Source organism: Molossus molossus, unplaced genomic scaffold (assembly GCF_014108415.1).
Source record: "Molossus molossus isolate mMolMol1 unplaced genomic scaffold, mMolMol1.p scaffold_m16_p_19, whole genome shotgun sequence".
NCBI classification, from domain to species: Eukaryota; Metazoa; Chordata; class Mammalia; order Chiroptera; family Molossidae; genus Molossus; species Molossus molossus.
In genome coordinates, this window is record NW_023425354.1 from 27,871,029 (window position 1) to 27,941,957 (window position 70,929).

Sequence of the window (70,929 nt, forward strand, 5' to 3'; positions counted from 1 at the left end):
CGTGCTTGGGAAGAGGGGTCTGTTGGCAGGATTTCTCAGCCCCTCTTCCAGCCCCAGCCCCATAGCTTCTCTTTTGGCGGGGGAGGGGCATTAAATAAAAGGCTGTGGTTCCGGAGGACCTGGGCTGGAGGCATTCTAGTTTTTCCTCTTCCCCACCTTCCCTCTCAGCCCATAGCAACTTTCTGCCCTGCACCTGAGCCCCTTCCCAGGTCCCCAGAAATCCAGGCGACAAGACACGCTGCCAGAATGCGCACCTTCTGTCATCCTCTGGCGGATGAGAGGGGAATGTCCAGGTTGCAAGAAACCCTGGGTTCCCTCCCCGCCTCAGACATGCTCAAGGACCAGAAGTAGTTAGCTGGCTCGTGCCTCTGCCTCCAGCTCACTTCCAGGTCATCCTTCGTCCCCTTTCTCAATGGCTAGGATTTCTCTTTGCCTGGTGTCCCTGTACCACCCCTAATCCATGCCCTTCTAGCAAATGCTTCCAGAAACCCAAACAGGACCCAGACCAAAACCTGGGTGCTGCCTTCCTCCACGAGAGTTGACTGAGACGGGGGATACCAAGGGGCACTGAGCATCCATGTGCCAGAAGTTCCAGAACCTTCTTTCCCATGACTGGTGAAGCTATGTTCCGTAGGGGCGGTTGTTCTCCCCTATCCTGGCACTCAGCACTAGGCTGCAGATGGAATCAAGACTGGGTGAACTTTTTTTTTTTTTTTATTGACTTTAGATAGAGAGAAAGGAGAGGGAGAGAGAGATGGAAACATTGATGAGAAAGAACATGGACCGGATGCCTCCTGCATGCCCTACGCTGGGGATTTGGCCCACAACCTGGGCATGTGCCCTAAATAGGAATTGAACTGGTGACCTCTTGGTGCACGGGTCAACGCTCAACCACTGAGCCACACCGGCCAGGCAAGGCTGGTTGAACTTTTAGAGGAGCAAAGGAGGCTGGGAAGTCTACACATGGGGATCTGGATGTTGACACTAAATGGGAAAGAATGTTCACTTTGGGTCTGGAGCTGAACCTCAGGCCTTCAATTAGCAATTGCCCCCACTTTTAGTTTTTAAGGATAAAGGGGTCATGTGGAAATGAAAGGCACCCAGAGTTGATGCATAAATACCTCAGGCCCTTTCTGCAGACAGAGGGCAGCCTGGCTGGGACAGGAATCAAGGGTTCATGACCTGGCTCTGACCTCCCAGCTGTGAGACTTCTGAGGCAGCTGCTAAGCCAGGAGCCCAGCCCTCCCCCTGCTCTCAAACCGATAAGGACATGGAACATGGATGCTCTTTCTCTGGGAGGCCCCAGCCTGGTTCCTGGCATGCAGAAATCATTGGATGAACAAACAGCTGCTGTAAGAAATGAACCCCCAGAGAGGGCTTCAGAACCTCCACCTGCCAGACCTGCAGGGAGGGAAAATCCAAGAGTCCCCGACACCTGCTCAGAGCTGGGGTGGCTGCTCTGTCATGAAGAGACCCTCTACTGCTCCATATCTGTCCTAAATAGACTTGTCACAAGTCATCTACGGCCAATTGCATGCTTATGTCTCCAGAATCACCTTGAACGTGGGTGCCCTATGCATCCCCTACCTGGCCAATGACCACGCTCCCACGGTGGTGTATCCCTGAGGCACTGTTTCAAGACCTCTAGCTACGAAGGAGTCTCCCCACCCCTGCCATGGAGGGCACAGACTGAGCACAGATGGAACAGGTAAGTTTATTTGGACTTTCAACTTGTTCAGAGGGCTCAGGGGCCCCCACCTCCCCTCTGCATTCTCCCTTCTCCATTTCCCCTTCCTGGGGGAACATTTAAGGTACAATGCCATGTGTCTCTGGAGTCCTTGGCCCCTCCCCGCCTGACACACCCCTTCACTCCCCTTCACTGAGGAGGAGGGGAGGCGTGTGAGGAGGTAGGGGGCCTGGAAGAGTTGGATCAGAATGGTACATGCACTGACAATAGCATCCACTGCCATCTGCCTGGGGCTGAGACCCAGGAGAGGCTGGCAGTGGAGGGAGAGGTGGATTCATCGTGGGTGGCAGGCTCTTGCTGTAGGAAGCTCCCCACCTCAGCCCCGGGACCCCCTGGCCTCCTGCTTACCCGTCCTTCTGAAGGTACAACTCTGAGGTAGATTTCACAGAGGGAATGTGGGTCACTGGGGTGTGGAAAGGGGGTTAGCTCTTTTGAATTTGATCTCCACAGCACCCTGGGCCCATCCTCAGGTTCTGGCCTAGGAGGCAGGGCTGATGACCCCCACCCAGCTACAGAGCCTGAATCACACACAGGCTCCAGGGTACCTGTGGTGTCAGGGGCTCATCTGGGGTAAGAGGGGAGGGGAGCAACTGTCATAACAATCTGTGCCTCGGTGCTGGAGCTCCAGGGGGAGGGCACAGGCCTAGAAGGCCGCAGATAGTCCCCTAGCCTAAGGGTCATGGTGCAGGAACCCCTGGCCCACAGGGCAGCCTCTTTAGGCTGGATCTTTCCAGTCCTTCAGGATCCTCCCTCTCCTCTCCCACCCTCCCTGTTCCCCAGGGTGGGCAGAGGGGGAGAACGGGACTGGCCTGGGGAGAGTGGTAAGAATCAAGATGTCTCCTTTCCCCAATGGGGGCCCATGCCACGAGCCCTGAGCTGGCCATGGGATGGAGGAACTGGCATCAGTGTGCAAGGCAGGCTCTGGAACCCCACAGGCGGGCGTTCCTTGGGCAGAGCACAGCCTGAGAAAGACGGATGTCTGGGGAGGGATTGGGGAACTCCAGGAGTCCTCTGATACCCTCCCTCTCCCCCAGGCCCAAGCACTAGACACCTCCTTGGATCTCACTGTGTTTGAGAACAGAAAGGCAGAGGAAGAGTCTGGGTAGGGTACTTCCCTCCCTGTCCCAGCCCAGATCCCCACCTCCCATTGGAAGACAGGGAGTTGGGGAGAGCCTCGACTGACCTCCTGGGAAGAGCCAGGGCTGAGTGGTGCCTGGACCAGGGAAGATGGCACACACGTTGACTCAGTAGCTAGTGGAGGTATCTGGGGGTCGCAAGGGGCAGAAGCCCCCCACGAGATTCATGCAGCATTCAAAGTGAGTGAGTGTTTGGGGGTGACAGGAGAGGGCAGAGAAAACAGCCAGTGGGTGGGGGAGGCACCCTAGATCTTGCTGTTCTCCAGGTGGGAGTCAATGTGTTTGATGAGGGCGTCATCCGGGTACCCGACAGGGAAACCCAGCTGGCAGAGGGGACAGCTGCGGATGTCAGAGCCCACTGTCTCCATCAGCAGCTGTGGGGAGAGAGGGAAGTCACTTATGGTCCCCAACCCTCTCTCATGGTCCCATATCCCAGCCTGCCCTTTCCCTGGGATCCAGAGCAGGGAGGACTACAGCATGTAGAAGGGTTCTGGGCACACTTTGTCCAGCGCCACCCCTCTCTTCCCTGTCCCTGCCCACCTTCCACCAGTTCAGCATCCACTCCCCACCCAGGGCATAGGGTTCAAAGGAAGTGTGTATGCTCAGTCTGCCAGGACCTCTGTGCTAATGAGGAAAGCCACGCCTCAGACATGCCCCCAGAGTAACTTCCGCTGCCAGGTAATTCAAAGCAATAGATAATCCCAAACAATGTATAACCCCAAAATAATTTTCTGTCTGGCTTTGGAATATATTTTGGTCCTTCCAGGTGACAAGGGTTGAATCTGACATTCAGGAAACTCATTATTTCAGTGAAATGATAGAGCCCTAAGATAGGCTCGTCTCCTAAGACAAATAGAAAAGAAAAGGGACTTTGAGGCCTGACGGAGGAAAGTGGATGAGCAGGCCTGTCCCTGTGTCACCCAAGACCCTCAGGGTCAGCATGGCCTCCATCACCAACATAAGAGCAGATGCTCACTAATGAGTGTCCCACTCAGGCCCTGCACAGAGGGTTCTAGGCTATGGCCTCCCTCTCAAGAACCTCTAATGGAATTAGATAATGGAATCATTGTCCTCATTACGCAGATGAGAAAACTCAGGATCTGACAGGATAAGTAACTGGTCCAAATCCTCACAGCTACTAAGTGGAGGAGTCTGGAATCAAAGCCAGGACTGTTGTTCTGCAGACATGCCCTTCACCAGAGCCCTGAACAAGTTACAGTGCTGCCTAAGGGCTTACGCTACCCGGGCCCCAGGGAAGCAGCGGGGAGGAGTCAAAGGGAGCCCAGCCCATCAGGTGAATCCAGGATGGGGCTGTCAGGTCTCTATCACCCAGGCAGGTGCCCCACTCACGTTGATGGAGGGCCATGACTGCGCGTGCTCGGCGTGGGCATAGGCCGTGGCTGCGGGCGACTCGGGGATGGGGAAGCCCGCGCAGAACGAGGCGCAGCGGATGGTGCCCACCTCTGGGCTGGGCGGGCTGGGGGGCACGGACCACTCCTCCTCCTCCGACGGCTGCTTCTCGAAGCGCAGGCGGATGCCGTCGAAAGCGCGCCGCGGGCTGAGCGGCCTGCCGGGGCCGTAGAGCTCGGCGGCGCCATAGGCCCGCGGCTTGGGCAGCGTGGCCGCCTCGGCCTGAAGCCAGGGCGGGGAGGCGCCCGCGTAGCCCGCGCCCTCGGCCAGCTCGGAGTAGCTGCGCCGGCCCTGGAAGCCGGCCTTCGCGTGGTGGCTGGGCGGCTTGGAGTAGGCGCGCTCGGCCAGCGCCCTCTCCCCCGGCGGCGGGAGGGGCGGCGGCCGGGGCTGCGGGGCCGGGCAGGCTGGGCGCCCCGGGGAGCAGTGCTGCGGGCTGGGGGACTGGCACGGTGGCAGCGGCACTGGCGAGCGGCGCTGCGGGACGGGCGACGGGCAGGAGGGCGAGGCCGGCGAGCGGCGCTGCTGGGGCGAGGGGCACGGGGGCCCGGGGGAGCGGCGCTGTGGGACGGGGGACTGACACGGGGGCACCGCTCGGGCAGGCGGGGACGGTGAGGGGCACTGGGGGCCCGGGGAGTGGCGCTGCGACAGCGGCGAGTGCCTCTGGCCTGGAAGAGAAGCAGGACCAGGTCAGGGACAGTGGTGGGGAGAGATGTCAGGCTGGGAGCCAGGGGCCCGTTTGTGACCAAAACCCACCCACTCTCCTCCCAAAGCCAGTGAAAAAGGATCAGGCATGGGGAAAGGAAGGGGGAGGGTGGCCCCAGGACACAGGATGGTAGCCACTGCTCCCGAACCTGGGGTCCAGCCCGGCCTCCCCTGCCCCAGCTCACCGCCACTCCGGGCCTGCTCCTGCAGCAGGGTCCTCAAGATCCGCCCCTGCAGAGAGCTCAGCTCCCGGAGCCGGCCCAGCTCCTCTGTCAGCTCCGTGTAAGCCAGCGCCAAATTCACCCTAAAGGACACCGGGTACCCCCAGTCATGGTTTGACCCCAACCTGCCCTGACCCTGAGGTCAGAGGGCAGGGAGTAGGGAAAATAACAGAAGTGGGTTTACTGTCACAGTTGTGGAGCAACAACTGGCTCTGTGCCAGTGCCTGGGCCCCCCCCCCCCCCCAGGGCCCTCCTACCCCAACCCCAGAAATCCTCTTGGGCTTCAAGGTTCACCATAAATGCCACTCTTCCAAGGAGCCTCCTTCTCATCCCAGTGAATGGTACCTGGGACTAGGGCAGTGGTTCCCAGACTATGGCGAGGGCTGAGGAGCTCAGTGATTACCAGGGGTCCCTGGATCCACTGTCTGCGGCCTGAACATATCTCACACAGGTATGTGTGAATGTTTTCCACATCTGTGCAGAAGCCACAGTGACGAATAAAACACAGATTCATCAAAAAACTGCACTGAATTTATAGTAGCTTTAGACACTGTGAATTTTCTCAAAGAGCACATACTAAAAGTGGGAGCACAACCCGGTGCTGGGGGCGAGGGGTCCATGAAGAGCCTCATCTTTGAAAGGCTGGGGACTACTGCATTCCATGAGTGAAGACATGGCCTCCTGGCTTGGCAGAGGTGCCAGCTGACAAACTTGAACCCAAGCCTGCCCAGTTCCAGGTCTAATGCCCTTGCTTCTCTCTCAAAGCTACTTCTGAGTTCCTTTCCGCCTTAGACCTCCCAGGAGCTCCAGGGAGCCCTTTACACAGAGATCTCTGTAAACAGTTGCTGTGTACCACACACCTCCAGGGGGCACCACTCATGCTGAACACTTATCAAAAGTTGCCTTGTTCTGGAACTTCACGGGGAGTTCCTCGAAGGTGGAGATTATATCATGGTATTTATATTCTTAGCATCTTGTCCAGGGCCTGGTACCCAGCAGATGTTTATGGTAAGTGAATAATGAAGTGAGCCTCTCCATCCATTTTTCCTTCTCCCTTCACTTCCTGCTCAGATCTCCTGGGCACCCAGCTTCACAAAGCTGGAACAGGCTATGAGCTAGGCAAAGACCTCACCTACTTCCTTTCCTCCTTTCTCTTTAGGTCAGTTTTACCCAGAACCTCCAAAGGTTATCACTCAGCAATGCCTCTCCCCTCTCTCCCACCCTGGCCTGCTCACCCCCAAAGAGACGTTCCTGACCTCACAGGAGGCTCCGCCATGGCCTTGGGTCACTGCCTTCTGTTCTGGGCTTGGACAGAGCCTGGGCGGCAGGGGTTGGGTTCTCTTGCATTCCCTCCACCCTACCTCACCAACTCCAGAAGGGACTCTGGAACTTTGTGGAAACTGGAGCTGGAGGGAAGTGGCAGGCAGAGGGGCTCAGCCATTCCAGATGGATCTCTTTACAGGCAAGGCCCTTTTAGCCCCAGGAGCTGTAGGGCCCTGGGCAGGAATGAGGAGTTCTCCAGACCCTCAGGTAACAGACATGTGAGAGAGGATGTGTGTGGATGGGAGGGAGTGAAGGCAGGTGTGAGGCCAGCACGATGAGTGTAAGGAACGACGTGAGAGTGTGAGTGTGTGTGTGTGAGTGTGTGCGTGACCCCAGAGGAAAGGAGGGGAAGTCATGAGGTTAGGGCTTCAGAGAGCAGGAAAAGCCTGGGTGCAGAGAGTAGATAATGACTGAGCTCCCTCGCTGGCTCTCTTACTAGAGCTGGGTGGTGGAGGAGACAACAGCCCCTCCCACAACAAAACTATTTTTAACTCATCTGGGCCAAAGCCAAATAACTGCAAACAGGCTGGGATTCTGGAGGACAAGTCTACTCCATAGGGAGGGAGAGTGCTCACCCACCCATCTGACGGTGGGCAAGATGGACAGGAGCAGAGAGAAAGGAAGGTCCTTTCGGGAACCCTTGCTGAGCTGCCGCAGACCTCAAGCCCGTAACATCTCAGCCCCTGTGTTGGCTAAAAGTGTCCTGTGTCCACCCACCCACGTCTTATGGGCCTGTGGGAAAAAATGCCATCTTCCCTACGAGAGGACCTGTCTGTGTGTCCCACATTAAACTGGGGACTCCCCAACGGAAGGCTACCCTCTTCAGACCTGGGGCAATCTGAGGGCTGGAGCTGTGTCTCCCTCGTCAGACTGGGGGCTTTGGAAAGACCACGCCAGCCCCACAGTGGTAGGGACCGGAGGGGTCTGGGCAGGGTAGTGATATGGAGCGTCCTCCTCTGACCAAGCAGCCACTCGTTCTCTCCCCATTCCTTTCCCCATCCACAGTCACTGCCGTATCTCAGGTGACAGATACAGGTCGTTGCCTTCACACCTCGCCTCGGAGATCTCACCTGCCACACTCAGTTCCCAGGCCCCTATCTCTCCCCTGCTTGCCTTCCTCCCCTTGTCAGGAGCTAGCCCAGTTTCCACTGCCCAGCTCCTGGCACCCTCCTCATAACAAAACAGACAGAGCAGCAGGGAATGGATGGAAGGCATCCCTGGCCCAGAACGTCCAGCCCTGTCACAGCTCTGACCTGGATGCTTGGGGCAGGCAGTACTGTCCTGCTGGAACGCGAGGCGGCCCTCACAGAGACCTCTGACACCTGGCAAGGTGGTGGGACCCAACCTCCTGGTTCCTTATGACCCTTTGGAACCTCTGCCTTAATTGGGTTTCTCTCCCCATCTCAAGATGCACAGACCCAAGCTGCGAATTACACTAACGATCCGAATGACTCACATTAGAAAACACTGCCAATTCAGTGGAAAAAAATCTCAACTTCACAACCCACCCAAGAGTCACACACATACACCCGAATGCACATTCCGTTTCTTGGCTTCCTGGCTCTGCTATTTTTCACTATCAAGACTGCTCAGGAAGGATGGGTCAGATGAACAGCAAGAGATGGCTGCATTTGGGTACTTCTTTATTGCTTAAACTATGGGGGAAAGTTCTGAGTCTCTCAGAACCTGGGAAGGACCCAGGGGGGGAAGAATCACAGATCATCTGTAGAGCGCTCATCACAGGCCAGGCAATGGGCTAAGAACTTCACTTAATCTTCACAACAACCCTAGTGTTGCCACTATTATCTCCATTTTACAGATGAGAAAATGGAGGTTTCCAGAGGTTAAGTCCTGGACCCAAATCATAAAGCCTAGTAGTAATGGAGTTGTTGGAATGGGAGCTCTGGCCTCTGGACCCGGAAGTCCAGGCTACTGACCACTCAGCTATATCCTGTCTTCCAAAAGGACCCTATAAGGGTGAGCAAAGTAGAGATGGGAAGGCAGCAGAAGGAAAAGATGAGGAGGAGGAAGAGGCCGGGGACCTCCAAAGTGGCCGGGGGGCCCGGAGCATCACCACCCCTGCCCTGGAGGAGAGAGGAAGGTACCTGACATATGTGGAAGTGGAAGATCAGAGGCAGTAAGAGGCTGGCCCAAGGTCACAGAGCAGTGGTGACACAGAGAGGGATTCAAACATGCTCCTGGCTCCTTAGCCTGCTGAGTTGGCACCTTCAGAGGAGCCAGAGTGCAAATGGCAGAGCTGGCAGGAAGAAGGGCACCCTCTGCAGCAAATCTTTCCACCCTTCATTGACTTATCCTTTCATTCATTCTTTCCACAAGTAATTCAGGGATCTCAAAAATTCATCTGGAAATAATAATCTTCACTGTTGTTAATAAAGCTGCTGAGGTGAGAAAGGTTAGAGACTTAAGTGTCCTCCTCTATAAAAGGCCTCTTTCTGCCCCAAACCAGCTGGGAGACACATAGCAGAGTGCAGAGTCTTCCCCCAGGAAGTTCACCGGGTGCCCTCGCTGCACTGGAGTGGCAGTAAGGATGTGGCAGGGTTGGATTCGGGCCAGTGTTGGGTCACGGACTAGAACTAGGGATGGGCTTGAGGTCAGGATTAAGGCTGGGGTCCGGGTCAGATTAGGGCTGGGGTTGACAGTTCATTTTTGTTCAGGATTATGGACAAAGTTGGAGTCTAGATGAGAGACAGGGTTAGCGTCAGGGATGGGATCCACCTTAGGGTTAGGAATGGGGATAGAGCTGGCCGTGTTGTCAGAATCAGCAACTGACTCAGACGCAGGAGGAAAACGGAAATCCATCATTCCCAGCTCTTCCATCCTCGCCTGCAGAGGCCCTCAGCTGCCCCCAGCCACCTCACCCTTGTGGGTAAATTTAGGGACCAAACGTTCTACCACCCACAGGCACACCCAGCATCAGCCTTCCCACCCGACCCTTGGGGAGGGGACCACAGGCACCAGGCCATGGAGCGGACTTGAGGTTGCAGGCCGTGGGGGGGGAGGAAGTCGCTTTGCAACAACCTAGTGCTCTACCACTTCCTTTCAGGCGCCTTGAGCCCCTTCACGCTCCTCGCTCCTCGCCCAGCTCTGCCTTTCGGTCCACAGAGCCCGGCTCTTCATGGCAGCCCTGCCAGGCTTCCAGCACAGCAGGTGCTCACTGCGTCTGGGCGGCCTCTCCTATGCGGCCAAACTGAGCAGTTTACAAGACAGGCTGGGAACCAGAGTCCCCGGTTAGGTGAGGGGATCACCCATCCCAATTTGCCCAGGACTATCCTGGCTTATACTAGTTGCCCCAGCATAATTACTAATAGTGTCCCCTTTCACTTTTTACAGTGATCAGGTCTGATCAACAAATCACTTGGCCACCCCTCCAATAAGGATTTCTAACCTGAAGAAGAACCTGAACCAGAAAAATACCCCATTGGCTCAGAACCTGCTTGACAACTGCACTTAACTTCTTCGATTATTTAACTTCTTTGTACCTCAGTTTGCTTGGCTGTAAAAGGGGACAATACCTTCAGCACGTATTTTGTGTGTAGAATTAAATGAAAGTTTGTAGGTAAATTGCCTGCACGGTGTCTGGTGTGGATGAAGGATCAGGGGAGAGCCTAGGAGGCAGGTGGGGAAGGGGAAACCATTTTGGTCCTTTTTGAGAAATGCCAGCTCAGTGACTTTGGCTGAAAACCAGGGGAGGATGTGGAGTTTCCCATGGAGGCACAGAGTGTGGTAAGAGCTACTCTCTGCCTTCCTGGCAGGGAAATGGCCAGAGACCGATTCAAAGCCCACCGATCCCTCAGACCACAATGAGGTGGGAGTGGTGGGCCTCAGCTTCAGAGCCCCTCCCCATGACGGGGAGCCCCCGAGGCTGCAAGTGTTCAGGGGTTAAGTCCTGAGTGCTGCTGGGCGCCCCGGCTGAAGGAGACTTGAAAGAAAGGAAGTAGGGAGGGTGAGAAGCGTGAAGGGGGAGGCCCTGGGCCTGCTGCTTCTGGGGCATGAGGCTAAGCTCTGGGTACATGGGGGTCTCCGACTTCCGTCCTGACCCACCCCACACTGCCCTTGACCTCTGTGCAGAGTTTCCATCCTCTCTCTCTGAGTTCACACTTCTCCCCCACCACTAACCGCAGCCCACGCAGAGGCTTGTGGGCGGGGAGAGGGGTGTGGGGGGTGGGCGGAAAAGGGCCCAGGCTGCAACACTGAGCCCCCCACGTTGGGAGAAAAGAAAGACCTGTAGCTTACCCCCTCGTCACTCATACTGAGCCCCACATTTTCTCACCGTGGACCCCTCACAGATAAGCACCTCCTTCACTGAGCCCTCATTCCCCTGAGTCCTGCCCACTCAGCTGTCCGACCCCTGAAGAAGCCCCCTTTCCACAATTTCCCCTCCACACTCAGCACTGACCACGTCTCAGAAAGAGTCTGTGCTGGGCCCAGAGGGAAGGTGGCTGTGGGTTCTGCACCTCCCGCCTCGACTGGGACCCTCCTTGGGTCCTTACCTCCCAGTGTGCCTTCAGGAGCAGGGTGGTCTCCTCTCCCACCTCCTCCCTCATTCCTGCCTTTGGCCCCCGAGTGACCCCTGCAGCTCTTCCTCTGAGGCGATCTGTTTCCCTGGGCATTGGTCACCAGGTGCAGGGCTAACCAAAAGCAGGGAAATCTTGCCCAGAGGGCAGACCTGGAGGGTGGCAGGCTGGTCTGTTTTGGGTCTCTTTTTTTTTTTTTTATTATCCTCACCCGAGGACATTTTTTGATATTTTGTTCAGATAGAGTGGGAGGGAGAAAGAGAGAGAAACATTGACGTAAAAGGGACACATCGAGTGGTTGCCACCCGCATGACCCAACCAGGGCCAGGGACAAACTGTAACCGAGGTACGTGCCCTTAGTGGGAACCGAACCCGGGTCTCTCTGGACCGCAGGCCGATGCTCTAACCACTGAGTCAAACCGGCCAAGGCTGGGAGTCTATTTTTAGAGGAACATTGACAACCAGAGCTTATGAGCCAGGGGCTGGAATGGGAGGACCTGGGATCCGCCGGGGCTGGGGCTGCCGCCCAGGACTCAGCACAGGTGGGACTCATGCTGGAGAGTTAATAGGGGCAGGAGCAGGATGGGGAGCCATATGTTAACTCAGGACTCCCTCAATACAACTGGCTTCCCTGTAGGTGTCCAAACTGAGAATAAGTGAGAACCTTTTAGGGACACAGAAGATTCCCACATAGGAGTAGGCTAAACACAGAAATTTCTGTGGCCCCAACATGTAAAATCCCCACTAGCCTGGAGGGTCAGGCAGAAGCAGAAAGACCTACAGAAGAGGAGGGGCCGGTGGGGGAAAGTGAGCTGAGGCAGGTGACTGAGGCCTCCTCAGGTGGGAGGCCAGGGGAGGGATCGCTGGGGAAGCGAACTATTACTAAAAGGAGCTGAGTTTATAAGAAAATAAAACTACCGAGGGAGTGAGGACTTCCTCTGATAATTAACTCTTGCCAAGCTGGGGCTGTCCGGAGATACTTGGCCTGAAAGGAAGTATGAGGCTGGGCAGGCAGGGCCTGGCTGGCTCCAGGGGCAGAGGTCCAGAAGGCCCTGAGGCAGAATCTGAACCACTGGGACCAAGGGAAGAAGCCAGTAGTTAAAGGAGGTAGGACCAGCTCATCCCTATGGCCAAAGGGACGAGGTGAGGCAGGTACCTTGGGAGAAGAAGGGAAAGGGGCTATTCTAGCCAGAACAGCAGAATGGAGAATTCAACCTTGAAAAGCACCTTATGGGAGGGGTTCTCTTTCACTCACTCACAGCCTTGGCCCCTCCCCTGCCCACCCCTTCTCTGCCCTCACCCCCCTATCACCTTCCTCTCTTATCTCTCAGCAATGACTGACCTCTGAGCCCGTGAGGGAAACTGAGGCCAGAGAGATGAAGTCAGTAAGGCAAAGACACTCAGCCCCCCAGCACCCCTGGGTTCAAAGCCTGGTCGTTCAGACTCCAGCCCTGCCACAACCCCTGTCTTCTCTTGGGGTTCAACCAACTGGGGAAGTCTTCACTGATGATCTTCTAAGAGGGGTTGGACTCAGTGATCCGAAGAGGGCCCAGGGCCCTGCAGCCCTGGCCATTTTTCTCAGTGGTTAGAGCATCAGCCCGCGGTCCAGAGAGACCTGGGTTTGGTTCCCACTAAGGGCATGTACCTCAGTTGCAGTTTGTCCCAGGCCCCGGTTGGGGTCGTGTGGGTGGCAACCATTCGATGTGTCTCTCTCACGTCGATGTTTCTCTCTCTCTCTTCCTCCTTTTCTCCCTCCCGCTTTGTCTGAAGATAAATGCAAAAATGTCCTTGGGTGAGGATAAAAAAAAAAACAAAAACAAAACGGGCCCTGCAGTGTGACCTTTGGGGCAAGCTAAGATTCTAGAGTGTGAGTGTGTGTGTTCCAGGTCTTGGCTCTGAGCTCCAGCCACAAGCTAGGGTGGACCCTCTCCACAGAGGCCTCCCAGTACCCTGAAGAAGCCTAGCTAAGGGATCCCACCCACCAGTCTCACAAACTGTGTTCTCACCCCCCCAGCTATCACAGCTCCACCCAGGTCCTTACCCCAGGGTGCATAGGGAGGTGAGGAGTATCCCCAACCGGCCAGAAGCTGGGAGGAAGGTGAGGAGGAAGCCTGCTGGAAGAGGGACCCCTGGGGTTTTATAGCTGGGTTTGCTGTATGATGGAGGATGAGTTCCTGCCCCCTTTAGACCTCGTCTTCCCCTCCAATGAACGTAGGGAGTCTGTGCCACACACCTCGCCTCAGGGGAGAGGGCTTAGGCGGAAGGAGGTTTGCACTCTATTTCTCAGAAAGTGGGAGAGGATGCATTGGGTGCAGATGTGAAAGGTATCAGGCTGACTGCTACCAGGCTGCTGCTCGCCCTCTCCCTTGTGCCCAGTGCTGCCCCAGGAGCCCCCACCATTAGGCTTCTCACTGACACAGCTCCCTTCCTACTTCCTGCTTCCCCTCTTTCCTGGCAGGATTCTCAAGGGACACCCCAGCCGAGTATGTTCTAATTCCCCTCAAGGAAGCCCCTCCAACCCTAAGCCTCAGCTTTCTCTCTCCTCAGATAGATGAGGTCCCACAAATCCTGACAGAGGCCATCTCCTTCCTTCTCGTCAGGGAGGGGAGGGTTAACGAAACCAGCTGGGCCTTGTTGCTGGAACAGAAAATATGGCCCTAGAGAGGCCCAAAAACCTCACCAGGGGACACAGAACACACCAGTAAAACTGCTGAGGAAGCCTCTTTGAACCCCTGACACCTTGAGATGACACGGACTTGGGTGCCAGAGGAAAACAAAGGGAACCTTCCAGGACCTGAGCACCCCCAGAACCTTGCCTCCTTCCTGTGAAGGGTGCAGAGCTATAAGCAATCCAAGCCCCCCAGTTCTGACGGCTTGGAAGGGAGGTCCCCCAAACAATACCAAAGAGGAGGTCAACCAAAGGCAGGACCTGAGAAACACCACCCCTGGGGTACAGAGGTTAAGAGGGAGAGGATTACAAATGTGACTTACTGGTCATCCCCAACTCTTTTCACCCACGCCATCTCCCGCTCCAACTGGTTGGAGGCCAGATCCTAAGGGAGGAGATGGAGAGGTCAGATGCCAACCTCACCTGGCCTGGACTCCCCTTCTCTGTACCCAGTGAAGAAATCCTAAACCTTAAATGCTATTTCCAGCAGCCCCAGACCTCCACAGAGCTGTGGAGTACCAGAGCAAAGGCCTGGGGCCTGTACCCGGCTATTATTTACCTGGGCCCGGGTCTCCTGCAGCTGCTTCAGTTCCCCCTGTAGCCGCTCACACTCGGCCTGGAGCTGCTCTTCCCGAAGCTGAGCCCCTCGAGCTTCTCCTTGGGCAGCCTCCAGAGCCTCTTCCAGGCGCCTCCGCTCCAGCTCACTCACGGTCAGCGTGGGGCCTGGCCAGCCAGCTGGTAGGGGAGATGACAATGTCAGGCTGAGCCCAGCTGCTGGGCACCTCCACTGACTCCCAGGTCAATACAGAATGAAAGAGGTGAGGACTGCAGCATGAGGGATCCGAGAGAGACAGCTAGAAGACAGGTATCCTAGAATGAGGGATACTTCTACTGAGGGCAGTGAGAAAAGAGGGGCTAAGATGCGTTTTCTAATCTTTCTGGAGGCCAGGGAAAAATAAGATGGCCTCTTGAAGGGATTCCCTGGCCAGACTCAAGTCTCTGAGCGTCCTCAGAAGCCTCTCCTAATCACAACCTAAAACAGGCAGGGGTCTCTATGTTCGGGCGCCCTCTGCTGGCACCTATGAGAAGTGCATGGGGTTGCGGGAGTTGAGAGGGACATAGATTATCAGTGGCAGAATTTGGGGTAATAGTGGGTAAGGTGGGATGGGGTGATTATGGGGAAATTTAAAGCATTATAATGGGGTGTTGACTACCTGAGAAGATGGAAGTATCCAAAGGTTCTGAAATGGGGGGTTGGCTTGGGGAGTTCGGGATAAGGAAATCAGGGGTCTCTGAAATCTTACCATGACTCAAGCCAGACCCCCCTCTCAGAGCCAAGTAGTGCAGGTCCAGATCAGCACAGGGCTGGGCAGGGGCAGGTGGGGGGCTCAGGCTGGAGAAGGCTGTGTCCCGGAGGCCTTGCTGCTGCTGCAGCTGTTGCTCCAAACCGCAGATCTGCCTCAGGTGAGTCTCCACCAGGGCCCGCTGTGGGGAAACAAAGGGATGAAAGTCTGCACAGGGCCAGGGTGCCCCTGTATGCACCCAAATGCAGTACTTTGCCACATCTGAACAGCCATCACCCCCAAACTGAGCAGAGGCCCAAGGTCACACATCCCAACTCCTCCCTCCAAGTGAAAATGAGTTTGAGGTCTCCTCTCCCAGCAACTACAGTGCAGATGTTTCTGGCTACTGCCCCTTGCAAGGTCAGAGTTAATGCCTCTTCCATGTCACTAACACACAGGGACACTTTCAGAACCCTCAGGCCCCACTCCAGACACCATCTCAAGAATATAGTCACTTTCATTTGCATATGTGACAACCACTCTGGCTTCATCTACCTCATCTATAAGATAGGGATAACCACACCTACCTCTTAGGTTTGTTATGAGGATGAAAATGAATAACTGTATCTAACGAGATAAGAATGGTGCCTAGCACACAGCAAGTTCCATTAAGTGTGGATTTTTAAAATCTTTTTTAAAAATATGTTTTTATTGACTTTTTAGAGAGAGAGGAAGAGTGAGAGAGATAGAAACATCAATGTGAGAGAGAAACATCGATTGGCTGCATAACCCCCACTAGGGATCGAGCCTGCAACCCAGGCATGTGTCCTGACCAGGAACCACACTGGGACCGCTCAGTCCATGGGACAATGCTCAATCCACTGAACCACACCGGCTGGGCAGTGTTTTTGATTATTAAAGCAGAGCATTTTTACACAAATGCCCACAACAGCTCAGTGAAGTTATTTGTCCCACTTTTCAGAGGAATAATGGAGGCTAAGTGACTTGACCCAGGTGACAGCTAGGAGTTGGCAGATACCATGTCTCCTGATTCTGATGCCTGCCCACTTGCTCACACACATGGCTATACCACAACCCAGAATCACACACATGCCAAGACCCATCCCAGCAGCCACAGGCACTTCTGGTCACCTTTTCCCTCACCTACAAAGCCTTCTAGGAGCATTTCTGTAGGCATAGTGTAGACCCAGCAGGAGACTCAAATATATACACAGAGACACAGTGTCCTACAGGGTCACTCACATAGACACCTCCTATCACTCATAGTCAGGATGTACAGTCACTCACAATCTACATGGTACACACAGCCCCACTTACAAGGCCAAATGGGCGCTCACAGACATACACAAACACACAGGATGACACACAACCTGGGTTACACTCTCCAGCACCCAGCTCCCTGGACCTCACCATCTCCCCAAGCTCCGTCTCCAGGTCGCTCTTCTCCACACACAGTTTCTCGTAAGCCTGGATCATCTCCCCGAGCTGTTCTTCCTGCTCCTTATTCTTCTGCAACTGGATGGGGCCCGAAGGGGTGGGGTGCATGCCAGTCAGGCCCATAATTGACTTGGGGGCTGAGCAGCTCCCTATGCCTCCCATCCCCACTCCCAACACCCAGTAAAGGGGCAGAAAGAGCTGTGGCCAGTTCTAGGGAGGACCACACTCATGTCTGATCAAGGGGACAGAAGGCCTGAGGCTGGTAGGTAAGGGAGGTGTCAGAAATTGATTGGAGTAAGCGTAGGGAAAACCAAGAGGTCTCCAAGGGGCTCACCTCATGCTGGAACTGGTTGAGCCGTTGCTGTAGGCTGACCTTCTCCACCTCCAACAGAGAGCCATCCTTGATTTCATACAGAGAGAAGCTGTGCTCCTCTCCAAAGTCATTGATCAGTGGGTACTGTGAACAATGGGGCAGGCCCTCAGGAGAGCTGGTGCCTGGCTCCCTGCCCAGGCTTCAGTCTCATTGTGCCCCCACCCTACAACCTGCCTCAAAGCCCTCCCTCTAGTGGGATCTGTACATTCCAATTCCCATGGGTCTGCAAGAGTTTCCCACTATCCAGATCTTTAGATTCCAGGTCCACCACTCCAAACCATATCCCTCCTGATCTCTTTCTGATTGGCAATGGGCTCTATGGACTTCCCATCCAGAACAGCCACACACCTCATGGGGAACCCTCAAGTTTAAAGAGTCTGTACCCTGACCCATCTCTTTTGTGATCCCTGAAATCTCTGCTGAATGCCCAATTCCTGCCATTAACCCTCCCCACCCCACACACACCTCTAGACCCCCATTATCTCCAGGTTCTGACCTTGATCTCATAGACTTTGAGGCGTCGGCGGAGAGTGGCATTCTCCCTCTCCAGGCCCCCCAGCCGCTCCTTGATGTCTCCATAGGCTGTGATGAGGGCAAAGTGGGAGGCAGAGCACATATCTTCCCCCAGTGAAGGGTCTCCAGGAGCATCCAGCCACACCTCACTGGGGCCCAGGGCTTCCTGAGTCAGGATGCTGATGTCATCCTCAAACATGGACTCCATGGCAAGTGCCTGGGCTGCAGCGCGCCTTGGGCCTCCTGGGAAAGCAGGAGCAATGGTGGAAACGCGACCTGAAACTTGTCCCCTGATACCCCTAGTCTTGGTGCAAGGAACCCTGTGACCAACTGAGATGCAGCCTGGTCTTGCCCCACCCTCTCCCACAGCCCCCTCCCAAACCACCAAATCCTATCTTCTCTGCATCCATTGGGGGAAGGGGTTGGGTCCAGGTGAAGCCGGGGGAGGGGGGGAGTTGGGACAAAGTAAGCTGGTCTAGCAGCAGGGACGGGTTCCTTTCGGAACCCAGTGGACAGGAGAGAGCTGCCTTCCCAGCACTGGCCCAGATGGCGATCTGCCTTGACTCAGTCCTCAGCCCTTTCTCCACCCCAGGCCTCACTTCCCCAAATACCTCTCTGCCAAGCTCCTCATCTCAGGCCTCTGGCACCCCTGACTCCTCCCAAGGAAGGCTCCGTGCTTCTGGGAGGGTCAGCCCCACTACTGTCAGCACATCCTCTGCTAGGCCCCCGCCCAATTCCCAGCTTCCTCCTGCAGGATCCCAGAGTTCAGGAAAAGGAAATGCCTCCCCCACGCACACGGGGCTGAGGCAACCCTCCAGGCCCTCTTCACCCCTGACCTGGGACCCACAGGAAGTCCTCACAGTGTCAGTATACACAGAGGGGAAGGGAGTTCTGGAAGAGGGCTGTCAAAGAATTTCCAACCCTGTCCTGTGGGCCTGCACAAAGGGAAATGGGGAGCCCTGGGAGGGGGCAGGAATGACTCAGGGCTCCTGAAAGAGTAGGCTAGGCGAGGGGGTGCTCGTGTACTTCTCCTGGCCCTGTTTATGAATGTGTCTGCAGTTGGCATGTGTGGGGGAATGTGTGTGTCTGTCAATGAGTGTAGGTGTGTCACAGTCAATGAGTGCCTTAGCGGGGCTGCGGATGAGGGTCAGGATGGAGTTGGGAAGTGATTGTGTGTGTTTGTGTGTGCGCGTGTGTGCACGCGTGCGTGAGCGTGTGTGAAGGGTGGGCACGTTCGGGGCCGTGGGTCACGTGAGGCACTATGGGAATGTCCGAGGTGTGTGCGCGCGCACTGGAGCCCGTGTGTGCGTAGGAGAGGGGGCTCCTGAGGTGTGAGTTGAAACAGTGGGGTCCGCGACCTCCCAAAGCCCTGCAGCAGAACCTGTGGGACGGGCGCAGGCCCAGGACCCCACACCGCACCTCCCACCACCATTAAGTGCCAGGGAAACGCGTGCGACCGGGTCTGAGTAAGGAGTGTGTGCGCCTGTTTGTAGGGCTGGCCCCACCTTTAACCCCTTCCTCCCAGGCCCGTCCCCTCCCGTAACTCCGCGGGCCGCGCTCTCCACACCCACACCCCGGACCCCTGCCCGCCACCTGCAGCCCAACCTCACTAGCGGGGGCTCAGCCCCCTGGGCCGCCCCGACAGCTGTTTCCTCCTCTGCACCCTCCCCTCCGCCCAGCGGCCCGGGTGAGAGCCCAGGAAGGCGGGTGGGGAGGGGGTGCCTCCTCCGGCCCGGGCCCCTTTTACGGCCCCTTTAAGAGCCGCCCTTTAAACCCCTTCAGCTCTGCCGACAGAAATTGTCGCCCCTCCCCTCTTGGGGGCTGAGACCACGCAGCCCCCTCCCCCGCTGCTGGCCGGGCCCCGGGTCCGACATCCCCGGGCCGGGGAAGGGGCTCCGGAGGCGGTGCGGCCTGAAGAGCAACGGAGCAGGGTGAAGGGGAAGGATGCGGGCGGCGGACGCCGGACTCTTCCCCTCCCCGCCATCCTGGGCCAACTGCCGGCCAACCTCCCGCCACCTCCTCCCGCCCCCCACGCGACCCCCGGCGCCGGCCTGGGGCGCCGCTCCCCTCCCCCGCCCAGCCCCGCCGGGGACTCACAGCTGCCGCCGGTTCCTGCTTGTAATCGCACTTACCCCCCTCCGCGGGCTCCCTCCCCTGACGGGCACCGGCGCCCCCACCCCCCTGGCACCGCGCTCCGCTCTCGCCCTGTCGCTGCCGCCGGGTCTCTCCCCACCCCCCACCCCTCCCCCCAGTCCCCCTCCCTCTCCCGCCCCGCTCCTCCTCCTCCGCCGCCGCCGCCGCCGCTGCCTCCTCCTCCTCCACTCCGGCTGCTCCGGGTTTCTCCAGCTGGGAAGCGCCCCGGACCCCGCCGCTGCCACCTCCACGTGGCGAGGGGCAGCCGGCCCCCGCGGTGCGGCCCGGCCTGGCAGCGCGCCCGGCGCCCACCGGCTCCCCGCGGCGCCCCGACCGGTGCTCGGTGCCCCTCCCCGACGCCTCACTAACGCAGTGTGGCGTGTCTTGGGGTGGTGTGTGATGGGGGCGTCTACGGACGGTGGCAGGGGTCAGGTGTTGCTTTGATTTTTGCTTTGGTGGTGTACGTTTTGGGGGAAAGTGAAGCTCTTTATTTGAATTGGGGGGGGAGGTGTCTTTGCTCTTTTGAGAAGGAAAATATTAGACCTACTCTTAATTGCTCTGGGGCATTGCTGTGATCAGATACACACCACAGAGTCCAGTCGGAGAGATGAGAGTTAAACCAGTAACTTCTTCGGAAGGGAAAGTGAATTAAGGAGGTCTGAGGTTGATTTAGGAAGGGGACAGTTTTTCTGTCCCACACACAATCCCCTTCCTCAACACGCAGAAGCATCCACAAGCCAGCGAAATTAAGAAACAATAGATTTTACCCTTTCCACAAAGATTATTTGAACACTTGCCAAACTGCTCAGCAAGATATGCAAGTTTGTTTTCTGTTTCTTTGGTTTTTGCCACTTTGCCACTGTGTGACCTTGGGCAAATTACTTAACCGTTCTGAATAAAGTTGGAGATAATTCCCAACCCCTACAACCGTGGGGGAAGAATGGGGATCAAAGTTAAAACTGCTCTGACATTCAAGGTGTTAATGAGTCATTTGGTCAGCCTGGCTGCAGATAGGGAATGATGAACTCTGGAGGACTCTGGCTAAGCCCTGACAAGCCAACAGGTTAAGGATGGTGGCTTTGGGTAGGCTCAGCATTTAGCTGTGAAGCCTCCTATCTGGAAAGAGGGTTCAGGCTGCTGGGGGCTTGCTTGAGTCTACCTTTCTGGCTTCTGGTGTGTGGAGGGATGAATCTGGAAGGGAGAGAGGATGAAAGAAAAGGTTTCTTGCTTGCTTTGAGCTTTGAGAAACAGTAGCAGCAACTGCCATCTTGCCCCACTGTAGGTAAAAGATTGGACTGAGGGGTGAGCTTCTCCCTGGAGAGCCAGCAGGAGACTTGGACTCTTACCTGTTCAAGGAAAAGGATTCTCGCTGCCTGCCTTCCTCCCGCTCCTTCTCTGTGTTCCAGAACAGGAAGGCAGGTCATCTACTTGCTCTCTGAGGCACAAGCTTTCTCTGAGCCATGTGGGACAACCCATCTGCCCTCTGGATATGAAGGCTACCCAGCTGGGACATCTGTTATCCCACTAATATCAAAAGCTAGGTGGATGTCACCTCCCTTAATGCTGCACAGGTTCTCTTCTGAGGCAGACCAGGCCAAAGACTGGAAAATAGTCTAGAAGGTACGAGGCTGTTTCTGAGGCCTTGAGGACTGTGGATTTGGCCACCAACTGGACTTGTGAAACTGACTAGCAAGCCCTCCCTCACTGGAAGGGGAGCACACACTCTAGTAGATGAGTTGTCAGCCTCTGCTGCTGCTGGGTTGTTCAAGGATCAAGCCTGAGTCACAGCCAAATGGTTTATCCTGGGTTCTAGGCAGTTGGTAACAAAAGCCCCACAAAGATTAGGCCTGTTTTAGGTGCCCCTAAAATACCCCTCCACCATCCCCAATCTGGACCTGATCTCATCACATTCTACATTTTCTGGTTCTGTTGCTCACACAAGACAGGTCTGCAATCCCATCCGTTTTCATATCCCCGGGGCCTTGATGATACCTGCTCACTGTACATTAATTAGTTCAGCAAGGATTTCCTGAGGCACTTGTTAATGTGCTGGATGCTGAGAATACAGTGACAAGCATGTCTCTAAAGAACAAATGGCCCTCTTGCCCTCATGGAGTTTATATTCTAGTAGAGGAATCAGACCAAAAACAACAAAATTAAAAAATGAAACAATTGCAAATTGTGATGAAGGGTAAAAAGATACAAGGGACAGAAATATAGAAGAATGGGGGATAGAATCTGCTTTAGATAAAGTAAGCAGAGCAGGTTTCTCCCATGAGGTGACAGTTTTCTCTCGACCTGTTTCCTCATCTGAGAAAGTTGGAGACTGGTCTGAATTCCTTTTGAGAACCCATGACATTATCAGGGCTCATCATGGTGGAGGCAGAATATGGGAAAAACCAGGAGCATGTTCAAGGAGAAGTGAGGTAGGAGCTAGCTAAGGTGGGAGAAGGAGAGGAGAGAATGTGGCAGACAGCTGGTCAGGCAAGAGTTGTAAACATTTCTTTATGGTGTTCACAGTCTCAGTAAGAGAGGACCCGCCTACACTAACTGGTAGGAGAGACAACCCAAAAGCAGGGCCTGAGTCGCCCCTGCATGTTTCCTCCTTAGGAACCATCAGGGAGAGACTGTCTCCCACTCCAGGACTCTTGCTCTGGAGGAAGACTTTGTCTTTCCGGTCTCGTTCTTGTCTGAAAAGAGTAGGAGGTGGTGTTTGTTAGCAGCCGGCAAAGAGATCGAATCAAAATAAAACCCAGATGACTCAAATAGAACCAGGCGAGCAGGAAAATTGATTAGACACATGTGACAATGCAGGACCCGGGTGCCACCTTAGTCCTCCAGTTCTGGGCCTTAGAAAATTTGGGTGTTCTTCAGAACCATCCTGGGACTCCAACTGCAACTGTTGGTCTTCCATCAGATCAGAAGTTTGTGCAGTGGTAGAAAGACCTTTATTTCTTTACCAGATCCCCCTAATCCTTTGGAGGTAATGCACATCCTCTAATCAGGTTAGCCAGGTTTGGGTGGAAATTGTTTTAATAACTTTGCGCTTTGTTTCTCCACAACCATGTTCATTTCTGCTACTCCCGGATAGAATTTTGAAAAAAATTATATCACAATTATTGTGGTATTAGTTTTAAATACTTATGAGGTATTGTCCATTAGAATGTGGACACCACAGGATGGAGATTTTGCTTCATTCTCTAGTGCCTTGAACAGTGCCTGGCACATACTCAATAGTTCTTGATGAATTAATTTAGTGCATGTGAAAGACCCTGTGCTAAGAACCTCATATGCATTTTCTTTCATTGAGATTCTTGAGGAAACTGAGGAAAAGTTTAATTTGCCCAAGGTCATACTCAAGACAGTATTTTATTTTCTCTCTCTTTTTTTTTGGTATGTGCCCCTAGCAGGAACCGAACCCAGGACTCTCTGGTCCGCAGGCCAACGCTCCAACCGCTGAGCCAAACCGGCCAGGGCTCCAAAGACAATATTTTAAAGGGCAGAGCTCAGAAAATAGCAGGCATTACTTATTGCTATGGAGAGCTTTTCATATAGAGCCATTTCTCAATTCTCTTTCCTTCAGGATGGTGACAGGCTGCCCTCTGTACCCAGAGTGCAGGCAGGGTGCCAAAGCTGAGATGTACTTTCCTTGTAGAAAAGAAGGTACATTTCACACTGAGTAGAGTTTAGCTCAGGAACTTAGGGCTTAGGAGAACCTGGGGGAGGGAACAGCTCAGGCTTCGAAGGCCTCCTGCCCATATTGTGCTGACAGCACTGGGGTAATTCAGATGGGTAGCTTACTCAGCAGCTCCATGGCCACCAGGCACCAACATCCACCCTGCCCCTAGCCCTGGTTCCCAAAAGCTTCTAGCTCAGAGGGAGAACGGAGCAGAAGTATAGGGAGATGGTTCAAACCCCAGTTGGGTGCAAAGTTTACTTCATTTATCCCTGAATGAAGTTTGACAGTTGCCAAAAGATTAACAATGGACCTCAGAGTCAAGACAAAATGGCTTTGCTATTTAATTCCAAAACGCTTCGTCCAGAGCTCTCTTTGCTTCACCACAAACTAAACTCCTTGGAAGCAGAGATCCATCTGCTCCTCCTACCATGTGGCTGTGCAACAGCCCAGTGGGACAGGCAGTCTGTGGAGTCAGCACTGCTTGCTAGCCCACATGATGCTGGGCAAGATTCTTAACCTCTCTGTACTTGTTTCTTTGTCTGTAAAATGGAACTAAAGTGACACCTTTGTCATATAGTGTTGATGCAAATCGCTTTTAAATTTTTTTTGTGTGGTACGTGCCCCTACAGGAACCGAACCCGGGACTCTCTGGTCCGCAGGCCGACGCTCAACGGCTGAGCCAAACTGGCCAGGGTGCAAATCACTTTTAATACTCCAAGATGCTTATTACAAGCCTGGCATCTGCATAAAATGGACACCGTATAATGACTATTGACTAATCCTGTTCCCAACCCTCCAATTAACCCAAGAGTAAGAGGCTAACCTGAAGACATCAGCAAATGAGTGGGAACCCAAGTCTTCTGAGGCCCTGCTGTCCCCAGGTTTCTGGCTACTCTGCCCTTCAGAAACTCCCTGAACTGTACTGACATGTCATTAGTTCAACAAATATTTATTGTAGGTCTACTATATATCAGATAGTGGTAAAAAAAGACAACCAAGGTCACCGCATTAATTTATATTATAGTTGGGAAAACTGGCAAAAAACAAATTTAAAATATACATTTAGATAGTCCTGTAAAGGAAATAGATGAGTATTATAAATATGTACAACATGGACCATTGTATTTATATTGCCAAGATGCCGACAGCATTTGTCTAGGGCAAATGAGAAAAGCTTGGATTTTAGTATCTGCCAGACCTGGGTTTGAATTTGAGCTCCATGTGACCTTGGTCTGGTGAGTCCATCTTTCTGCCCCTCCTAACAGCAGCAATAAACAGGAATAGAGGGGAAGGAGCAGGGAGGGGAGGGGGAGGGGGGAATCAGTGGGGGAAAAAAGGAGAATCATCTGTAGCAAAAATTAATCAATAAATAAAATAAAATAAAATAAAAAAAAAACAGGAATAGTGACTGTTCAAGAGTGAGTGTTGGGGAGGGCATAAATGGGATGGGGGAGGGCATAAATGGGAATGGGGAGTTACCTGGAAAACTGATGAAAGGAAAAAGAAAATGGGGGGGCACTCCCTCTATGCCATTTGACAATGACTTAATATCACCTTTTCCTCTTAAGTACACCTTCACTGGAAAAATGTCCTTGGTTGATTACCATCACTCAGGAATTAATGCAGTCTGAAGAGTTACAGGTTATCCTCTATTACCCAGTGAACTTCAAAATTGGGCACAGAAATAAAATATTAGAACTTGTTTATGTTTACTTTTTGATTAATTGCTTTAATTCTATTTTTGTGTCTTATGATTACACAGTATATGGGTACAGTAGTACAGGTATATAATTTGTAAACACTTAGAGGTAGGCATGATAAAAATTTCTTAATGACGGGTGTGCATCCAGAAAAGGTAAAAGGCCACATGGAGGCTAAGGTAGAATTAAGGTTAGCCCTCATTTTATTTGCCTAATATAAACTAAGGAAGTATGGATTTCCATCAAGTAGCCTGCAGGCACCACTATGCTAATAAGCAGCAGGGTAAAGGAAAGGACCCAGTTCCTAAATCCCAAGTTAGTGTTCTTTCCTCTACAAGTTTCTGGGGGCAAAAGTGGAAGTAGAAATTAAATACATGCTGCAAACTAAGTAAAAAGTCAACCTTTGGATGAGCCTTTCAACAACCCAGATCATTAACCTGGAAAATAGTGCAAAAGATAGAAGACAATCTTCAGCACTTCACACTCTCCCAACAAGAAACCTCCACATAGTACTTTTGCACTACATTTGTAGGGAATGTTTTTCTTTTACTTCCCATTACACTATGTACAGTTCATTTTCAAGACAGATGTCTGTCCTTCCTCTCCCCAACTCACACACTCATCACCACCACACGCTCCAGCTTCTTTCAAACCATTCGTTTCACCTCCAAGGTGACACCATCTGGAACCAAAAATGAAGCGGCAAAATGTTGAAAATAAAAATAAAGCGGACTTTATTTAGAAGATAAAGGTGGTGGTATCAGTTTTGGTTAATAAAGTTGGGCTCAAGTGTTTTGACAGGTCTTCAATGCCATCACAGACTGGCATGCCGAGGGCATTCTAAATGCCAATTACAGATTGAAGTTGTTTCTAAAACCAAGATGCTATCAAAAGCTGATGGAGTTTGGATTTCTCTTAGTCAGACTAACACACTTCTTAAATATGAGTGACTAGATTACTTGGTTCTGAAAGTGAGAACACTACACTGAGCAATTCCCCTCCCTTTCTCCACAAGTCCCTAAGGCAGTATTACAATTGCCTCTTGACAGCCAACATTTCAACATTTCAACAGAGGGGAGCTGAGGGGAACTGGAAAAATGAAAAGCAAAATTAATAAATGTAATTGTAATTGATATAGGCAGCTGCCACTGTGGCAAACCAAAGCCTAGTCCAATGCCCATTTTCTTCACATTTGCACTGACATCTTCCCAAGCAGACGGTAACTACATTCTTGAAGGAATGTGCCAAGACTAGGGTGGGGAAGGCCCAGACAGAGTGAACAGAATGCATTTCGCATCCAGTTGCCTTGGGTGGTACAATCAATTAAGGACAAATATCCAGACTATGGAAAACCCAGTAGCCAAAGATAACTAGAAAAGATTAAATGCATAACCAGTGCAGAATAACTGCGAGGCACCAAGACCACAATCCAACCAGCCCATTTTCCTCCTCTCCATCACTGAATGGATCTGGGTGAAAGCATTAATAACAGCACTTGTCAACTGCTTCCCTGGAACAAAATGACAAAACACACAGGTTTTGTTTTCATTACGGTTCTTGGTGTACTTTATTCTCCTGCTGTCTAGTTAAGCAGCCCACACAGGACAGAAATGGGTAGCACTGAGGAATGATCATTTTTTTCTCCCCAATATTTCTGCCCCATCCCTAAGCCCTGACCAAACCCTGTCTACCAGGAATGGTTAGTATATCATCACCCTCTCCTTCAAGGAACTAAAATTTAAACAAGGCATTAGAGGGCCAGGTCTCTACTTAGGGCTTAAAAGCTGGTGCACTCTATTCACAATGGAGCATTTTTTCTTCAAATACCTGGATTTTTTTTTTTGTACACTGGTTCATAGATCGGCACTTGACTTTGAACCTGGCACCAAAAGGCACAATATCTGATACCCTGTACAAGAGCTATTAGAGATGCTGCCATATAGATGGGCAAAACCGAGCCAAACCCACTTATGAATGGAAGGCTTGGACAGGGAAGGAAAAATGGCAGAGACATATATAAGCCCCCCCCTCCCCTTTTTTTGCTAGAATGATAATGGAAGTGGGAATTTAAGGTCTTATTTAACAATCCTCCAAATACTAGGAAGCATTAAAAAAAAAAAATCTTCCTTGATGTTTTTGAAAGCAGCATATTCAAAATGCCAGCAAAAACTCCTCTAACAATTGCAAAACCAAGAGGATCAAAGCTCACCAACATCTCTTATTGCTGAAAGATTCTAAAACCCAAATTCAGGGTGCCCTGTTCCCCGTGTAAAAGGGAAAATAATTAAGTCTGATTTATAGTTATCATAGTACATCACACTTTTAAAAAAATATTAAAGCGTGTGACCAGGGAAATGTTTGACACCATTTTATTAATCTTCAACTTCAGTGGAAAAATATAACCTTTTTCAAGTGCCACTTTCATCACAAGAGTTCTAGTCTATATATATATAGATATATATATATATATACACACACACACATATATATATATATATTCTTTTGTTGTTGTTGGTTAGATGATTTTGAAGTGCAGCAAGAGACCAATACCGCATTGCAGTCAATCAAATAAGAGAACAGAAGGCCAAGCAGTTTCCAAATGGTTATTTTATCAGATTGTTTGAACATTAAATTTATCCTTGTTTGCAATCCAAAATAGTTACCTGAAGTTTGCTGTATGTGTGTGTTTACTTTATTGTATTATTTGTTTACTAAACTCTTTGGCACAATTTTCTGGGGGTGTTCAGACTGCCTTGATACATGTCAGAAGAGAACTTTTCTTTTGTGCTGCCAATCTGAGCATCTAAATTTTGGTTTGTTTGGGTTGTGGCTTTCTTTTGTTTTTGAAGTCTGCGTTCTTTATTTGTAACAATTGTATTTTTATTTTTTCTATATTCTCTAACTCCAGAGTTTCCTTTTTCTCCCCCCTCCCCCCCAATTCTACATTCACAGTTGAACCATATTATTAGGAAAGGCGCCTTGATGAGATAGATCAGGATGGGAGCTCTGAACATTCGTCAGTGTTTTCCCTAGAAGATAATTAAAAAACAAAACAAAAAACAAAATCTAAAGAGCGTCTTTCCCTTTTTTTTTTTTATATATCTCTTGTGCTGCATCAGTAGACAGAACTTCAGTTAGTTTTATGAAATGCAATGTCTAACCCCTTTTTTTCTGGGAAAAAGAAACTGCAATGACTTGAAGTTGAGAATGTGGATACCGCCTCACTCACACACACTCATTCTGGGACTGTAAAGAATCCCTCACCCTCCTTTTAGCAGGCACACATACAGTACCGTGTGGCAAAGGTACACCAAAGGTGGGCTCGAGACCCAGGCTCCATCTTTCTTATCAGTAGCAAAGGCCAGGCTGCCTTTTACAACAAAGCACCACAGCTGAACCCAGTCCCTTCTCCTCTCCCCAACTAGTCATTCCACTCAACACCGGCCGAAAGACAGAAAAGCTAGTTCTAGCCTCTCCTGGGAAGAGATAGCTCTCTTTTTTTTTTAAGCAAGTAAATCCATCGTTTTTCTCTCTTCCAAGATGGCCGACGTGATGGTTTTCTACGAAGTCAGTGCTTACTTAGCTCACTAACAGCACTGCTGTTGGCGGCTGCGGCTGCTGCTGTGGCAGGATTTTCAATGTGGTGTGTTTTCAAGCCTCACTCACTCATCCTCTCATTCCCAAACATTCAGCATCCGTGCACACTCCTCACTTCCGGGTTTTTCAAAAGATTGGAGATTTCCAGTGGGGGTCTCAGGTTATCATCCCAATGGTGACAGATCTAAAAACAGATGGAAAAAAGGTCAATCTCTGAGATCATATACAGCCAGAAGAGCCAACCACCTCTCTGATTCCTACAATTAAGTGCTCAAAGACCTGAACGGAATTTGTCAACTTTTCAAGGACTGATTATTTTTCTTCTCTTCCTATGTGCCATTTACCTGCTCTCATTAGCACCTATATCAGAAGGTAGGAGGCAAAATAAAAAGATCTGTAAAGTAAGATAACTGAGTATGTGAGAGGAAAATAAATAAAAAACTATATTGCCAAGCAGGGGTCAGACAACTCTAACTTTGGATATCTTCAGTAGAGCTAAGCAATGCCTAAAAGCACTGCAATCAAGAAAGAAAAGCATGGGGAAGAGAATAGAGAAAGTAGAATTATGGGAAAATGCCATTATTGATGACTTTATTAGGGACCAAAATGATAATGAGGACTTCAGTGAATTCTTGTTATATAAGTTCTGTTCTTCACCACCATGAGGAATCAAATATTTGGCTCAAGGAAAGATTGAGGTTGTCTGACCCTTCCACTAGTACAAGGCTTAGGAACAAAGGCCTGGCTCAGAAGCACTTATATGGGAAAGCGTACAAAACAAAATACCAAATGGAAGGCAGTCTTAACAGAACAATCTAAATAAAATGCTCCTCCTCCCCAAGAAAGTACAACTGGGCAGTAGACAAACTCTTACCAAGCTTGATTCTTCAGTTTCCTCAGTTCTTTTGTTGCCCATGTAGCAAGGGTTTTTGCTTTGTTAGTCTTCGATCTCCGCCCTTCCGTTAATAGTTCATGGATCATTGGCCTAGCTTCTACTAATTTCAGTACATCCTTCCCAAATGCTGTACATAAGTCCCTATGCAAAATAGACACACCTGAAAATGAGCTCCTTGCCTGATAGCCAGTATTAAGTATTGAGCCTCCCAAACCACAGCTAAGCTAGCTATGGGTTTCTTCTTCTATCACCTATTTTTTAAAATGGAAAGAAATCTTATAAATATCACCTGCCCTCAACAGATGAGAAAAATGAGCTCTAAAGATGTAGAATGACTTACTCAAGTCATTCCACAGCTATCTCATGGTAAAATCAATACTTAAACCCAATTCTTTGAACTTCTGAAGATCAATGTTTCTTAAAATGATGCCTCAGAAACCTTCAATAGAGGCTAACAAGCAATTTGTTGACCGACATCAGGATATGGGATGGGCACAGATCTGATGCTGCTGTTATACCTGAGAATCCACTTCATCAGGAATTTAGTGGGGTAGAAATTAGAAATCTGAAGGGTCTGAAATGAGGCTAGAGCTAATGTCTTGAATAAATTATTATTTGTGAGAACTCAAAACATGACACCATGGGTTCTATTAAAGGAATTTCCTCTGTACCAAAGAAGTGGCCAATTACTATCCAGTCTACTCCCCCTAAGTTTTTTTTATATGTCCCCTCACTTTCCACCAGATGTTAAACTCAGCTATTAGAAGCAGGGTATAACCTACCCTATCAGTCCAGCAGCACAAGCTACTACTCCATCTGTATGATCTTCATCTCCAGCAATGTGGTCAATGAAAGACAGAATAAATTCCACTCTGGGTTGTACGAGCATCACATCCGCTATAAAAGAAAGAGATGGTCTGATGAACTTGTCTCACATCTGGCAGGACTACATTCTATTTCCAAATTTCCAAATACTCTAACCCTATCAATCAGGCAGGTGTCAGATTGGAGAACTAGATGCATGTAAGTACACCAAATTATTCTTTCTCAAACTAAGATGCCATTCAAGTCAACAGAAGAGGAAAATACTCCTTTTCTTTAATCCTCACCTGAAGACATTTTTGAATTTATCTTCAGATAGAGTGGAAGGGAGAGGGGGAGGAAGAGAGAAGAGAAACATCTATGTGAGAGAGACACATCGACTGGTTGCCATCTGCATGACCCCAACCGGAGCCAGGGACAAACTGAAACTGAGATACGTGCCCTTAGCGGGAACTGAACCCAAGACTCTGGTCTGTGGGCCGACGCTCTGATCCCTGAGCCAAACTGGCCAGGGCCCTCTTCTTCTAAGCTGATAACAACAACAGAAGGAACAAACGAAACCTTTCCTCTGAGCCCATGTCAAAGGGATAAAGGACAAATATTTCCCAATCAATAACAGAAACATCAAGTGATAGGGGAAATCTGATCCCCCAATCACTCAATTCAGCTGCACAAGGAGGGGGTGTATGTGGACCAACAATTGACATTCATGGTTGGTACAGATGTAACCAGCACCAGTGGCCTTCCTGTATCCTATCCCTTGCAATGCTCAAGAAATGTGAGACAATGTAGCAAAGGAAGAAGGAACAGAAACAATAAAAGTCTATACCTTCCCCACAAAGCTACTCTCTTCATTAGGGCACTATTCCTTTCTCATGTTCCTTTAAGCAATAGGTGCTAGTTTACAAGTAAGCTACAGAATGAAAGACACAGCCCATTTGGCTAAGTGCACCCTGGACTAAGTAAATTTGGTTGTATACTCAACGGTGTACGTTCTCCTGGTCTCCCTTTAATCCCTGGACAATTCCGGTATAGGCTTCCAAGCAACCTTCCCTTAGCTCATTCAGATAATCCACCATGTCATAGTCTGACTGTAAAACACAAAGAAAAGATTGTCCGTTATATTGATCACTTTTAGTTATATTATATTTGTCCAAGTTCTGCTACTCCAATAAGGTTGGACTGAAGGATAGCTATCAACTTACCTTGTCCACCTGGGCTTGGGAAGCCTGCTGTAGAGTATTCAATACGACCTCTAGGTATTTTTTAAACTCTCCACCAATAGCAAGGGCAATATCACCAAACACTGACAGAATCTGTGGTTTCACAGACCTGTGAACATTTTCATTCTGACAAGAAAAACAAACAAAAACAGGAAAAGCAAATCATTAGAAGTCACAATTTGTTCTATCCAGACACAATTTTTTTTTCTGGATAATTCTCACCCCAGAACATTTTTTCCATTGATATGTAGAGCAATAGTGGGAGGGAGGGAAAGAAACATCGATGTGAAAGAGACACATCAATTGGTTGCCTCCTAAATGCATCCTGACATGGGCCAGGGATGGAAGCTTGACCAGCAATCGAACTCAAAACCCATTGGTGCGAAGGCTGGTGCTCTAACCACTAAGCCACATCAGCCAGAGCACAAACTTAAAAATAAGAAGAAACTATGCTGTATACACACAAATTAACAATGGTTATCTCTGTATACAGGGATTATGTTTCCTTTCCCTTGGCATTTTACTGGCTTTCCTCCCCAAATTCCATGCATTGAGCACACATTCCTTTAACTTGATAATCTTGTGAAAACAAATTAATTACCTTCCACATAAGCCCACAGCCAACATTCTGAGAAATTAAAGCTCCCTGTCATTAATCTTGATGTTTAACCATCTTTCCAACCAAGTGAGTTCTTCAAATACTGGTAAATTAGACTGTGTGTAGACACTCACCCCCAAGTTCTCCAATAGGAGCTGCATCACCTCATCACAGAAAGGTAAGATATTGGATTGTAGAGCACGGCATAAGTCTCCTACTAAGCCCACAGCTGCCAAACAAACCTGCAAAGAAGCAAGAAAATGATCTCTCAAACAGAACAGGTTGCCTGTAGGGAGGGGTAAGGCATTATTTTCCCCTAGCTGCTGGTCCTTTATCACTTGAACCTAGAGTGAAGAACAGCAAAAAATCTGTTCTCGCCCTGGCCGGTTTGGCTCAGCGGTTAGAGCGTTGGCCTGCGGTCCGGAGAGACCCGGGTTCGGTTCCCGCTAAGGGCGCGTACCTCGGTTGCAGTTTGTCCCCGGCCCTGGTCGGTTGTGCGGGTGGCAGTCACTCGATGTGTTCCTTTCACATCGATGTTTCTCTCTCTCTCTCTCTCTCTGTTCCTCTCTCTCCTTCCCACTCTACCTGAACAAAAAATGGAAAAATGTCCTCTGCTGAGGATAAAAAAAAAAGTTAAAAAAAAAAAAAATCTGTTCTCACTGAGCTTTGTTCATTTTAACAAACACAGCAGAAAGAGAACAAACACTATCAGAGATATCATTAAGAAAAGAAACTATCTGCCAGGGATGGAGTGGTGGCTGAGGCAGGTAGTTAAAAAAAAAAAAGCCCTGCTGTTAAGATGCTACTCTGTTTTGGAAATATACAGGTAAGAACTACCTGCGTTACAGGAAACCAAATTTGTACCACAGTGACTATCAGGTAAATGAGATGGGGGTTGGGATTCCAACACCAGTGCAGTAACAAAACAAAACAAAAAATCCATGTATGTTTCATAATACTGGAGCACAATGCAATGGCAACAGGAGGTGGCTATAAAATTATTACAGAAATAGTGTCTGTTTCAGTTAATTTTATAGTTATGATTTAATACTGCATTAAAAAAAAAAAAATCCTCACCTGAGGATATTTTCCCATTTATCTTCAGATTGGAACCCCCCCCCCCCATTGGTTGCTTCCCACATGACCCTGACCAGGGCTGGGAGCTGAACTGCAAGCAAGGTACATGACAGGAATTGAACCTGAGACTCTGGTCCACAGGCCAATGGTCTAACTGATGAGCCAAACTGGCCAGGGCTAACTAATACTGCATCTTTATGTTTGTTTTTATTTCTGTTGACTAAATGGTGCCATATATGATCTGTGTTTATATGTTAAGCTTTGATAAATTTTAACTTTTTATAATAGACTTCTGTAATTTAGTAATAGTAAATGACAAACTAGTATCTACACATAATTTACATATTTATTACATACCTAATTTTCTTTTAACTTTTCAATTATCTCTAGGCTATGCGGGCCATGTCGGCGAGTTTTTCAAACTGTTGCAATCTCAAAAAAAGTGTCCAACGTCTTAAAAAATCTGCAATTGCCCTGGCCGGTGTGGCTCTGTTGGCTGGGTGTTGTTCCGTGCATGGAAAGGTTGCTGGTTCAATTCCAAGTCAGGGCACATGCACCGGGTTTTGGGCTTCCGGTAGGGGATATGCAGGAGGCAGCTGATGGATGTTTCTTTCTCTCTCTCCATCAATAAAAATATTTAAAAAAAAAAAAAAAAAAATCCACATGCCCTGGCCAGTTTGGCTCAGCAGTTGGAGAGTCGGCCTCCAGTCCAGAGAGACCCAGGTTCAGTTCCCGCTAGGGCACATGCCTCGGCTGCAGTTTGTCCCCAGCCTTGGATGGGGTCGTGTGGGAGGCAGCCACTCGATGTGTCCCTTTCATGTCGGTGTTTCTCTCTCTCCCCCTCCCTCCCACTCTATCTGAACAAAAAATGGAAATGTCCTTGAGTGAGGATAAAAAATTAATAAATAAGTAAAGTTAGAGTCTTCAGTAATTAAAAAAAAAATTTTTTTTAATTAAAAAAAAAAAATCTACATACAAGTGGACCTGTGCAGTTCAAACGGCAACTGTATTTTAAAATGCATAGCCTACCTGGTATTCAGCATAATTTTTCAATCCAATGCCCAGAAAGGGTTTAAAGGCCTCCATGTACTTTAGAAATTCACCACCCAACACTGTAAAGAAATAAACTATTACCACTACAGAATATCACTTAAGTGAGCAAAAATAAGCATCCTATTTCTCCCAAAATATGTTCATTCCACTTAAGAGGTTGGGTGGAATGTGAGTTAATCACTGATTCTATCATGAAGACATCAAGACTCAGACAAACCAAAATTTAACTGCTGTAAGGGCCTAACTCTTGGGTCCTGGAGATAATGCCACATTGCCAGAGTAGGATTTCACCCTGGCTCAAACAACCAAGAGGTATAGCCCTCAAGGAATGTCAAAGTTAATTTGAATTGGCTGAGCTAGCAATACTGCCTCTTGTCTACCTCTTCATCTGATTATAACAAGTCCTCTTTGGAAGCCAGCTTAAAACTGGGTCCCTAGGCAAGTCCTTTAAAAACTTACTTAAGCCACTCAGAAAAAGCAGACTGGGCTTCATATATTCAAATCAGGCATTCCAGGAGCCTAAATGAACTGCTGTGCTCTGTCAGACTGGTTACCATGATGGCAGACCAGTTAGACACATGCTCTTCAAGCTAGAAATAGGTCTGGTCCTCAGAAGAGTGGTTCTCAGGATATGGCCTTAGTAGTACACCATATAGGCCACTCCTGAAGAAGCATTCCAGGATTCTAAAGTGCTCTTTAATGACCATTCAAAGAGTCTTAGGTCAGACACAGCTTCCCCAAAAGCAATTTTGCATAGACACGAAACAACCAGAAATTCCTAGAACTCAATGTTTCATCTCATTCCAACCCAGGCATTATGATGTGTCAACCCGAGTCCAAAGTGTTATAACCCAAACCAGGAGGTACCAAGTGCCAGGAAAGAAAATAGAAACCTTTGCTTCCCCCATCACTGATAGGAGCCAAACCTCAATAAATCAAGTAGACTTTCAAGGGAAAACACCTGACAAACATGAGGTAGATGATAACAGTTTCCCCTTCAAAAAGGTTGCCAATCTGAGTTGCAAACTAGCTCCCCATTTACTTCAAGGAGAGTGAGTGGCAAGGCAGTCATGCACAAATTTACACTTAAACATTCAATTTAACTTTGAATCGACTCATACCACAATAAATGAGAAAACAGAACCACGCTTTCCGCAGTCAAAAATTCTTCGTGGCCACTTCTAGCTCTTGCATTCTAAAAACATTCCTTGCCCAATTTCGGCTCACTGACCTTCCACCAGTGTGCCAACTGCCATTAGGGCATCCTCTTGAACTCCTCCAGACCCAGCCGTGCTTTGGAACATCCTTAACAGGGAGGCCATGACAACATCAGAGATCTGCAAAGCATCTTGATGTTGTACTTTCCGGAGAACATTCTGTGAAATGAACTAGAGTTCAGGATCTGTTGATTCCAAACCTTCCAATCAGAACACTATACCTTTTTAAAATCAATTAAGTACCTTGAAATGCTTTCTTTTTTGAAAAGGCCAAATATACCTTTTGTGCTCAAATATTTTTAAAAAATGTTTATATTGATTTTTTTTGAGAGAGAAACACTGGTGAGAGAGAAGCATCAATCGCTGCCTCTTCCATGCAACCCTAACCCCCCTGCCCCCCAGGATTGAGCCCATAACCCATATACTAGGTATCGAACCAGCAACCTCTGGGTGCATGGGATGACACTCAACCAACTAAGGCACACTGGCCAGGGATACACTCAAATGTTTCGACAGTGCAAATCATTGCAACATACATTCTAATATCCCTTCTATTTCCCAATTCAGAACACACACGACACAATGTTCCATGGTGCATAAAACCACCTATTCTGCATTTCATTTATATGTCTGACCAACTCCTGTCAGCAGCCTCCACATTCCAGTCTTATTATTTCAGCCTTGAAGAACATGTCAAGAACATGTCATAGCGTTCTTACTCATAAAACAAAACAAAACAAAAAAACAATCATTTATATATCCTAACTCATTTACAGATGATGGTCAAGAAACAGTCTTGATAAAATGAAGCCAACCTGACTTTTCCTAATTTAATATTCCTCTAACTTCCCTCCTTACCCTTTAATTTGTTTCAACTAAGGTTACAGAATTATTCCCGTATTTGTCTGATCAGTAAGGAAACACCTGCCCTGGCCAGTTTGGCTCAGCGGCAGAGCGTCGGCCTGCGGTCCAGAGAGACCCAGGTTCAGTTCCCGCTAAGGGCATGTATCTCGGTTGCAGTTTGTCCCCAGCCCTGGTTGGGTCGTGCGGGTGGCAACCACTCGATGTGTCCCTTTCACGTCGATGTTTCTCTCTCTCTCTCCCCCTCCCCACTCTATCTGAACAAAAAATGTCCTCAGGTGAGGATAAAAAAATAATAATAATATGGAAACACCTCTTAACAGTCATGCTTTAAAAAATTAAGTTTGGCCCTGGCCGGTTTGGCTCAGCGGTTAGAGCGTCGGCCTGCGGTCCTGAGAGACCCGGGTTCGGTTCCCGCTAAGGGCACGTACCTCGGTTGCAGTTTGTCCCCGGCCCTGGTCGGTTGTGCGGGTGGCAGCCACTCAATGTGTTCCTTTCACATCGATATTTCTCTCTCCCTCTCTGTTCCTCTCTCTCCCTCCCACTCTACCTGAACAAAAAATGGAAAAATGTCCTTGGGTGAGGATAAAAAAAAAAAAAAAAAATTAAGTTTGGAACCCTGGCGGGTCTGGCTCAGTGGTTACACAGGGGTGGGGAACCTTTTTCCTGCCAAGGGCCACCTGAATATTTATATCACTCAGGGGCCATACAAAATTATCAACTTAAAAATTAGCCTGCTATATTTGGCGAGGTGTGTGTTATGTTAGCTGGTATTGATTTCTCGGACCTTATGTGGCCGGAGGACTGAAGGGTCTTAGGTTCAATACCCAGTCAAGGGCATAGACCTGGGTTGTAGATTCAATCCCTAACCCCGGGTGAGGTAGTGTGGGAGACAACCAATCAACGTATCTGTCTCTCTCTCTCCTTCCCTCCCTTCTACTCTATCTAAAAAAATAAAATAAAATAAATCAATGGAAAAGTATCCTCAGGTGAAGATTAACAAAAAAAAAAAAACAAAAAAAAAAATTTAAGTTTGGAGAAACAGAGAGGAATTTACCTAGTTAAGATTACCTAGTAAGCCCTGGCTGGTTTGGCTCGGTGGTTAGAGTGTTGGCCCGTGGTCTGGAGAGACCCGGGTTCGGTTCCTGCTAAGGGCACGTACCTCAGTTGCAGTTTTTTTTTTTTATCCTCACTCGAGGACATTTTTCCATTTTTTGTTCAGGTAGACTGGGAGGGAGAGAGAGGAACAGAGAGAGAGAGAGAAACATCGATGTGAAAGGAACACATCAAGTGGCTGCCACCTGCACAACCGACCAGGGCCGGGGACAAACTGCAACCGAGGTACGCGCCCTTTGCGGGAACCGAACCCGGGTCTCTCAGGACTGCAGGCCGACGCTCTAACCGCTGAACCAAACCGGCCAGGGCCCTCGGTTGCAGTTTGTCCCCGGCCCTGGTTGGGTTGTGCGGCAACCACTCGATGTGTCCCTTTCATGTCGATGTTTCTCTCTCTCTCTCTCTCTCTCTCTCTCTCTCTCTCTCTCTCTCGCCCCCGCTCCCACTCTATCTGAACAAAAATACCAAAAAATGTCCTCGGGTGAGGATAAAAAAAACAAAAAAAAAAAGATTACCTAGTAAGCATCACTCATTGCTAAAATCTAGTAATCACCTAAGCATCAGACAGGTTCCAGGGTTTTCCTGTTCTTTGGGGCAAAAAATCCTCAGCCACTGCATGACTCCAGTCATAAGTGAGGAGTGACATTTTATTACAATTATCCTGGCCTTTCAGAAAAAGGCCCTGGCCGGTTTGGTTCCGTGGATAGAGCATCAGCCCGCAGACCAAAGAGTCTTGGGTTCGATCCCGGTCAAAGGCATGTACCTTGGTTGCAGTTCAGTCCCCAGCCCTGGTCAGGGTCATGCGGGAGGCAACCAGTGGATGTGTCTCTCATATCGATGTTTCTCTCTCTCTCCCTCCCACTATGTCTGAAAATAAATAGAAAAAATACCCTTGGATGAAGATTTTTAAAAACATGAAGTCTACTGTGAATGCTAGGTACTATAAATGATGTAAATTATAAAAAAGCTACCAACAGCAACTGTTGTTTCAAAAGATGATAGTAGAAATTCAAGGCTTTATTTTTAGCTGGGTGAATTACAGCTGGGAACCAAATATGCCCGGCTACACTTGGACAACCCAATGAAAACCAAAGAATAAAAGTTACCCCAACATAAAACAGCTATAAAAAAGAATTCTTATCAGTCTGTTGTAATTTTGCTTCTAGGTATATGCTGTTTGACTCACTCTTTTTTTATTAATCCTCACCTGAGGATATTTTTCCATTGATTTTTTGATAGAGTGAAAAGGAGAGGGGAGAGGGAGGGAGGAAGGGAGGGAGAGAGGGAGGAAGGAAGGGAATGAGGGAGGGAGGGAGGGAAAGAAAGAGGGAGGGCAGGAGAGAGACAGAAACATCAATGTGAGAGACACATTGATTGGTTGCCTCCAGCACAACCCAGGCTGGGGATCAAACCTGCAATCCAGGTAACATTCTAGTTCCTTGACTGGGAACAGAACCTGTGACCCTTTGGTCCTCAGGGCAACACTCTAACCACTGAGCCAAACCGGACAGGGCTTGACTCAAACTCATAAAAATTCAAATAAACAAAAAAATACTACAGCAGGGAGGACCATCACAAACCGTGTAGTTTTCTTCCCTAGACTGTGCAAAAGACAAATTTCATCTTTATGGACAGAGAAAGGAAAATGAAGAATTATTCTCCTAATCAATCACAGACGAAGGCCTTGAGAGAGAGCTTCTGATCAGCACCATCTACACCATTTCAGAGTTCCATACGTCCTTAAACTTATCTTGGGATATGATTCTCTTTCCTGTCTATTAAGAAATCATGGAACCATCATACCTGAAGAGTTGCGCAGAGTAAAGACTGAAGGTCATTGAACTGGATCCTATCCGATGTGCTCTGGATATGTGACTACAAGGGAAAAAAAGATCATCATGTTCTGAATAAACACCTTTTAAAACAGCTCTAAACTCCCTCAATGTTTCCATTTTTGTGGGTTTGCCAGGATCATTAAATAAGCGCCACTAATGCTAAATACAGAAAAGTAAATAAAATGTAACACATGTGCCCTGGCTGGGTTGCTCAGTTGATTACAGCATCCTCCAGATGTGCCAAGATTGATCCCAGGTCAGGGCACATATAAGAAGCAAATAATGGTCCTGGCCAGTTTGGCTCAGCGGTTAGAGTCTGCCTGTGGTCCAGAGAGACCCGGGTTCGGTTCCCGCTAAGGGCACATGCCTCGGTTGCAGTTTGTCCCCGGCCCTGGTTGGGTTGTGCGGGAGGCAACCACTTGATGTGTCTCTTTCACATCGATGTTTCTCACTCTCTGTCTCTTCCTCTTTCTCCCTCCCACTCTATCTGAACAAAAAAATGGAAAAAATGTCCTCTGGTGAGGATAAAAAAAAAAGCAAATAATGGCCCGGGCCAGTTTGGCTCAGCAGTTAGAGCATCAGCCCACGGACCAGAGAGACCCAGGTTCGGTTCTCGCTAAGGTCACGTACCTAGGTTGCAGTTTGTCCCCAGCTCCAGTTGGGGTTGTGCGGGTGACAACCAGTTGATGTGTCTCTCTTACATCGATGTTTCTCTCTCTCTTCCTCCCCCTCTCCTTCTAGCTCTCTTTGAAGATAAATACAAAAATGTCCTTGGGTGAGGATTAAAAAAATAAATAAAAAAAACAGAAGCAAATAATGAATGCATAAAAACATGGAATGACAAATTGATGTTTTTTTCTCTCTCCCCCAAATCAATAAATAAAAATTAAAAACAAAAACAAAAATACACGTATGAGAAACTGTGACAAGCAATGTAAACTTTAAATTACAACACTTTGCCCTGGCCAGTTTGGATCAGCGGTTAGAGTGGTGGCCTGTGGTCCAGAGAGAGCCGGGTTTGGTTCCCGCTGAGGGCACGTACCTCGGTTGCAGTTTGTCCCCGGCCCTGGTTGGGTTGTGTGGGTGGCGGCCACTCGATGTGTCCCTTTCACGTCAATGTTTCTCTCTATCTCTCTCCCTCCCACTCTATATGAACAAAATATCGAAAAATGTCCTCAGGTGAGAATTAAAAAATAAATAAATTACAACACTTTTTTGCATAAGCCTTATATCTTTCTGAGAAAATATATACTTAAACACCCAAAAAAGAGAGAACAGCCTTAAAAACAAAACTATGTTAGGGGTACTACACCCTTCCTACCAATAGCCAGGAATGCCCTAAGTCTTACCTCCATCTGAAGCACTTGCTGAAGTCGTTCCATGATAACTAGGGTAGTTTTCTGAACTGCAGGGTAACAATCCTTGGCACTGTTTTTCACAATTTCCATCAGAGATTCATAGGCAGAACTTCTCAGGTTGTTCTGGTGTCCATCAGGTCTGTAAGGAAAACACAGCAAAAATCTTGAAGTCTCTATTAATAAATAATAGAGGAGTTTTAAAATGCAGACATTGTCTCATCAAAAATAACTCAGGCCTTGGCCAGTGTGGCTCAGTGATTAGAGTGTCAGTCCATGCACCAAAGGGTAGTGGATTCGATTCCCAGTCAAGGGCACGTACCTGGGTTGTAGGTTCGATCTCTGGCCCCGGTCAGGACATGTGCAAGGAGGCAACCAATCAATGTTTCTCTCTCTCTTCCTTCCCCTCTAAAATCAGTAAAAATATATTCTAAGAAATAATAAAATTATGCTGTTTCAATCATTCAAAACAAACAAACAAAAAAAAACCACCCAAGTTGCTTTGAATACCTAAGAAAAAGGCACCTAAATTTTCTTCATTCATCTGTGAGAAATGCCTTTATCTATTGTAATCTCGAACAGAGAAGTGGAAATAAACTAGGTAAGCCTAGAAGAATTTATACACAGTCTTCTTCCCTCAATAGTTTGTTTTTTTAAAAAATGGCTTTAGTAAGCATAGTTCACACAAAACCAAAATAATTCAACGTTGTCCCCAACTTGTAACTCCTTATAGCTGTATTTCAGCAAGGGTCAATGTGGCTCAGTCGTTGAGCATCGACCCATGCATCAGAAGGTCACCCATTTGATTCCTGGTCAGGACACATGCCCAGACTGTGGGCCTGATCCGGGGACACACACACACACACACGGACATGCAGGAGGCAGCCAATTGATGTTCTCTCTCATCGATGCTTCTCTCTCCCTCTCCCCCTCTCTCACTTCCTGCCTCTAAAAATCAATAAAAGTGGGGAAAAAAACAAAAACAAAACTACATTTCAAAGTTAATTTGCAAAACAACTGCATTTAATGGCAAGTTCTGCACCCAATATCATAAACAGTTATTAATGATCTCATATGGGAACTAAATCCATAACAAGAGCTACTATTTCCTTTATACATAATCAATCAGTCCTGCCAACTGCAGATACCACAAAATGAAGGGACCTATCTAGGTCAATTACTCTCTGTATGTACAGAAATGAGACTATTTCCTGACAGTAACTGTAAGCTGAACAATTCTAGTTACATTTCATTCTCTTATTTAAACAAATAACCTACTATAGGGGTCTTTTAATTCCTACTATTACAATGTTTCTGTGACTAACAGGAGTTGAATGCAAAGACACCTAGTATCAAGTTACCTGTCTGTGGTCTCCAGGAGCTTCTGAACTATGAGTTCAAAAGAAGAAGACAAGCAATAGGTAGCTGGTTCTTCCTGATCATCAGCTACATCTGCAGCTTCATATGCAGCTTCAGCCAGACTAGAGAAAGCCTTAAAACCAGAGAGAGTTAATACTAGTCCTGAAAAGAACCCCACCCCAGGATTACCTCATTTTTCCTTAAGATACCTTGGGCAGTATTCCTCTCCAACTGATCTAAGAATAAATCAATGCTAGTGAATCCTCAACTTTTCCTGTCAAGGTCATCTCAGAACATTTTATAGATATCCTTAAAAATCACATGTTCACTCACTGATATTTTGTTTGTCCTGCCCAAAACTCTAAACAGCAGAATACTTTCACCTACCTCAAATGCCTCCCACTTCTATTTCTAATCACAAAAGGCTTTCAGCCTCACTCTTTCCTTATCTGAACTTCCTCCTCCATACCCCCAAATGTCCCTAATGAACTACATTCAGCCTATACTGACTCAGTACTCAGACCGCCTACCTCCCTTTTCTCTGGCCCCTTCTCAGCAATTGTACTTCTTGCAGCCAACAACTCTCTAATCAAAATTTCTTGTCCCCAAGCAACTGAAGAAAGAAAACTGAGTCCAGATAGTTTTCCCACTGGGTTAGCATGACTCTTTTAAATGGTTCAGGAACCAGTCACCATGAGTCAACAGCTCCTAGTGGGTCATACAGTTGACATCTCTCCCACATTTTAATTGAAGAAATTAGAAAGGAGATGCTATTCAGAAAAAGTCTTCCAGTGAGGCAGACCCATTTCTCTCCCACACCTCATACCTCCTTGCCAGTGGTTCAACCAAGACCTTTATCTCACCAGGAAAAAAATCCCTTACCCAACACACATTTGAAGCCACTCTGGGTTCAGCACTGAGGCCCTCGATCAGACACTGCAGCAGGGGAGTCAGGTAGACATCATTGATGGCAGCTTCAGGGAGCAGTTCACAAATTCTGCCCACAGTCCATGCAGTTGTATCTCGAACAACTACACTGGGGTCTTTCATTAATTCTATTAGGGTGGGCATGGCCTGAAAATACAATAGTTATTAAGCAAGGCAAAACAAAGATTAAAACTCATGTTGACTAATACCTCAGAAGAGGAAATTCTGAGGGTTAGATTTTAACTCAAAGCATCAAGACGGTTTTGTCATTTTAAAGACACGCTCGTCAAATATCTAATAATATAATAAAATGAAGTAAAGTGAAAAACTCCTCCACTCTTCAAATTCCAGTATAGAGTTTTATTGAAGGTTTGTTATGAATTCTCAGCAAGCAATCCTTACTGAATTACTTAGGTCGAGATCTCAGGGAGTAGCTGTGATGGCATTTGACTATAACCTGAAAGGTTGAATTCTGTATGTACTAAACTCAATAATATCAGACTCCTGTCATTATTAATAGCAAAATAAGTACAGTATTTCCATAAGGATTTTTATTAAATAAATGTCATTTTGTCCTAGGGACAGAATAATCACATCATTAAAAATTATAAAATGTTTACGATTCAGCATTAAAAGAAAAAACAAGTTATAAGACTATTTGCATAGTAAGAGCTCCATCCTGTGGCACGTATATGCATATAGAAAAAGACTGCATAGATCAATACCAAGAGTTAGAATGTTATCCCTGGACAACAGGATTATAGGTGACTCATTCTTTTAGGTCTGTTCTGTATTTTTCAAAAGTCATTTGTAATAAAAAAATATTTAAGAAAAATATTTTATATTCAATGGCAGCAAATAGCTATCTAGAAATAACCTTTGTGGCTGACTACTTACAACTTTGTTTTTAAAATAAAGGCACACTGTCAAGCAAAAAGATAAAGATCTCATATCCCACCCCAAAACTTCCTCAGCTTCACCTGTATAACTAGTGGTTTGAGCTGATTGGGCTCTGGTCCTTCCAAGATACAGCCGAAAGCCATCACTGCTGCATCCCTGTACCGCCAATCAGGGTTCTTGATGTGTTCTTTAATGAAGGGGAGGACATGCGGGACAATGTCATCTTCACAGCAGGTGGCCAGAAGCATGAGGCACACCCCAGCTGCTTTGCAGGGGTTCCAGTCGTCATCATCATCATTTTCATCCTGGAGAAGGAATGTGGCATAGTTACATTTTTGTTAAAAGAAAAAAATCACCTTGTATCAACCCATGCACCAGGAGGTCGTCGGTTTGATTCCCGGTCATGGCACATGCCCAGGCTGTGGGCTAATCACCAGAAGGGAGCATGCAGAAGGCAGTCGATCAATGTTTCTCTCTCTCCCTTCCTTGCTCTCTCAAAGAATCAATAAAAATTTACTTAAAAAAAAAAGCTATGGAGTTATTGACTAGAAAGAACACATGAGGAGGTCTTTTGGTGTGGTAGTAACTGTTAATATTTCAAAAACATTCCAATTCAGAGGTTCTGTGACATCAGAATTCAAATTTTATCTTTTTTAGTGTGGCCATTCACATGCACAGTAGTTTAAGGCAGGATGCCTATGAGTTTCAGATAATTACACACCTAAAGAATGATTAGTTCCCAAGGCAGAAAAGCACAAAATATACAAAAGCAAAGATACTAAGGTCAAAAGATAAAAAAATAGCAACTATAAAACTGAAAGATGAAATGAAAATTTAAGGGAACACCCAGTCCATTTCAAATTAAACACATCTCTACTTATCTTTCTTTTGAGATTACAAGAGTCATGTACTTCCCGAAAAACAAATTACATTCTTGTGTATAAAGACATTTTGCAGTACTAAAAGTTATAGCATTGCTGCCTCAGAATACTGCCAGCTCTTTGTTAACATTTCACATGCACTAGAAGAGATGAGGCAATAGAATCAATTTTTCCAAACACCTCACCAAGGAAAACTATAAGGCATAAATTCAAAAGGGAATGATTGCAACCAAGATACACTTCATACAAAAAAATTTCTGGCCCTGGCCAGTTTGGCTCAGCGGTTAGAGCATCGGCCTGCAGTCCAGAGAGACCCGGGTTTGGTTCCTGCTAGGGGCACGTACCTTGGTTGTGGTTTGTCTCCGGCCCTGGTTGGATCGTGCAGGTGGCAGGCACTCAATGTGTACCTTTCATGTCGATGTTTCTCTCTCTCCACAAAAAGTGGAAAAATGTCCTCGGGTGAGGATAAAAAACCTCTGTATTTACTCATTCGATCCACATCTTCATGAAGTTTTATTACTCTTAATTTGTCCTAAATCTTATTGTTAACGACCACAAGGGATCAGATGTCTCTTTCATGGGTTGAAGCCCTTCATTAATATCTTCATTAAGAATAATTCGGCCCTGGCCAGTTTGGCTCAGCGGTTGAGCGTTGGCCTGTGGACCAGAGAGTCCCGGGTTCGGTTCCTGTTAGGGGCACGTACCACCATAAATAAATAAATAAAATAAAATTTTAAAAAAGAAAAAAAGAATAATTCATATCCAGCCCTGACTGGTTTGGCTCAGCAGTTAGAGTGTTGGTCCAAGGATCCAAGGGTCTCAGGTTCGACTCCCAGTCAAGGGCATGTACCTGGAATTCAGATTTGAACCCTGGCCCCAGTCAGCGTCATGGGGGAGACAACCAATAGATGTGGACACATTGATTTCCTTCTCCCTCCCTCCCTCCCTCTCAAAAAAATAATTCATATCCAGCCTAATCAGTATTTTAAAAGTAAATATATGCCACGAAAATATCCCAGATATTAACAGGTATTTGAGTGGCCTTAAACTTGCACCTCCCTCCCCAACTTTTCTTTATTACAACTATTGGAGTTGGTCTCCTCTGCTAACTACAACAATGCAGCACTCAGGAAATCAGAGCAGTGTATGGCTCATTCCTGATCAAGACCAAAATGCTCTCCTTTACAAACATCTCAGAGCCTAACTGATCTTACAGTTCCAGTTCAGCTGTTCGTGAGTTCCTTCATGGAAGCTGTTCCACAGCAAACCAATCCATAACATGGTTTCATAGCTTACCTGGCTAGAATTGGAAGGTAACTTACCTGTTTAGTTAGGGTCTGTGTGAGGATTGGAACCAGGTACTGTAGTGCTCCCTTGGCATAAAACTTGCTGGTGTGCTCTGGGGGCCGTCCTTGTTCTGCTGCCTGAGGACAAACATAAAGCAAGTTCTAGATGACAGCAAATAAGCTATGATACTAAGGCACACAATGAGAGCTTCCCAGGGGTCTGTACAGAAACACATGGAAAAATGGCAACATTCACTATGATCTCTGAAGGCATTTAGTTTTTTGTCTATTTCAATGAGATTCTTTTAGGCCTTGAAGGACCAAGGCAATTACATTCTTTTTTTACAAGTTCAATTCATATTAACAAGCTGTCATCTATGTGACCTTAAGAATGTCAAAAATAAGATTGTTTTTTGAAGTACATAAAGACAATCAAAATGGGAAACAAAGTTTGAATTCAAAGATTGCAAGTGCAGACCTAACCTCTTTTTCCATATCTAGTTCTTTCACCGAAGTTAGTAAACTATCAATTTATACATCCCACACTTGCATTATGACTTCCAAAAGGAAATAATTTAGCACCAGATGTCACTTTGTTGAACTGTGGCTGCCTGCTGCCCCCTTGTGTTCACAGCACCAATGTGAGTATTTACAATAAATAATGCCTGATTGGGAAAAACATGAGATGCTACATTATTGATATGTATCCCTCATAAGAGGCTTTGCCTAGCAGAAAAATCAAAATTTCTTCAAATGGAGATGTCTTCTTTCTAAGTCCAGTCAGAACAAAGTTTTCCCAGAGAACAATCATATCCATAAAAGAGAAATGTCCCAAAACCCGGTCAGAGTAATAGCTCTCCCCTCAAACCAACTCTCTTCCAGGCTCACCTCTGAAGCCTCAATGGCCAAATCCATTTCCTCATCACAGACATTGGACCAGAATTCTATCCCTTGTAGGGCCACTTCATCAATGTCACTTTTCATTGCTTCAATTGTGATCTTAAAAGAAAAAAACATGATATCCCAGGTTCCAAAAAAGTGCCAGTTCAAGTTAAAGCCCTTCTCTAAACAAAGACATTCAAGTTTCAAAAATATAGATTTATAAAAGCTAGGTCTGAAATGAAAGGTAGAAAGAGAAAACAGATTTTTAAAATACATTTTTTTCCCCCAGCAAAGATAGCACAAGTTTTCTTGGAACACTACTAATGAACTTAAACAACACTGGGACTCAAGGAATTTCCTTGATTTCATAGTATCAAGTAAAAATTACAAAATTGACAAAAACAGCAACTAAGAATGATGGACTTTATGACTGACTACATGTTCAAATATATAAACTAGAAATACTTACTGCAAAAAGAGCGGGACCCATATACGTCTCCATGTACTGATAATACAAGGACATTATTTTCACCAGATTCTGTAAGGCAGCTACTCGTACCTTTTACAAAGAGCAGATTAAATGGTTTACCATTCAATTTAGTAACACGGCAATGTGACAAAAGTAATTACTTAACTCAAATGGGTCAATAACCTAAAAGGGTCAAGTGAGGTACATTTGGGTTATCATTCCCCCATGGAAACCATAGCAGGACAAAACTCACTAATGCTACTCAGACTAGATGTTAATTCCACCTGCTTTAAGGCTCAAGGTTTAGGTTGCAGCAATAACAAAGCTGTTTCAATGGCTACACTGAAAAACAATCACTTAAATAAACTATAGCAATTAAGTAGCAAGATGGATCAAAAACCATTTTTCCCTTAAACCTTCTTCAATGTCAACTTCTATTATGTTAAGTCTTCCAAGTCCTGTTCTTCCCTCTTCTCCAATGTTAGAGAAATATTCTTATTGGTCAAACCTTACGTCTGAAGTCACCTGATTCCCAACATTTCAAACAACAATGCTAGAGTTGGCATTTCCTAGGAAAGATAAAGATAAAGATCATTCAATGGTTTCATACCTACCCTCGTATCTGGACACTGTGTGGCTTCACAGACCACCTGCATAATAAAGTGCCTTTCAGACTGCAGAAATAAAAGAGAATTAGAAGAGTATAAACCATATATATGAAAACTGCTAGATTATCCCTTCAAAAAAAAACTTACTCCCTCAGGAACCACACAATCCTGGACCAATCAAGCAGCTTTACCTTAACATAGTAATGGCTCTATGAAGACTATAGTTTGCCCCTGCCCTGGCCGGTTGTCGCTCAATTGGTTGGGTGTCGTCCTGTGCACCAAGAGGTTGTCAGTTTGATTCCCAGTCAAGGGAATCTGCCCAGGTTGCAGGCTTGATCCCGTGAGGGATGTGCGGGAGGCAGCCAATCAATATTATATGTCCACATCAATGTTTCTCTCGCTCTTTCCACCCCCCTAAAAAAAAAAAAAATCAACAAACTATTATTAAAAAAAGTTTTTCCCCACTGTCTACTATATGAGCTGCCCTCAAAGGAGGGCCCTAATTTTTAATAACCTTCACTAATAAGGCTTAAGGGAGAAAATAGATAGGAAAATGTAGAGCACAGGTTTTTAGTAACGATGGCTAGTTAAAACAACACAAAAAAAGCCCACCTACAATAGGAAAATCTGTTTCTTTAAATTTAAAAATTAAGAGAGCCGCGCCAGTGTGGCTCAGTGGATTGAGCGTTGTCCCATGGACTGAGAGGTCCCAGTTAGATTCCCGGTCAGGGCACATGCCTAGGTTGCGGGCTAGATTCCCAGTGGAGGGTGTGCAGTAAGGCAACTGATCGATGTTTCGCTCTGACATAGATGTTCCTCTCTCTCTCCCTTCCTCTCTCTCTAAAAAAATCAATAAAAACATATTTTTAAAAATCTACTTTATTTCAGAGACAAAACTGATTTCCTGGGAGGTGGCAAATCCATATCAAACTTTATTTGCTGTTGTCCTAAGTCTTCCAAAGTCTAAAAGGAAAACCCCTATTTTCTAAGCAACTAGAATTTCAGTTTGCCTTGGCCTTCTTTTCCCACTTTGTCTACTATAAGGCCAAGAAATGGCAAAAAGTCCAGCTAAATTGTCGACATATATACAAAATTACTTTCACCCCACATGATCCAGCAATTCCACTTCTGGGTATATATCCAAAAGAACTGAAAGCAGGGTCTCAAAGATATATATTCCCATGTTCACGGCAGTATTATTCTCACTAGACAGAAGGTGGAAGAAAGAAACCCAAATGTCTGTTGATAGATAAATAGATAAATGAAGTATGGTATATACATGCAATGGATTATTAAACAGCCTTAAAAAGGAAATTCTGACATGTTACAACGTGCATGAACCCAAGACATTACACTGAGTGAAATAAGCCAGTCACAAAAAGACAAATTAAATACGTATGATCCACTTATATAAGCTATGTGGAGTAATAGAAACAGAAAGTGGAAAGGTTGCTGCCAGGAACAGGGAAGGGGAAAACAGGGAGTTGATGGACATAGTTTCAGTTTTGCAAGATGAGAAACTTCTGGAGACTGGTTGCAAAACAATGTGAATACACTTAACACTACTGAACTTTACACTTAAAAATGGTTAAAATGATAAATTTTATGTTATCATCTATTTTAACACAATTAAAAATAAATTAATAATGAGGAAAAACTTTCAGACAAAATATATAAACTTTGTTTATACATTAATTTTCAAAAGCACCTTCCTCAGGAGGTATAAAACAGCTCAATTTCTTTTCTCTTTTAATCCTCACCTAAAAATATGAGGGTTCTTTTTTTGTTTGTTTGTTTTTTTAAACTGATTTTAGAGAGAGCAAGGGAAGGAGAGAGAAGGGGAGGAGAGAAACATCAGTTGGTTGCCACCCAACGCACCCCTACTGAGAATTGAACCTGACACCTTTCGGTGCACAAGAGGACGCTCCAACCATTTGAGCCACACTGGTCAGAGCTGAAATAGCCCAGCTCCTATAATAACAATAAAAAAAAGCCCTGGCCAGTTTGGCTTAGTGGTTAGAACATCAGCTGTGGACCAAAGGGTCTCGGATTCAATTACTGGTCAAGGGCACCTACCTGGGTTGCAAGTTTAGTCCCTGGCCCAGGTTAGAGTCATAAGGGACACAACCAATCAATGTGTCTCTCTTGATGGTCTCTCTCTCTCTCTCTCTCTCTCTCTCTCTCACCCCCCCACCCCTTGCACTCTACCTAAAAAAAAAAAATCAATGGAAAAATATCCTCAAGTGAGGATTAAAACAACAACAACAAAAACCCAAAGCATACTTTGGACTGCAAAAAGAAAAGCCTAAGCTTAGAAATCCCTTAGATCACATTATTCCCAACAACCTGATGAAAAATGGCTAACACCTATCCCATGGCCACATCTCACACAAATGTTAACTAGAATAGAAATGAGTATGTCTAAACAACACAGTCCTTTCTGAATTATAAACTTAAAAGAACGCCTGGCCGGGGTGGCTCACTGGTTGAGGGCCGACCCATGCACCAATAGGTCGCCGGTTCGATTCCTGGTCAGGGCACATGCCCAGGCTGTGTGCCAAACCCCCAGTGGGGGGCATGCAGGAGGTGGCCAATCAGTGTTCTCTCTCATCGATGTTTCTATCTCTCTCTCCCTTCCTCTCTAAAATCAATCAATAAAAAATATTTAAAAAAACAAAAAGAACAACTTTCATTTCACTCTCACTTCTCACCCTCTGCACTTACCTCTTTGTCAAAATTTGCTTTGGTGAACTCCAATGAGTTCAGGAGTGCATTAGTAGCCGCTAGCTTCACATTATTACTAGGCTCTTCTTTCCTCATCCCCTGGATTATGGCAGTCAGAATTTCATTGGATTTATCTTGTAGCTGCTCTGGGTCCTGAAATAAGCAGAGAAGTGCAATGAACATTATAATGAGCTTATGACTAATCAGCAGTCCTTTTAAGTATAAAATCTATTTGAGCAAGGATCATGACTTTCTCTAAGTCCGTGTCCAGTGCTATGGACTTCAAGTCTGTGTATCAAAACAGACACCAAGAGTGGTAACTTCAGCTGCACCAACAGTCCTAGCAGTGCTGCATTTAACATACTATGTTGTGGGTCCAGTGACTAAACCAATTAAACAAGAGCTGTTAAGCTGTTCCTGTAAAATAGTCAATGAAAATGTAACACAGCATCCATGTTACACTGAGAATCTTGAGACAGGGACTGGAACAGGTATGCTTCAAGATAAAGAACATCCTTTAGCCTGCCTGGTATGGCTTAGTGGTTGAGTGTCAACCCATGCACTAAGAGGTTGCCGGTTTGATTCCTGGTAAAGGCACATGCCAGGGTTGTGGGCCTGATCCCCAGTTGGAGGCATGCAGGAGGTGGCCAATCCATGTTCTTTCTCATCGATGTTTCTATCTCTCTCCCCATTTCCCTCTCTCTAATATCAATAAAGTAAAAAAATTTTAAAAAGAATATCCTTTAAAAGTCTACAATCTATGCCTTTCCAAACACATGGATTTCCCATTTTGAGTTTTTGATCCTCAAATTTCTTAATTTTAGGGCGTGATTAACAATATGGAGGATAAATTAACTTAAAAGTTTAAATGAACAATTAAAGCACTCCTTTCAAAACACTTTGCAGTAGTTCAGTTTTCTCTATGATATGGTAAAGATAATCCTAATCCCATGCACACCACAACTACATGAAATCATAGTTATATATGTTAGATAACGTGAGGGAGCACTTACTATATCTTGGCAAATGTAACCAATAGCTTCCAATGTTGACTCTTTCATGTGCTCTGTGCTGTTGGGGTTTGTGACATTGGTCACCAGCTGAGGAATGAGTTCTGGCCACTGATTCACTGGGATCTCTGCACAAGCAATACCCGCCACACACTGTGAGGCAGAACTAGGCCGGTAAGTTTCTGTGCCCAAAGTCTGCAAAACCTGCACGCACACATAAAAAGAACAAGATGAAATATATCAATTCTAATATTATTTGAACACTTCTTAATTCTCCAAAGCCAGAGAACTCACTTCAATGTTCAATGCAAGGAAGAAAAGCAGCAGTTAGAAAGCATATCACGTTTAAAGGCAAAGGAGGTGACAAAATTCACCTTCTAGGTTCCTTGTTGGTGGTATAATGGAAGGATGATCATCACAACCTTGTTTTGTGCAAAATGTAAGATTTTAGCATGAGGCTAATTAATTCTGGGGCACTCAGGTGGATCTGATTCACAGTAGATCCTGGTCTAACCTGATTCAAAGAAGAGATTTTCCTACTCGTGAAATGTGGAACACACCTTCTGCTTTCTGGTCATTGACAATTTAGCACCCTGGGGTGACTTTCATAGAAAGGCTTTGGTCAAGAAACATCACTAGATGCAGACAAAGAGTTGCTGATGTTACCAATACCTAACAATTAATCCTTATTTAACTTCCAATCTGAAATATTTGTTGTTTCCCCCCAAATCAAAGAACTGTTCTCCTCATCATCAACAGATACCAGGTACTAATCAGATATACCAACTAAAATAAAATCCACTTATCATTAAATGTGTCTTGTTTGAAATGGTAGTCACACAAGCATTTATGTAAGGGGTAAAGGCACAGGTACAAATAAAGGACGAAGCCACAATGGACCCAGGGTTAATTATTATCATGATCAGCTTATTCAGTCAATGAACTTACTAAGAATCACCAGTCCACTCAAAAGGCAAACAGTTAACTGTTCCTGGCATGAACACAGGACAAAGAGTAGCTGCCAAATATTCAGGCCAACTCTGCTGACTGGGTCAGGTCACTTGGTATCCTGCTTTGTAGCTAATAATAATGAACTCCCCATCTTTCCCCCTTATACAGTATATTCCCAACAGCTCTACCCAATAACAAACAGTTCTGACTGATTCTAAATAAAGGTTTTGCTCTCTAGGACTACTAAAGCTAGAATGCACTTTAACAAAAGTCTAAGGGAGCCCAGCCCATGTGGCTCAGTGGATTGAGCACTGTCCCATGGACTGAGAGGTCTCGGTTCAATTCCCAGTCAGGGCACATGTCTGGGTTACAGGCTCAATCCTCAGTGGTAGGGGTGCAGGGGGTGCAGGAGGTAGCCAATTGATATTTCCCTCCCACGTCGATGTTTCTATCTCTCTTTCTCCCTTCCTCTCTCTCTCTCTAAAAACATAAAAAAAAAAAAAATCAATAAAAACATTAAAAAAAAAAAGTCTAAGAGAACACCAGGCCCAGTAGCTCAGTTGGTTAGAGCATTGTCCTAGTATGCCAAGGTTGCGGGTGACAGCACATACAAGAATCAAAAAATGAATACATAAATAAATGGAACACCTGGCTGATGAGTCTCAGTGGTTGAGCATCAACCCATGCACCAAGAGGTCGCTGGTTCGATTCCCAGTCAGGGCACATGCCTAGTTTGTGGGCTGGATCCACAGTAGGGGCATGCAGGAAGCAGCTAATCGATGTTCTCTCATTGATGTTTCTATCTCTACCTCTCCCTTCCTCTCTCTCTAAACGAATTATCAATAAAGGAGGGGGAAAAAAGGCAGGGGCTGAACAGGCATTAACCCACATCTAACTAAGAGCGTTCCAGTCCAGGGTGCCTTTAAACTACACTGCACCACCTCCTAGAACATATGTAGAGAGTGCTAAACCCCATCTACCTTTACCTTCGGCTCCTTTTAAATTGCTTTAAGAATTGCTATTACTTGAGGTGATTTAGAGGCTACTAACGTCCCACTCTGGAGTACTGAAAGTATTTTTTATTTCCAAACTAAGGGTGACCCTAACGATAATACTCAATGACCTGAAATAAGTAAAAAAACTAGCTCTCACTTGTGTCCAAGACCCAGATTTCAAAAAAGAAATAACCACCAATACTGAGAAAGTATTAATTACCAAATGTACTATGAAAAAAGAAAAAGTCCACAATAACTGCTAATTCTTCATGCACAGGGCTCTACAAATTCTGATTCAAATTTTAGAAAAATTTTGGTGTTAAGAGTGATGAGATAAAAAAGAAAATGTCAGTTACGGTTCCAATCATGTCATCTCATTTTGGGCATTATAGTTATGAACATCAATTTTTGCAGTGATTGATGGAATAAACTTCATTTACATCAAACTACTGAAAGGTGGATTAAAACTTTACTACATAAGCAGACCCAATGTGGACAGAATAATTCTATGTATTCCAAAGAAGATTCAAAATAAGTTGCCATTCATAACCTAGTTCCTTATCATGGGTACATCCACGTAAGACTCAAGAAAGAAGTAGGTAACTAGAAAAAGAAGTTACTGCCTAAAGGGGCACTAATTTACCTAATGCTGACACCTAGAACCAGGAAGTGGCAAATACATGTGAATAACCATACCTGCAGAAGTACACACAAAAGACTCCATTGGTTTCCCCCCAAGTACCAAGGACCAATGAATGATGCTTGACTTACTCATTCTCTGTACCTTATACATGTACAGTTAGAGCTTCGTTGTTTAAAATAAAAGCAAAGCACATATGTCTATATATTCAGAAACCTTTTGTTGTACCTAGAAATATGAATTCCTAATTCAACAAAAAAGTCACAAGAACTCCAAGATGCAGAGTAACAAGATACATAAGGTTTTCCACAAAACTCATCAGCCCTCTCTAAATGCCTTGCTCCAAATATTTCTAAAGGAAGTTTTTCATAATTTGCTAAATATTTGATAAAAGCACTATTAATGTCCATCTTGTTTCACAAACTCTTTGGGGTTGAAAGGCCCAAGAGATTATTTCATTCCCATTCTGACTCCACATAGCAGCATGCCTAAACCACCAAACAATGAGAATCATCTACAGCAGAATTTCAACAAGAACTGGGTGCTGGCTGACTGGAAGGATTCCTTGGGAAGACAGTTTTAAAAATATCTGAGCCTCACACTCTAAATCAAATTTCTGGAGGGAGCTTGAAAACTTATTAACAGCTCTGGCCGGTTTGTCTCAGCGGTTAGAGTGTCGGCCTATGGTCCAGAGAGAGCCGGGTTTGGTTCCCGCTAAGGGCACGTACCTCGGTTGCGGTTTGTCCCCGGCCCTGGTTGGATCGTGTGGATGGCAACCACTCGACGTGTCCCTTTCACATCGATGTTTCTCTCTCTCCCACTCTATCTGAACAAAAAATGGAAAAATGTCCTTGGGTGAGGATTAAAAACAAACAAACAAACAAAAAACAACAAAATTTATTAACAAATTCCTTAATTGATTCCAATAACCCAAGTTTGTAACCATCAATTTGTATACTACTCCATGTCTCCAGAGATTCTACGAATTCTGTCATCTAATTAAAGTTTCCCCAACTGCTGCAGTCTATCTCAGTTATCTGAAAAGAATTCCAATCCATTAATGGGAATGGACAAGGTACACTGAGACAAATCAAATACAAATTTTATCTTCAAGTGAAATTTACGTCTTAGAAACCTATTTTACCATTAGCTGTATCTCATGCAAATAATAAAAGAACTGACAGATTTTTCCTATTCCCTAGGCCACATGACCAAAAAAACGGTACAAAAGTTACTTACATAATTCTTGACTTCCCGTCGAGCATTAGCATCAATAGCAAGCCACCTCTGCTGATATTGTGCCTTGATATCTGGATCTTTAGATGTCAAGGAGTTCTTGATTTGTAGACCTGCTGCAACTCTGGCAACCTGACTGTTTCCTGGATTTGCTAGCACTCTGGACAGTTCCACAAGGAAAGTGGGCTGTTAAGAGAAGATGCATTGGTGAGTGAAAATATCTCTTGAGAATTTTGTCAATTGAGGATAGCTTATGAAGCACCATAACATTGGGTAGAAACTAAAATTCTCAGTACATATCATGTTTCAGAAAACTCTAAAATATCTACTTCAAGACTCCAGTAAAAATGTTACTTCATTAAGAAAGTCATCCACCTACTCATGCTGTCTCAGCATTTAACATGAACTTACAGATTTTACTATCAACATCATCCTTAGTACCAAAATCTTCATATTAGATTCCCCAGAATTAAAGCAAGTTTGACGATCTAGTTGTCAGATGACTGTTTTAAATGTGCCTACAACAATGCCTGGTATTCAATACTTATTGAATAAACAAATATATTATGACAATGTAGAAAGTATTTTTTCCCTCTAAATTAAAAAACCTTAGTCCAAAAGGAGTAATACTCAGGGTGGCTTTTGATCTCATTGAAGCAGGTAATCTTGTATGAGTGGGAAATACTTACAAATCCTGAAACACAGACTTAGGAAGCTAGTCCTCTCTATTTTAGTTGTAAGTGTTCATCAAGTGGGGAACAATAAAAAAAAGCAGAGCTATGGGGGAAAGTGATACTCAGAAACAGGAGGAAACTAAAAAGATAAGAAATCTCAAGGTAAATGATTGTATATGTAATAGCTAACAGTTAACACACTAAAGGCTCCTAAACATTTGGACTTGAATTGTCCACTAAACACAGTAGATTCCCAAAAAAACGCAGAACCCCAATGGTACTCCCTTTATTTAAAAATTTTAACACACACTCCTCTACCTAGAAAAGGCTGTTCAAAAAGCTTTTCTTTTCTGAAAAGTTAACAGGAAAAACCAAAAGCAGTTTCTTAGCACTAACATATTCTACATACAATCACAGCCAAAGATAACTCTTCAAAAGTTTTACTAATTATATATTAGAAAATGTTAGAAATCATAAATGGCTTTTTGCAAATGAGCAAAAGCAGAAACAGGAATATACACCAAATGGAAATAATTATCAGCCTACACCAGTGGAGGGAAAAACATTTTCTGAAAATTAAGGATAAAAAGGTAGTAATAAAACCTATCCCATATAAGGGCAAAAAGAAAAAAGTCACTTAATAGGCCTATCACTATATTTTGCTTATATTACTTGCCTAATTAATCTAAGAAACAGATTTGCTTAGTGTTATTTAGACATATTACCTATTACCTTTAAAAGATGTCAAGTATGATCCACCTTTTTTCCATTGCTCCCAGTCCACCAACAGGAGTGGGACACCAATGAGTAATATTACTAGCACTGGCTATTTCAACCAACCCATCCCACATTTTAACGCAGAAGTCCAAACACCAGCGTACTTATCTTCATTTTTTCTGTACCCCTTAAATTTGAAATTATGAAAAACGAGGAACTTTCCTCTGATTTCATCTGGAAACAAGCCCGATCTCAAGGTTGTCTCAGCCTGTTGTCTGGGTACAGATTCTCTACTCATCGTAGTGATTAAAAAAACACCAAGAAAGGAATCATCAAGCAGGTAAGGGAGAAATATTGCCCGGAACAGGTAAAGAGGCATTCGGGTGCTAGATCTGTCTATATGCACAGACAGGAAAGGGTAGAGCTCTGAGAAGTAGGTAGAGAGAATCACAGGGGCCACGGGACAGAAAGGAGAAGCCGGCCCAGGTCAGAACAGGACAGGCAGCAGCAGGGCTTGGAGCTTCCACATGGCCCCTAGGCCCGGCTCCCCCACCCCCACCCTTGCTGAACACGCAGCGCAGCGCAACCTAACTTCCCTTCCCTCCCTCTTTCTCCCTCCCGCTGCACCGCCGCCCTCAGGCCGCGCAGCGATTGGGCAGCAGTCAACCCGGCGCGCCGCGCCATTGGCCAGCTGCCGGGGCCCGGGGCGGGACACACCCACCGGCTTCCCGATGGCGGGGTTAGGTTGGACCTGGTGGGGGGGAGGGGGACGGGATGGGGCGGGGTGGGTTCCCGAGGCCTGGGCCTCCAGGAGGGCGGGAAGGCCCGCACGCAGGGGATGGGGAGACGGAGGGATGGGGGCCGGCGCAATGGCACGCACCAGGTTTTCCACGGCTGCACGCTCCAAGAACTTCTGCGCCGCTTCCAGTTCCAGCCGATCTGGGTGGGGGAGGAAAGTGGGAAAAGGGACAGGGTCAGAGGGGCTAGGGCTTCCCTTCCCCCCACCCAATCACCTCAGCCCGACCCCCGGCCCCCGCTTCCTACCCGGAGACACGGTCTTCTCGAGGATGGTGATCAGCTCCATAGCGGAGGTGGCAGTGGCTACTCCTACTAAGACGACGGTCCGGCCTCTGGGGCGGCGGCTCTAACTGGGGATGGGGGTTGGGGGTCGGGTGGGAAGGGAGGGTGGGGTGGGGGGCGGGGGTCACCACCAGCCCATTCACCGGCTCCCTCTTGTTAGTCGCTCTGGCTCCCCTTCCCTCCTCCTTTCGTTCTTTTCTCCTTCCCAATTTGCTGCTGGTGGTGGCGGCGGCGGCGGCAGCTGCTCCTCTGACGGCGGGGGAGGGACCCCGGGGGCAGCTCAGAGCGCGCTGGTGCTCGGGTGGCGGAGGGAGAAAGAAGGAAGGGAGGCAGTAAGTGAACGGCGGCTTGCAGGGAGGGAGAGAGAGGGAGGGAGGAAGGCGGAGGGATATTCGGGCCGGACCTCTCCGCGGCGGCACCGCGCTCCACATCGATTGGCTGCTGCCGTGGCCACGCGCAACCCCCAATTGGCCAGGCAGTCTGCGTTGAAGGGCCGCCCTGCGTCCATTCGCCCGCTGGTTTCAAGTCCCGGGTTGGTTGGGCGGGTAGTGGAGTGGGGTGCGTGGATTGGCCGAGGACAGGAGAGAGCTGGGTGCTGATTGGATTGGCTTGGTAAAGGCCTTGGGCTCAGACCGGCTGATCGCTGGAAGGAGAGTGGACTGAAGGCGAGACTCTGGGCCCGCATGATTGGCTGGGGTACTGGACATTGATAGGATAGGGCGCCCGGGAGAATTGGGCAGAGGAGTTCGGGGTCGGGGCCGCGGAAAGGCGGGAGGTGCCCCACCGCTTTAGGAGCCCGGCGCGGGGCACGATGGGACGCCCCCGGGAAGGGGCGGGACCGTGCTCGGGCTGCGGTTGGGGAAGCGGGGCGTGTTGAGGAGGGTTTCGCGGGCTTGAGCGGGGGAGGGGGGACCGTTAAAGCCCAGCACCGCGCCCACAGGAAGCTGCTTTAATGCCTAGGCCTGCTTGGTAGCAGGTTCGCGGCAGGAAAGGCCCTCGAAGACCATGCGGTTCTACTTCCAGTTTGCAGATGTGGAAACAAGCCCAGAGAGGGTATGCAACTCGTCAAGTTACACAGCCGGTCAGTGGCCTGCTCGGGACTGGACTCAAGCGCTCCTGAGTGCCCTTGGGCTTACACTCAGCTTCGCCCTCCAAGTATTGAATGCCAGTCACTTCCCTTAGACCTGTATTTTTGAGGCCTGTGCTTTTATAAAAATCACACGGGGTGGGCGTTTGAATTCCTCTTAGACCTCCACCCATAGTTACCAGGTACTTAAAGGAATAATAGTGTTTCATCCTAAGCCCTGGAAGAAACTCATGAAAGCCTTTTCATAGTAAAATGGACATAAAAAAAGTGTACATAGTTTCTTGACTTCCCCAGATATTGTTACATGGGCTGCAGTGAACAATTTTCTGAATTGTTACATTTTCACAATATTGCTATAGGGTTAATTAGATGTAGGTAGTTTATAGAGCTCTTAAACTTGTGGAATAATTGCCCTACTCTAGCCATTCAAGGCTCACTGAGGTTCCACCCAAGAATTAGGAAAAGTGGGTCAACTAACTACCTTTAATCTTTAAAAGAGGAAAAAAGGTCTTTGCTAGAGATATTGTTCCAGTTCTGAAGCAGAAGTGTGGATCACTATCCTCACCCCATCCTGTGACCAGTTATTTCCTATGGCTTATCCATTCTAACCCTAGCCTTTTGCTTCATCTATTAACTGAGGAAGAACTGCCCTGTGTGTGTAACTTTATTAGTAATCAGTGAAGGTTAAATGAAATGACAATCTTTAAATTGCCCTTATGAAGATTACCCATACTCCAAATGATCCACAATTTTGTCTCACTCCAAGCCAACTTTCTCCTGCCCATCTCTGCTCGACATCAGTCATAATAACAGTGAAGGCAAATGGATTTTTAAAGTTGGAATAAAATGCTGGGAAGATCAATGTTTTGCACCACGTTCCAGTCAAACCATGAGACCCAAGTGAAATGATTTTTAGTTCACTGAAGTTACTACTGGTGCTGTCTAGTCACTATCAAAATCACTCAACACGCCTGCATTCAGCAGGTACTAGTGAGGGACCAAACTGAGTATTTGCACACAAACTCTAGAAACTGCCTGAGTTTATATCCCAGCTCTGCCACTTCTAAGCTTGTATCTCTTACTTAGCTTATATATAAAATGGGGCTAATTTACCTACCTCAAAAAGGGCTTTTGGGACTTCTTAAGTGAGTTGATAAATGTTAAGTACTAAGAACAATGCTTGGCATGTTATATATATATATTATATACACATTGGCTATTATCTATTTAGCATGTATTTGTACTAAGCAAATGGTTCTTGATTGTTGGCTGATTAGGGAAGATAGAGTAATTAATTAATCTCGCAAACAAATGTAAAATTGTCAAAGTGACGCCCTGGTCAGTTTGGCTCAGCAATAGAGCATTGGCCTGTGGACCAAAGAGTTGTGGGTTTGATTCTGGTCGAGGGTACGTGCCTCAGTTGTGGTTCAGTCCCTGGCCCTGGTCAGGGTCATGCCAGAGGCAACCAATCAATGTGTCTCTCACATCAATGTTTCACTCTCTCTCTCTCTCTCTCTCCCCACTCTATCGGAAGATTTAAAAAAATATATCCTTGGGTGAGGACTTACAAAAAGAATTGTCTAAGTGACAGACACCAAGGAATGATACAGTTAGGGTGACTCAAGGAAAACTTAACTGAGAAAGGGAAGAGAGCTATTCAGGTGGAGAAGGAAGGGACAGCATGTACAAAGGCTAAGGTAGGAGGGAGCTTGGAGATTATAAGGAAGTACACTAAAGTGGGGGGGGGGATGGGAGGATTCCAAAATACACAGAACAGAGGTTAAGATAAAGCTAGAGTGTTGAGTAGGGGAAAGCCCATATGAAACCCTGCATGCTATGGAAGTGATTTTGTCTATATCCTAAGAGCAAAGAACAGTTATTGAAAGATTTTAAGAAGTGTGGTGGTTATAATATGAAAATTAGACTGGAAAGGGGAAAGAGTAGATGAAGGGAGACCAGTTAGAAGGCCATTGTAATCAGATAAAAGATACTTGTAGAAAGAAGGGTAGGAAGCCCTGGCCGGTTTGGCTCAGCGGTTAGAGCGTCCACCTGCGGTCCGGAGAGGCCCGGGTTCGGTTCCCGCTAAGGGCATGTACCTCGGTTGCAGTTTGTCCCCGGCCCTGGTTGGTCGTGCAGGTGGCAGCCACTCGATGTGTCCCTTTCACATTGATGTTTCCCTCTCTCTCTCTTCCTCTCTCTCCCTCCCACTCTGTCTGTACAGAAAATGGAAAAATGTCCTCGGATGAGGATTAAAAAAAAAAAGAAAGAAGAAAGAAGGGTAGGAAGAATAGTGGAAATAGAAATAGATATCACAGTTAATTGAACTTGGTGACTCATGAGAAGAACAGGGACATGTCACTGGTACCTATTAAGATTTTTGGTTTGTACTACAGAATGGATGATGATGCCATTTGCAGTGTTTTCCAAGTGGGAGGAATCGGAGGCTACATTGTTTAGCAGAATGAGGAAGGGTGCATAGGAGGCTTCAAGTTGTATTCTCCATGAAGTACATGGATTTTGATATGTTATTCTCTAACTTTTTGAATGTCAGGAATGTTCATGTCCAATGAACACATTATGAAATTAAAAGAAAAACTTCCCTGGCCAGTTTGGTTCAGTGATCAGAGCGTTGGCCCACAGACCAATGGGTCGAGGGTTTGATTCCTGGTCAAGGATGAATACCTGGGTTGCCGGTTCGATCCCTGGTTGGAGTCATGTGGGAAGTAACCAGTCATGTTTCTCTCTGGCTTCAATGTTTCTTTCTCTCTCCCTCCCTCCCTATCTCTCTCCCTTCCTCCCTCCCTCCCTCCACTCTTCCACTCTCTAAAAATCAATGGAAAAAATATCCTCAGGTGAGGATTAACAAAAAAAGAGGAAGAGAAATGGAGTTTCATTCAGTCTTACTCTGCCACTTCCTGCAGTATGATCCTGAGCAAGTGACTTAACCTTTTGGATCTGTGAAATGGGTGGTCTGAGCATAACCAGGAGCCTCTCTGAGGTGCTTGGTGCAAGTGTCTTGTGCCGGAAGGTGCTCACCAGTATCTGTTAAGCAAGTGAATTCATGAATGGATGAGATCAGCTACAGTTTCTCCACCCAGTGTCATGTACCCTGCCCATCCCCTCAAGGGGAGAAGCAATCAGGCTGAGACCTGATGCTTTTTGCTCCTGAAGCAAAGCTGACTGACCTGGTGAGGGGTTCAACCTTGGGCTCATTAGTGATGAGGAAGAATGAAAGGTGAATGTGACATCTAGAGAACTGAGTACCCCTTGCTTAATGATGGGGCAGACTGCATAGCCATTTTCCTGACTTCCCACACAACACTTCTTCCAAATAATTTGGAAAAGATAGAACATTCATAGAAAAGGAGCTGAGACATTGCTCATCATCTACAACTCCCATAAGCAGAAAAACCATTATTATAAAAGAATTCTCTGGTTTAACTTCTTTTCCAAGGAAGCACCAAATGGCGGATGATGCCAGTGCTGTGGGAGGGCCTGGCGGTCCCGGGGACCCTGGGAAAGAGGTGTCTTAAGTGCCCCATTTTAAGTTTTCAATGAGTTTAATTGCACTTTTCCTTCAATAAAATTGGTGCACACCCCCCTGCCCACCAAAAGAATTCTGTGGTTTTCCCTGTCCTTTCCCTTTGCTAACTAGACTCTAACCTTCTTTCTGTTCCTTGAACACACCACGATGTCTGTGTCTTAGGATGTCGTCATTTACTCTTACTTTTCATTATTCATTTCTCAGGTTCAGGTGTCACTTCATAAGGCCTTCCCTGAACAACCTATCTAAGGTACTTCCCACAGCTACTCTATGGCAGGACCCTGTTTGATTGTCTGCAGAATACCTTTTGGTACCTGAAATTATTTTTTTTTTGTTGTCTCTCCATACCCACTAGAATGCAAGTTCCATGAGAGCAAGGATCTTATCTGTCTTATTTGGTGCTTAAAATTGTGCCTCACACACAATAGGTACTCACATATTTGTTAAATGGATAAAGCATATATAACTAAGCATGCAAAATGTCCTCGTGGCCCATGACAAGTGACTGTCTTTAGTAAAGGCAGTTTTTAACTTCACCTTCTTTTCCAGTGTTAGCTGCATTAAACCCCACTTGTACCTTTGGTCCAGTCAAGCCAGCCAGATCATTGTATCCTGAAAAGTGCTCATCAGTATCCTAAACATGTCCCCTGCCTAGAGTTCCCTCCTAGTCCTCTATCTTCAAGAATGTACTCTTGTTGACTTCCGGTCAAGATGGCGGCGTAGGTAGCCGCGGTATCGCGTCCTCCCACAACCACGTCAAAGTTACAACTAAACTACAGAACAACCATCATTCAAAGCCGCCTGAAATCAAGCTGAATGGAAGTCCTACAACTAGGAATTAAAGAAGCAGCCACATCGAGACTGGTAGGAGGGGCAGAGGCGCGACAGGCTGGTCCCATACCTACGTGTGGCAGATAAAAATCAGGAGGATAGCCCTGGCCAGTTTGGCTCAGCGGTTGGAGCGTCAGCCTGCGGTCCAGAGAGACCCGGGTTCGGTTCCTGCTAAGGGCACGTACCTCGGTTGCAGTTTGTCCCCGGCCCTGGTTGGTGGTGCAGGTGGCAACCACTCAATGTGTCCCTTTCATGTCGATGTTTCTCTCTCTCTCTCTCTCCCTCCCACTCTATCTGAACAAAATATGGAAAAGTGTCCTTGGGTGAGAATTAAAAAAAGAAAATCAATAGGATACCTAGGTTGGGAAGGTCCTCCCTGAGGACTGAGGTGTCCCATCCTGCACCAGGCGCCCCACTCAGGGTTCCAGTGCCAGGAAGAGAAGTCCCCATAACTTCTGGCTGGAAAAACCAGCAGGAACTGAGGCTCAGAGAGTCTGAGGCGGCTGGAGCCCCAGGCAGCTCCTCTTAAAGGGCCCGCGCGTGGACTTATCAGACTCAACGCCCTCTAAGCTTGGAGGGGAGGCAGCTCAAAGGGCGCCAGAGACATACAGGGAGGAACTGAGCTGTTTGGCACTGGAGCGAGGGCTGAAGAGGGGGCTTTCTCCGGGACAAACGTGCTGTCAGAGGCCTTGGTTCCTTTGGTGAGCCCTTCCCTGGGGTGACAGACACCTGCCATATCTGGGACTCCAGCAACCTGGCTCATATTGGTAGCCCTGCCCTGGTGATTTCCTGAGACCCCGCCCCACCCAACTTTCAGGCCCACCCAAGCTGTTGCCAGTTGCTTAACCATAGGATTGGTCTGTCTTGGATCCTGTTCCAGGTTTTCTAAATTCTTTCAAACATGCAGCATCTGGTCTCAGATAGCCCCATACCTCTCATTAAGTAACACATAGAAACAAACACAGGGACGTGGCCAAAATGAGGAGACAAAGAAACAGGTCCCAAATGAAAGAACAGAACAAAATCCCAGGTAAAAAACTAAGCGAAATGGAGATAAGCAACCTAACAGATGCTGAGTTCAAAATACTGCTTATAAGGATGCAACTTAGTGAGAACCTCAGTGAACTTAGTGAGGGCCTCAAGAGCATAAAAAAGGACCAGTCAGAAATGAAGGAGGCACAGTCAGAAATGAAAGAGGCCCTAACTGAAATAAAGAATAATTTACACAGATTCAGTAGTAGAGTAGGGAAAGCCAAGACGCAAACCATCATTTTGGAATATAAGGAAGCAAAAAACACCCAATCAGAACAGCAAAAAGAAAAAAGACTCCAAAAAAATGAGGATCGTGTAAGGAGCCTCTGGGACAACTTCAAGCGTGCCAACATTCGCATCTTGGGGGTGCCAGAAGGAGAAGAGAGAGAACAAGAAATCAAAAACCTATTTGAAACAATAATGGCAGAAATCTTCCCTAACTTGGTGAAGGAAACAGACATACAAGTCCAGGAAGCACAGAGAATCCCAAACAAGATGAACCCCAAGAGGCCCACACCAAGACACATCCTCATCAAAATGCAAAAGGTTCAAGACAGAGAGAATCTTAAAAGCAGCAAGAGAAAAGCAGTTTGTTACCTACAAGGGACTGCCTACCTATAAGACTGTCAACTGATTTCTCAAAAGAAACTTTGCAGGCCAGAAGAGAGTGGCAAGAAATATTCAGAGTGCCGAAAAGCAAGAACCTACAACCAAGGTTACTCTATCCTGCAAAGCTGTCATTTAGAATTGATGGCCATATAAAGAGTTTCCCAGACAAGGAAAAGCTAAAGGAGTTCATCACCATCAAACCATTATTTATTTTTTTATTTTTATCCTCACCCGAGGACATTTTTCCATTTTTTGTTCAGATAGAATGGGAGGGAAAGAGAGGAAGAGAGAGAAACATGGATGTGAAAGGGACACATCGAGTGGTTGCCACCTGCACGACCAACCAGAGCAGGGGACAAACTGCAACCAAGGTACGTGCCCTTAGCGGGAACGGAACCCGGGCCTCTCTGGACCACTGGCCGACACTCTAACCACTAAGCCAAACTGGCCAGGGCCCAAACCATTATTATATGAAATGTTGAAGGGTCTTTTTGAATAAAATGATAAAAAATATGAACAAACAAAATGGCAATGAATACATATCTATCAACAATTGAATCTACAAACAAAATGAACAAGCAGAACAGAAACATTCTCATACATATAGAGAACATTTTGTTGGTTGCCAGATGGGAGGGGGGGTTGGGAAAATGGGTGAAAAAGGTGAAGGGATTAAAAAGTACAAATTGGTTCCTAGACTGACAAATCTCAAAGGGAAAGGGGGCTGGGGATGGGAAGAAATAAACCAAAGAAATATATGCATAACCAATGAACACAGACAACAGCGTGGGAAAAGGCAGGAGGGGGCAGGAGTGGGGAGGAGGAGGTCAATGGGGGAAAAATGAGGAACATCTGTAATACAACAATAAAGATAAAAAAATTTTGAAAAGAAGAATGCACTCTTGTTCATTCATTCAGCTATATTAAATTTATTGTTTCCCCCACCCTCCAAGGCATTTTACATATAACATGGGAATGTTTGATAAATAGGTATTACTTTCTTGACCAGAAAAACTTTTTCCCCCCAATTTTTATTAATTTATTTTTGTTACAGATGTTTCATTTTCCCCCGTTGACACCCTCCTCCCCATCCCGCCCTCCCAGAAAATCGTTTTAATTGGTTTTTTAATCCAGGAAAAGGGAAAGGAGAAAGTTTGAAGGATTTATAAACTCAAAGGGAAGGACTCTGCAACACCTGACACAATCAAAACTCTAGAAACAATTTTCTGAATATAGGTGCTGATTCTTTTTATTGTATCCCCTCCCCAAAGCAGAAAGGGACTCAGTGCTGGGGACATCAACAGAAAGAAGGGTGGAAACATGCAAGAATTTAAAAGAAAAGCTTCCTGAATCCTGAGTTAGGAGGGCCTCTGAGAGATGTGAGGGAAGTGGAGCAAATTATTTAATGAGCCTTATTCTTGCCCCTCCCATGTTTACCAAGGAGCCTGGAGACAGACCAGACACCCTGAGCCACTTTCTCCTTCCATTTACTCAATCCTCTATTCTCTTCCTTTGTTCTTTATATGATTAGCAAAGTAACACATGCTCTTCACTGGCAAAATTTTGAAAAGCATCAAGAGTTAAGCAAAAGTCACCTGTAATCCCAAATTATATCCACTATTAAAATTGGTATATTTTCCCCAACAAAGTTCAATTTTAAGTGAAAACCAAGGTATTACTATGTAACCTTTTTGTCAGCTCCTCAAAATGTACTTTTAAGAATTTTAAATTGGTCACCTCTTTATCAGGTTGCATTAAGAAATAGCATGAACTAAACATTTGAACTGGCTCCAGATGGCTTGTCACACAGGTAGAGCAATGCAGAAGTAAAGCCTTTCAACTCTGACTTAAGCTTACAAAAAGGGGGGCAGGGAATAAGCTAAAAATGGAAAATTATTGAAGTATGCCCACTGGGTCACCAAACCCAAAGCTCACTAAGTCTTCTCTTCCTGGCCAGGTGTAACAGGAAATCTTGTATTCTGGGCCAGGGCCCTTCTCATATTTCTGTTCTTTTTTATTTGTTTAATTGAGTACATACTCAGTTTCCACTATCTGCTTTGTTGTTTTGGGGAAAACCTGGCTCTTCCTGTGTGTCTCCTTTGTTCTCACACTACTATTATACTCACACATTTCTGACACCAGACTGTGGGGTTTTCCCCCACTACAATTCTCTGACACCATCTAGGTGTCCACAATTTAGTTCAATCCTGACACTACCTGGAGATAGCCTCAGATTCCACAGGTTAAGGGCTCAGTCCCATGAGCCTGCCCTCTATTTCAGATGCCAATTGCAAGTAGTGGGCCCCCAGGTTACTCACAACTTCTCTATGACTTGGCTACAAATGAGAGGTTCTCTTGATCCCTTCCTTGGGTTCCACTATAGCAGCTCACAGAACTCAGGGAAGCAGTCACCTATTTTTACCAGATTAATAAAGGATATGATAAAGGATACAGATGGACAGCCAGGTGAAGAGTTATATCAGGCGAGGTCTGGGATGGTCCCTAGCACAGGAGCTTCTGTCCCTGTGAAGTTGGAGTCCACCAACCTCCCAGCTTGTGGCTATGTTCATCCACTGGAAGCTCCCCGAACCTCTACTATTGGGGTTTTTATGGAAGCTTCCTCTTGTAGGCATGATCAATTAACTCCATTTCCAGACCCTCTCCCCTCTCTAAAGAAGTTGGGGCAGCAGGCTGAAAATTTCAACTTCCTAATTAGGGCTTTGTCTATTTGGTGACCACCCAAAGTTGCCTCAGAACAGAAGATGCTGTTAGTGCTCTTATTACACGGAATGTGCAAGGGTTTTAGGAGCCCTGTGTCAGCGATGGAGTCAAAGATTATCAGATCAAGAGAGGCTCATAGTGCTCTTACCACTTAGGAAATTACAAGGATTTTAAGACTTCTGGCCAGGAACTGGGGGCAGATATATATATATATCTATCTATCTATATAGATATATAGATAGATAGATATATAGATATAAAATTTCACATTTGTGTGTGTGTGTATATATATATTTACAAAATATATAATATTATATATTTTAATGTTTTTTCTTTATTGATTTTAGAGAGAGAGGAAGGGAGAGAGAGATAGAAACGTCGATGAGAGAGAACATTGATTGGCCGCCTCCTACATGCCCTGCATTGGGCATCGGGCCCACAACTTGGGCATGTTCCCTGACCAGGAATTGAACCGGCGACCTCTTGGTGCATGGGTCAACGCTCAACCACTGAACCACATCGCCCAGGCTACACATTTGTGTCTGTATGTGTGTGTGTATATATATATTTTTTTATCCTCACCCGAAGACATTTTCCCATATTTTGTTCAGATAGAGGGAGAGAGAGGAAGAGAGAGAGAGAGAAACATTGATATGAAAGGGACACATCAAGTGGCTGCCACCTGCAGGACCCAACCGGGGCCAGGGACAAACTGCAACCGAGGTACTTGCCCTTAGCGGGAACCACACCTGGGTCTCTCTGGACCGTAGGCCAATGCTCCAACCGCTGAACCAAACTGGCCAGGGCACATTTGTATATTTTTAATGCACATACATCTTTTATTCCCATAGACTATAACTCAGGGTTTCTCAATCTTGGTGCTATTGATATTTTGGACCAAATAATTCTTTGTTTTGGGGGCTTATCTTATGCATTGTAGGATTTTTTTTAGCAGCATCCCTGGCCTCTACCTTTGTTTTTAATCCTCACCTGAGGACATTTTTGCATTTATCGTCAGATACAGCAGGAGGGAGAGAAGGAGGAAGAGAGAGAGAAACATCAATGTGAGAGAGACACATCAAGTGGCTTCCACCCACACAACCCCAACCGGGGCCGGGGACAAACTGCAATTGAGGTACATGCCCTTAGGGGGAACCAAACCCGGGCCTCTCTGGTCCACGCTGGCCTCTACCTATTAGATGTCGGTAGCATACCCCTCTCCTGACAATAAAAAATATCTCCAAACTTGCTTATTGTCCTCCTGGTGGCAGAAATCGCTCTTCCACCCCCTGCAGTTGAGAATCACTCTAATAGCTCCTTGAGGTCAGAGGCCATGTCTTATTAATTTCTGTATCGCCTAAAATGCACAGGACATGGTAAGCATTTTTGTTGTCCAAACAATATTATTGCCTCGTGAAAATGATAGCTAATATGTGTAAAGCCTTACTCTTTGTACTATTCTAAGCTCTTTACTCATATATTTATGAGTTAATATATGTAAAGAGTAACTCTGTAAGTACGAATTTTATGCCCCTTTTAGAGTCAATAAGCTAAGGTTCAAAAGAGGTTAGGTTAGTTGCTTAAGGTTACCTAGCTGAGAAGTGACACCTGGATTTGAGCCCTAACCAGGCAGTCCAGCTGCAGAATCTGGGCTCTCAAACCATTTTGCTATCTACTGCTATTAAAAAATTTTTTTGTTTGTTTATTGGTTTTAGAGAGAGAGGGAAAGAGAGGGAGAGAGATAGAAACATCGATGAGCGAGAACATCGATTGGTTGCCTCCTGCATGCCCCCCACTGGGGATCCAGCCCACAACCTGGGCATGTGCCCTGACCAGGAATCGAACTGGTGACCTCTTGGTGGATGGGTCAATGCTCAAGCACTGAGCCACACCAGCTGGGCTACTGTTCTTAAATGGAAAGAAAAAAAACCAACTTGTAAAAAAATCAGACATTCTCTATTAGTCTATAGAATTTGCATAGGCACGTGGTAAAAATAAAATTTCCTATTCTGCCTTTTTGACAGAACATGATATAGCAAAGCATTTTGCCATGTTGCAAAAATCTCCTAAGTTGTTTCAGTGGCTGCATCATATTCTGTCAAGAGGATAGACAATAAACTAATGTAACTAATCCCTTATTGGGCATTTTGGATGTTGCTAATATTGTATTTGAAACATCATAATCAAGGTTTTTGAAGCATAGCTTCATGTAAGGCTATACTTCAAAAAATTTATCAAACATGTAAGGATACAGTTTGGTAAGTTTGACAAATGTATAACCCAAGCTACCACCAACACAGTCAAGGTGTAGAACAGAACATTTTTTTTTGTTTGTTTGTTTGTTATCCTCACCCGAGGACATTTTTTGATATTTTGTTCAGATAGAGTGAGAGGGAGAGAGAGAGAGAGAAACATCGACATGAAAGCGACACATCGAGTGGTTGCCACCCACATGACCCAACCAGGGCTGGGGACAAACTGCAACCAAGGTACATGCCCTTAGCGGGAACTGAACCCGGGTCTCTCCGGACTGCAGGCCGACGCTCTAACCGCTGAGCCAAACTGGCCAGGGCTAGAACAGAACATTTTCATCACCTTTATTCCTTTCTGTATTGGTGTACTAGAAAGCTGCTAAGTGTCCTAGTACCAGCTTGGGGAAATCAATTATGTACATTTCTCAAATCTACATTTCATTTAGTGACATCACGTTAGTGCTCAAAATTGGCCATGGTGGCAGTATTTAACCACAGAAATTGACAAAGTGCCACAAACCAGGGCTTTTTTAAAAAAATATTTTTTTCTTTATTGATTTTAGAGAGAGAGTAAGGGAGAGGGAGAGAGAGCTAGAAACATCGATGAGAACATTGATTGGCTGCCTCCTGCAAGCCCCCCAATGGGGATTGGGCCCACAACCTGGGCATGTGCCTTGACTAGGAATCGAACCTGTGACCTCCTGGTGCATGGGTCGACGGTCAACCACTGAGTCACACTGGCTGCTCTAAACCAGGGCTTTTTATCTCTCCCTCCCCTTTTTTTTGAGAACCAGTTTACCAGCACAACTTATGATCCTTTGTAGTCAGCCCTCCATCCTGCAATCAGAGACTGCTTTCTGACATTTTTTGTTTGTGTTTTTAAGAATTCTATATAAGTAAAATCATGCAGAACATATGCTTTTGTGTGTAGCTTCTTTTACTCAACATATTTTTGAAATTAATCTACATTGTTGTACTTAACAGGAA

At 46.4% G+C, this 70,929-nt stretch overlaps 2 protein-coding genes across 3 annotated transcripts; both read right to left on the minus strand.

Annotated features, from left to right (window-relative positions):
* Positions 1-1,690: 1,690 nt before the first annotated feature.
* On the minus strand, positions 1,691-18,057 carry TBKBP1 (TBK1 binding protein 1). The gene is made up of 10 exons (XM_036268789.1): positions 17,981-18,057; positions 17,353-17,612; positions 16,818-16,940; positions 16,457-16,561; positions 15,047-15,227; positions 14,302-14,477; positions 14,066-14,127; positions 5,181-5,299; positions 4,234-4,958; positions 1,691-3,257 (listed from the first exon to the last, which is right to left on the minus strand). The coding sequence occupies exons 2-10, from the start codon at positions 17,575-17,577 to the stop codon at positions 3,129-3,131; spliced, it is 1,845 nt and encodes a 614-aa protein (XP_036124682.1). The 5' UTR covers positions 17,578-17,612; positions 17,981-18,057; the 3' UTR covers positions 1,691-3,128.
* A 9,312-nt stretch (positions 18,058-27,369) lies between these two features.
* KPNB1 (karyopherin subunit beta 1) lies at positions 27,370-57,926 on the minus strand. 2 transcript variants are annotated; one of them, XM_036268095.1, is made up of 22 exons: positions 57,831-57,925; positions 57,667-57,725; positions 55,399-55,581; positions 51,577-51,777; positions 50,564-50,716; positions 47,846-47,905; positions 47,232-47,321; positions 46,769-46,879; positions 45,917-46,018; positions 43,794-44,018; positions 42,769-42,960; positions 41,889-42,019; positions 40,522-40,669; positions 39,141-39,212; positions 35,378-35,522; positions 34,123-34,205; positions 32,151-32,258; positions 31,401-31,544; positions 31,181-31,286; positions 30,156-30,270; positions 29,353-29,514; positions 27,372-28,662 (listed from the first exon to the last, which is right to left on the minus strand). In XM_036268095.1, coding segments are annotated over exons 1-22 (2,631 nt in total). In that variant the 5' UTR covers positions 57,871-57,925; the 3' UTR covers positions 27,372-28,661. The 2 variants fall into 2 exon arrangements, with proteins under 2 accessions (XP_036123989.1, XP_036123988.1); XM_036268096.1 differs by lacking the exons at positions 34,123-34,205; positions 35,378-35,522 and having other exon boundaries at positions 27,370-28,662; positions 57,831-57,926.
* Between the last annotated feature and the right edge of the window lie 13,003 nt (positions 57,927-70,929).

Excerpts from the sequence above, each read along its gene's own strand:
- KPNB1 (XM_036268095.1), bottom strand. The coding sequence starts at position 57,870 with ATGGAGCTGATCACCATCCTCGAGAAGACCGTGTCTCCGG. Across the intron at positions 40,670-41,888 it reads CTCCTGGAGACCACAGACAG|ACCTGATGGACACCAGAACA; the intron begins GTAACTTGATAC and ends TTTTCCTTACAG. Across the intron at positions 31,287-31,400 it reads CCCAAGCCCAGGTGGACAAG|TCAGACTATGACATGGTGGA; the intron begins GTAAGTTGATAG and ends TGTGTTTTACAG.
- TBKBP1 (XM_036268789.1), bottom strand. The coding sequence starts at position 17,577 with ATGGAGTCCATGTTTGAGGATGACATCAGCATCCTGACTCAGGAAGCC. Across the intron at positions 5,300-14,065 it reads AAAAGAGTTGGGGATGACCA|GGTGAATTTGGCGCTGGCTT; the intron begins GTAAGTCACATT and ends GGTGTCCTTTAG. Across the intron at positions 4,959-5,180 it reads GGAGCAGGCCCGGAGTGGCG|GCCAGAGGCACTCGCCGCTG; the intron begins GTGAGCTGGGGC and ends CTTCTCTTCCAG.